General features: G+C 41.0%; 3 protein-coding genes across 5 annotated transcripts; all 3 read left to right on the top strand.

The window, feature by feature from the left end:
* Positions 1-3,013: 3,013 nt before the first annotated feature.
* LOC311062108 (ictacalcin-like) lies at positions 3,014-6,937 on the top strand. 2 transcript variants are annotated; one of them, XM_084080914.1, is made up of 3 exons: positions 3,014-3,170; positions 4,922-5,070; positions 6,580-6,937. In XM_084080914.1, the coding sequence occupies exons 2-3, from the start codon at positions 4,933-4,935 to the stop codon at positions 6,721-6,723; spliced, it is 282 nt and encodes a 93-aa protein (XP_083937040.1). In that variant the 5' UTR covers positions 3,014-3,170; positions 4,922-4,932; the 3' UTR covers positions 6,724-6,937. The 2 variants fall into 2 exon arrangements, with proteins under 2 accessions (XP_083937040.1, XP_083937041.1); XM_084080915.1 differs by having other exon boundaries at positions 3,023-3,170; positions 4,925-5,070.
* A 133-nt stretch (positions 6,938-7,070) lies between these two features.
* Positions 7,071-17,659, top strand: LOC311062107 (uncharacterized protein). Its single transcript, XM_084080913.1, has 8 exons — positions 7,071-7,447; positions 9,145-9,195; positions 9,436-9,527; positions 9,856-10,026; positions 10,332-12,166; positions 12,293-12,385; positions 13,262-13,464; positions 17,469-17,659. Exons 5-8 carry the CDS (start codon positions 11,900-11,902, stop codon positions 17,584-17,586), a joined length of 681 nt encoding a protein of 226 aa, XP_083937039.1. The 5' UTR covers positions 7,071-7,447; positions 9,145-9,195; positions 9,436-9,527; positions 9,856-10,026; positions 10,332-11,899; the 3' UTR covers positions 17,587-17,659.
* Positions 17,660-21,408: 3,749 nt separating this feature from the next.
* On the top strand, positions 21,409-46,529 carry snx27a (sorting nexin 27a). 2 transcript variants are annotated; one of them, XM_084079586.1, is made up of 14 exons: positions 21,409-21,636; positions 21,669-22,027; positions 27,631-27,862; positions 28,901-29,093; positions 30,372-30,436; positions 30,997-31,101; positions 31,284-31,362; positions 33,736-33,899; positions 34,913-35,002; positions 35,548-35,697; positions 36,253-36,381; positions 36,977-37,036; positions 37,225-37,273; positions 39,694-46,529. In XM_084079586.1, the coding sequence occupies exons 2-14, from the start codon at positions 21,669-21,671 to the stop codon at positions 39,765-39,767; spliced, it is 1,749 nt and encodes a 582-aa protein (XP_083935712.1). In that variant the 5' UTR covers positions 21,409-21,636; the 3' UTR covers positions 39,768-46,529. The 2 variants fall into 2 exon arrangements, with proteins under 2 accessions (XP_083935712.1, XP_083935711.1); XM_084079585.1 differs by having other exon boundaries at positions 21,410-22,027.
* Positions 46,530-60,000: the final 13,471 nt, after the last annotated feature.

Below are 60,000 nucleotides of genomic sequence, written 5' to 3'. Positions count from 1 at the left end.
AACACTATGCTTCCGTGTCACGGAAGAGGAAGTCATCAATCCATGCAGACTTCTGTGACAAATGTGTTTGTCATATGGAGCTGTGTTGGTTATGGTATCCATAGCAATAAGTGTCATCAGGTCTCCCATGACACGTACCTAATTGCTTATTTCTATAGGTGGCTGTTAACACAGAAGTAGGGTGCTTATGATCCATATCCTTTTATTGTGTATGTGAGAGAGAGGGAATATTTTTGTCTATAGCCTAGGACCTAGGCTATAGACAAAAATATTCCCTCTCTAAACCCAGTTACAGGTGGTTTTTGGAGGCACAGCTACAGTGAAAACTGTTTTTCTACACTCTCAAATTAACTTTCTGGATTTTACTGTGTAGTGTAGGACTAAAGTGTTTCCTCTTTGATGGATGATGGATCATTTGTAAATATGCTGTAGGTGAACAGGTGTCATTACATGTACCAATGGTCTGGGTCATGTTACAGCAGCTGCTGAAATCAACCTATTGTCCCTTGTTGTTTGTTCCACACTTCACTATTCCCAGACCGTTTGGTGACATCCTGTTAGTACAGAGATTACATCCTAAACCAGCTAAACCCTACAGAATATACTTTGTTGATCAGAGTCCATTAAGGGACTATTATACTAGGCCCCCCTATTTTTTCCCCTACTACAAATATCTTCGCTAAAACCAATTACAACCTACAACAATAGGGCAAAAAGATCTGCTCACCAAATAGCTCCCATTAAGAGGATTTTATTAAATGCAATAATATGTTTTGTGCGATGCAAGCTCTTCCTCAGGCTTCTTGTCTGGTTCATGCAAGTGGACATGAGGGCTGAAGTCATGAGCGATACTCATGACACAGAAGTATACAGTTTTTCTAAATCCCCATTTTTGCTGCCCATGAACTGACTGAACTCATGCTGTTCAATATATGGATAATCCTGCTATGGCAACAACAGCAAGATGATATAATCTATGCAGAGAGATATATCTTGCCACCTGTTGGACAAATGCTGTTGTCTCTATCTGCATAAATAATACAATGCAGAAGACTTTAAAGACAAAAGGGAACATCTCTTTGAATGGCAAAGAAAAAACAATTTCTAATATCTCTTCATGTTTTAAACATAGGTTCAAGGGCTTTTGTCGTTGACCATCTTAACCAACTAAATGACACTTAGTATAAAACATAAGCTTTTGTTTAATTATACAGTTGTAAACATTAAATCATATTTAACCCATTTTTATGACAAACTGTAATTAACCCCATTCCTACCTTTAGAGATTTGAAAAACACAGTTTGTAATCTGATCAGATTTCTAGTATCCTATCTGATAAGTTAAGGACATCTGGGAAAAAAAGTGGGGGCAAGTCAGCCAGTGAGCACATTCTCGAGGTGTTAATTTCTGGCAAACATAACATGCTTCTGTACCTGCCTGTTCCTCTATTCAGCCTGGTACGAAAGAAGGAAACTTGTTTTACTCCCCAATTCCTGCCTGCTCTTTCCGGTACTTGAGTCCTACTTAAAACCGAGACACAACAACTGAACAAGGCCAAAAAGAGGTTGACTGAGAACATTATATGTCAACTCGAGCTTACTGGTCAGTTAAGTTTAGTTAAACACTGCATTGTAAAAAACTTTAGAAATGAAGTGATAAAAGAGTGATGAGGTAGAATTATGATGGAGGAAAAAGACCAGATTCTCACCTCAAAACAAAGCAACTTCATCCCTATTATTGTTTATTATCAAATTGTTTATTGTTTATTAAATGGATCCATTAGCTGACGCCTCAGCGACAGCTAATCTTCCTGGGGTCCATTGAAGATGCACTACATACAGTAAAAACATGATAAAATACATAATATGACATTATACAAAATAAATGCAACATTAGATTAACAGATGTGCAAAACAGGGTGTTCCAGGCTCTGATCCAGAGATGTCCCAGCTAAGTGCAAAACAGTACCTGCATTGTCTTAACCCCCTCTAGACTTAAAGGTGTTCAATAGCACTGATTTATGGGGGAAAAAATGCAAAAGGGGAAAATCTGACTGCTTGGTTTTGAACAATTTGTAATTTGTCAAGTCTGTTTTAGACCGAGTATTACTCTGAAACAGTGATCCTTTCATTATATTATCCCCACTATGCATCAGCTAAACTGAACAATAACTCAGAGTGTGTGCGTGAGAATGTGAGGATATTTCTAAAAAGGCCCCCATGAGAATAACTTGTGACCGAATCTAATTTTGTCCAAAGAAACCACTGACTGTTGAGACATTTCACAGTACATTTAAATGATAGTGCGTGACACAGATGAGGTGGGAGAAATACCAAACACAAGATTTTGTCAACAAACAAATCATGAATCACCAGTACACATGTATTTTTTTGCAGTCTTAGCAGTCTTAGCTGTGATCATGTAGAATACAATTCGCCTGGTGGTAGTTTACATTAATCCAGATTAAAGCATCCACCGAATCAAGATGTGTAAAAACTGTGTAAAGGTTTTTAGGATCAAGTCATTCTTAAATGGAACTGGGGGGAAAAAAACAGCACAATAATCGTAAAGGAATATGTACATTTTGTACATTGGAACCAGATCAGTTCCCTGTCCTCTGGTAGGAATGTTATTGGCCAATGTTGAAACTTGGCTTGGAAGTTAAAGGAAAATATGAGTGTATTGTGGCCGGTGGGGGCTGTGTGGTGGTGGTGGTGGTGGTGGTGGGTGGGCAGGGAGGGGGGGGGGGGGTCTGTCTGTCATTGGGGGATTGAAAGTGGGCACCTCCCATCGCAGATGTTTCAATTGAATTTAAGTTTTAACAAACCATAACCATTCCCTATAAAGACAAAAAGAGACACTGCAATACGGTAGAATTATGACTGTTTGAATGAGCTACATTGATTGACAAAGGTAATGTACTGTATATCACATATATTGATCTTGAAATAACAGAACAATAGGCTGTTTGCAAAAGGTTGAAGGCAGGCAAGGACATGGGTACAGGAAAGTGGGATGGCCAGAGGGAGGAGCACTTCGAGATGAGAGGACCCTCACAGAGGGAGGGATAAAGGGTGTGGTGGTGGTGTATAAAATATCCGGGACCTCCTTTTCTCCATACTCTCTGATTTAACCCGCCATCCTTCATCATTCCCAACAAACCAGCCTTGGTGAGTAAAGAATGTGCGATGTGGTGTATTTGTTTGTATTTGAAATGTACAGATTTCCAACCATAATGACTGACATTTCTACAAGTTGGATTGTTTGCTTTACTTCATACACCAAAAGTGAAATAATATTTATAGAAGTTGCATGTGTTAGCTTTTTGCTTTTAAACTATTAGAACATAAGAATTCTATCCTGTTATTTTTGCCCATAGTTCGATACCAAATGTAATCTGTTACATTGAATACCTCATGCATTTAAAATTCTGAATACATCACCCTGCTGTTTGGTTACTTATTCACTTTTTTCTGAAGAGAGGGTGGCACTCGAGTCGGTTGTCTCAAATTCTTTTATGTTTAATCACAAAATTACGTAAAATAAACTCAAAAGAACGTGAGAAGACTACGACAGTCTCTTCAACATAGCTTTATAGAGTGAGACAAGTAGCTACGTTACTTTTCACATTAAAAGAGGACAGCGATTCGTGATTATAATCTTGCCACGGTGTCCTCTTCTATATGAGGAGGAGTCTCATCTGTTTAGAAACCCCCTTGGCACCACAGTTTCCTCTCTGTACTGCGCCCTGCAGCGGATGAGTGTCATTAGTAGAGGCAGTGAGTGGAAACGGGCATTCAAAATATACTGTTCCAAAGTGCACTGTAAAATCATACGTAAAATGTAACATTTACGCTCTCAGAATTACTCACGGATAAATTAACACTGAGGATTTTACTGTGTGTGTTGTTGGGAGGAGGGACTTCAACGTGGGTGTGTGGGGGGGTTGGGGGAGCTCTCAAGTTCACCTGTTCCCTTACCTGCATTCGACTGAACCACTGTGATACATGGGAGTGGTTGCCATGACAATGGCAGTCTCTCTGCTGAACCAGAGAACCTGTTTGGAGACGCGTAACAGGGCTGTAAAAGAGGCTGAGAGCAGCCAGGCCCCGATGGAGACACAGGGTTTATTTTTATCCAGCTCAGTGGAAAATCCAGAGATCACAAACAAAAAACAGATGTGACTTCGACACTTGATTACTGCCTCAGCACAGTAACCAGATGAGAAAGAAAGTGCATTGAGTATTTCTTCCACCTTTCATGCAAGTTGTAGTTTGCCAAGTTTCTCCCTTTACTTGTATTCTACACATAGTTGTGAATTAAACATCATTGAGAGCAATTATGCACAGGGACACCAAATAGCACCACGCACTGGTGATAGCTCCAAGACTGCAAAAGGAGTTTGTGAAAAGAGTGTCCACCCTTTAATCCTTTGGAACACTCTTTTCATGCTCATAACGGGTACTTTTTAGAGGTCCTTTGATACAGTTACACACAGTCAGTGACTGTACCAAAATGAAGTCCCAGATTGATGTACTCTTAAAGTCAATATCCTTAATCTTTTTTTGTTTCTTCTTTTTTTCCCCCCTTAATTTGTTTTCATTGTGAGTTACAGAGCTTCCCTTTCATCATAGAGCTTGCAACCATAAACTCTGCCACTGGCTCAATTTCACTTATGATGCACCACCCTTCAGCGTTTTAGCAATTTGTCCTCATAATTCCCTGAAGACTGACAAGAAAGAAAATATTATTAATAATATATTCTGTGTAATACAACATAGGTGACGAATGCAGTATAAGTGCAGCTCAGTCACAGTACTGAGTGTCTTACTGAATGCATCACAGTAAGATAGTGTGGCCATTGCAATTATATTTCTCTTAACCTGTTTTCCCCTGTTTTGTTCTCTGACCTCCCTTCCAGCAGCCACAATCATGTCTGGGGTTCAGAATGCCATGTCCCTCCTCATCTCTTCCTTCCACAAGTACTCTGGGAAGGAAGGAGACAAATACACCCTGAGTAAGACGGAGTTAAAGGAACTGCTGCAGAACGAACTTGGAGATATGCTTGGGGTGAGTGACCTGATCCATTTCTACTCTGCAAAATCCTCAGTGTTAATTTAACTATTTAACTCGGCGAGTGCACATTTTGTACACTCCCAGAGTTACAAGTGGATGAATTAACACTGAATATGTTACTGTATATGCTAGTAGTAGTAGTTGTAGTAGTTTATTGTGCCCTATGTGACACAGGGTGGTTGATATATTTATTACATAAGTATCCACCATGCAATTCGACAGTGTCCAGAATGGTTGAGAACCCATGTAGCCACGTCTTGTTCAAGTGTCTGAGTGCAGGACAGGAAACCTCTACCTTTGTGCCCAGTCCAAGAAGTTCCCCTGGATAGCTACATCCATATAGTTTGTTGTACGTCAATAGTGAAAATAGCTGAGCTTCAAGCTCACAGCGGGTCGTGTTGTGACACGTTGCAACTCGTTGTAATTTGTGATGCGTGAACTTGTATCTGCTATTTTTGCAGAATGTCCAGAATCGAATCGAGACACTGTGGCTAAAATGTGAAAGTCGTCTCCCAGAACCACACAGATCAAAAGCTGCACATTAGTACTTTACTACTGCATAGTTAGAACAGAATGGTTCTGATTCCATGATGGAACTAGCCTGATTATCAGACTGAAGCTGCGTGGAGGCAGTCCACTCAGAGAGTGGGCGGGGTCTATGGTATGGAACCAGGCTATGATGGAACAGCACAGGTGAACTCCTCCCAGAAGAGATTGATTGAAGCCAGTTCTACTGCCATGTGATCATGTCCTGTGACCATTTATTAAAAAGAATTCCCATCAGTGACAGCAAGAGCTCAGCTCAGCTGAGCTTGATTCTGTCTGTATGCTGGCATAAACAAAGTCATGTCAAATGACACTGAACTAAACAGCAATAAACGTGTATATACTGTAAACTCCTGTATACCTAAATAATCATTTACTATGCATTGTGTCTATAATTTCATTTCAGTGACTTGAGTTCCAGTCCAAAATAGGGCATACTCTTACAAAAGTATTGTTGGCGGCTAGAAAGCAAAGTACATTAAAGGGTTACTATTATAGTCATTAGTTACTTAAGTGCTTTGCTTACAAAATAGACATTCCTTTGAGAATGGAATTGTCTGTGTTTTTGAAATATTCATAATAATAATAATAATTCCAAATTATATAGTGCTTTTCTTGGTACTCAAAGTCGCTTTATAAAACAGATATTGAGTTGTGGATTTCAGGAATCAAGGTTTTTCCCCAAAACTGCTGTCTAGTGTTTTGCAATGAACACCCTTTTGCATCTGTTGGCTTTCATCAGAACACTTGAATCCTATTTACAGTACTTCTTAACCTAGGACTGTGGCAGTATTCCATCTTTGTATTGCTCCAATTAAGTTTTAGTTTTATGCACCATGAATGTTAGTCCTAATAAGCAAAGTGATGTGGATTTGTGTTAGATGATTTAAAAATCAAATATGAATGTGAAATAAAATATCCTAAATTATCTGTTTGTCTTCCTCCTCACTTTTGCAGAAGACCACAGACAAGGCAGCAGTGGACAAAATATTCGCTGACCTGGACTCAAACAAAGACAACACTGTGGACTTCAAGGAGTTTGTCACTCTGGTTGCCTGCCTCACTGTGATGTGTAACGACTTTTTCATCAAGAAGAAATAGGGCATTGACGCCATCTTGTGGCCATTATAGGAGCTACTTGAGAATGAGAAAATAAAGTACAGTCTGTATCTTCACTGATCCTGTAAAATATTGTATTAATGGTTTATTGAACAGTACAAAAACACACATTTTAACTGACTGTGGTGGCATAATTTGCTGCAATTTAATCTGTGGAGTGATTGTCAAAATGAAACAATAAATATTTAGAACTAGACAGACTGGTACATTTTCTCAGTGTCATGTAATTAGTCTATATTTGTGTGTTGGAATGCTTCTTCTTTTTCCATGCCTTTCTCCTCCCCGCTTAAGTATGATTTTTTTTAAAGTATGTCCATTTACATGTATATGTCAAGTATTTCGTGAATCATCACGTGTTGAAAATACAAGAAAGTGTGAATTAAATGCACACTTTCTTTTAGTAAATACAACTATTTGAGGAATAAATGCAGTGCATTTATTCCTCAAATAGTTGTATTTACTTAATCCCAGCCAATCTTGTTATGTACACATACACAACAGTCAAAATTGAGTAAATTTACAGGCATTAATACCAACTCTATGATTAATACCATAGAGTTAAAGATTAATAAAATACATGTAGATTTTACCTTGCTGAATCACGTGATATCTCCAACACCAAGAAGCACCCGCCCCTTTGGAAAAGTTTTAAACAGAAGACAGTCGCAATTGTCCTCCTGTTTTTCACCTGCAACTTCAGCTCCAGGTACCAAGTTTATATAACTTTACGCTAAGAATAAAATTAGCTCAGCATTTTATTGAAGTTCAGTTTAGCAAGTGGCTATAAGATGTTTTGTTCTGAAAACAGAGCACTGACATGTTCTATTTCAACATCAAAGCAGCTGCACATGTTAAATAAACACGCTTTTTTGGGGGCAATTTCTGATACTAATGCATGTATGATGTACATGCTTATGCATAGAAGATAATATATGTGCTGTTTAAATGTGAAGGATAGAACGGTAACGTAACTCATTTGGTTCCATTCTCATAATTTTGCGGGTGAATGCAGATTTATACTTGTTCGTACGAAGGTGTTGCGCAGCGAAAATAGCCGACCTACAAGCCCACATCGTGAAGCATAAGTGAGGGATGTGAGCATGTAGATCTTCTCTTTTTTTTATCGCGGTAGTAAATTAACCAGGGATAACGTCGACAATTAGTCTAAATGCCATTGTTTTTGCTGTAGGGAGTTAGTAGTTAGTAAGTTAGTTAATAGGCACCTAAAACTAAACAATAAAAGCCTGGAGATCGAGGCTAATGGGCACCTAAACCCAATTGTTTTGATGAGAGAAGGTGATTTGTTTAATAGTTACATGCGTGTGTGTTGCAGGTGTTACACTATAAGTGTGACCTATAGAATCATGTTCCGCCGGCCCGGTGTTATACTCAAAAGTGTTACCCTATGACAATTGTGTCCGTGGAAGTTTGTTTTTGTTCTATCGTGTTTCTAAAATGATTTCTATGTGGATTTTGTTCTTCATAACATAGGATAAAGTAGGATGCAGCTATACAAAATGGTGTTGGAATGGCATGTTCCGTGGATTTATTTAAAATTTTACGTGATGTTACTTAAATTAAGACCGGTTAGGGAACGCATCTGTGTCAGTTTAAGATGTATTTGGCTATTCAAAAATAAATCTGCTATTTTGTTTTGGAAAAAAATAGTGAAAATGTGTGCAAATCTTTGAAGAATTAAAAAATAATATATATTTTTACTCAAATCTTTGCTTCTGGGCCGGGGGTCCATTGAACCAAATATTTTCAAATGGGGGTTTGTGGCCATTTTGGGTGGTCCTTGAGATGAAAAGGGTTAATTTGTGGGCATGGGGATCTCATCTTAAACAAGCTCAGTGCTTAATGAGTCTCCCAGTTTAGTAGACCTTGTATTGTGAATTTGTACTTCCATGTACTGATCTTCTCATGTCTTACTAAATAAAGTACATCAATCAATCACATAGGTTTTTTTTTTGTTAGGATTTAGAAGACATTTGTAGAATTCCCAGAAGAAGCTAAGCTTTGAGTTGCAAATGTTAACTTAAAAAATATATGTTCAAAAATGTGCACACATTTTCAAAAATGGCAGTCAGATCTTGTAGATCTGCTATTTTTGATTGGCCAAAGACATCTTAAAATGACACAGATGCGTTTCCTTCCCGGTCTTAAAGGGTTAACATGGAAAACACTGTAGGACTGGTGAGTTACATGCAGGACGCTGACTGTGTGTTGTACTTTGTCTTGTATATTCTCAGGTGAGAATTCATTAATGATCGAACGAACTATTTTTAAGTTAAATTTACCTCACTGTGTGTGGGGGGCTGGTGGTGTCATTCACTAGGGGTGAGGATTCATAAACTGTATGTATCTAATCTGTAATTGATTTTACTCTCATCCATGCTGTAGCATCTAACCCAACCACCAGTGGTATCAGCCTCTGCAGCAGCCAAGCAATCGGTAGAGTACCCCCCCCCCCCTTTTATTTTCTCTTTAATTTTTACTGTATATTCATAACTGATTTTATAGAGTATCTTAATATACATGTGTTGATGTTACGCATTTCTGCTCTCATTGTTAAAGCAGTTTAGAACCTTTGTTTGTGAAGTTTGTTCAGTTAACTGGTTGTACACATCTTGTGTCAGAGGAGTTGAGGGTTGAGGTTTCATGAACTACGTATGATTTTACTATCTCATTCAGGCTGCAACCCACCCGACCCAGCCATCACAGTCCACCGTCCTGAGACTTGCGTGGTCTCACTGGCCTCCAAGCCGCAGAAGCCAGGCACACAGGTAGAGACACATACACACAACACACACACGGTTGGTTCTCACTTTTCTTTGGAGCTCTAGGTCTCCTAGTATTCAACTCTTTGCCAAAAATAGCCGATCTACATGCTCACTTGTTTTATGGTTAACTCCCAAGATGTTGTAAGTATTCCTTCACATAAAAAAGATCAACATTTGATCAAATGTAGTGCCAAAGTAAAGGCATGTCTGTGAGCAAGTTGAAGTGGCGAAAATATTCTAAATATCATTAATATATTTAATATACTTAATTTAAATGTTTTATAATGGACATCCAATACATTTTTTGTTTGTTTTTTGTTTTACTTTTGAGGTCTGACTGACAAGCAGACGACATCCTGACCTTAAACTGAGCGTCTTGGAAGACACAAGACAGGTGACAGTCCTCAAGCGAGAGGCGTCAGACTCGTACCCTCTAGCAGCATACACTGTTGATGGAAAGCGGTTTGTGACCTTGAAACGTCACATTCCTATTCAAGAATAGGTACTTTTTACTTACTTTTTTCATTCACCACTCACTTCATGTTGTTTGCTGGCCCAAATACACTTCATTTTAGAGCAGCACACTTCTGGTATTCATACTTGTGACAAGGAAGGGCAAATTTGGATGATCTGTTAAATTAAATGCAGTAGCAAATAACTATTTGGGTAATGAGAGGTACAATGTAGAAAATCTAAAAGCCATTAACTGAATGCTTCCTGCTCTTTATACTGTAATTTGATTCTTGCACTCCTTATTTCAACATAACCATTGTTGTGGTTTTGTTTGTTTTTCTCCCCCTACTACAGAATCATCATGTCTGCCATACTTCGTGTCATACTGAAGGAAGACATACTCAAGCTTCGCTTGCCCTCAGGAATCCCTAAGACTGTAGAGGAATTGAATCAAATTGTAAAAGAGACATATGCAATTGAAGAAGATTTTAAAATTGAGTACCAGGATCAAGATTTCAATAGTGCTTTTTTTACTGTCCTTGACACTAAAGACATAGGGGACCAATACACCATTAGGATGGTCTTTGCTCAGCCATTGATAACATTATCAGTTGTGGATCCTGCAACTTTCTCTGAGATGGGGGAAGAGGCCGGTTCCAGTTTCTCTGAATCAGATACCATAATCCTGTCTTCACCAGAGAGAAACTCCTCCCGTTGTTCTTCTGCATCCGTAACCACCTCTGTGTCTGGTGATGCCACAACTCAGGCTTTTCCAGAGGACACCAGCTCCTCGCTTCGTTCTCTGCCTTGGCCAGCTGAGTTTGACATACCTAAATTCTCCCATGACACTGAGCTCATTCTAGATGCTGCGGATGTAGCTTACATTAAGAATGGAACCCTGTTAGACATGCATGCAGTAAAAGGCGACATAATGCAAAAACTAGCAGAGACCATCTTTGTCTACACTCCCTATCCTTCACAACAAAAGGTGCAGATGTTTAAGAGCCTGATTAAGAAGCACCCATGTTTGATGGACCCACGTGCCGAAGATGGTGTAACTTATTGGATCAAAAAATGTGCCTACAAGATTGAAAATTACAGAGCAAAGATGAGAAGCCGCCATTCACTACCAGAGCTAAATGTGAACACTCTAAAAGAGAAAATTGGCTGCAGATAGGACTCCAGCAAAGAATGTGAAAAAGGCAAAGAAATCTGAGATAAACTACCTCCCAAGCTCGATGGCCTGCCTTGTTTGAGCCTTCCCAGGTTAAATTGTTGTTTTAATTCATCCATTTTCAATCATTATTGCTTTGTTTGACACCAATTATCCTATAATGTGTGACACTTAACAGTGAAAATCGCATGTCTTAATGTTCAAAACGTAATGTTAAAGGAGCACTTAACCCATTTTAAACCTTTTCATCATGTTGTTGGTCCTCAGTAATGCTCATTAGAATTGTCTACTCACTGTGTTTCAGAGGTGGGCCATGGACTGTTTAGAAAACTGCCTACCAATGACCTCATTGATAAGTTAATCAAAAACTACAGAATTTCTTTTACTGGACTCTTGGCAGGAACAACAAGCCATTGCTCTTGCATCGATTACGTTTCTGAACATGGTTCCATGTTTCTGAATCGTCAACAGCCCTCTGAGACAAAGACCGAGTAGAAATGGTGCCAATTTATAATTAGTGAGGACAAATTGTATGAAGACGAGGTTGAAAATGTGTGATGTGATCCCTTAACGGTGTGCTAGTTAACTCAAGAGTGCACCAGAAAATTAAATAGCTGGTGGTAATTATTCAATGTTGGCATATACCAGGCTGGATAACGAGCACTCCCTCTGACAAGGTAGTGTTCACTGTTCAGCCTGCCATATGTTGAAACTAGGCAGCTAACTAAACAAAAAAAATACCAAACTGATGCATCCCTTACAAAACATGGGGTGTAGTTGTAGAGTTAGTTACGTTTCTATGTCTTCCTTCATTTTCCTCGGTCTGTCTCTAATTCATTTGTATGTCTTTCTCTCTCAGGTCGAGGAAGAGTTTCGGAGGATCACTCTGAAACAACTACTGTCCACATTCCTGGGGAAGTTGGACCAATGCACACCCAAGCTACTGAGCCTGTACAGGAAGAAGGGAGGAGCTGTTGGGAAGAAACTTGGCGAGACACTTGAGGTGTTAAATAAGGCAAGTACTTGCAATAGTGTAGTTAGTTTTATGTACTTCTGGGTTCTGGAGTCTGTACTTGGGTTCTGATGTTTGTACTTGGGTTCTGATGTCTGTACTTGACGATCTAATTTCATGTGTTTTTAGGACCACAACATTGAGTCCTGTCGAGAAGCTGTTATCAGAGGCCTCATTCTCTTCCTTGGGGAAAAGACGGAGCAGTTGATCAAGGAGTACAAGGTAAAGAAAATATACCTATGTTACTATGGTTTAAAGCCTAGCCTATATGAGACAAGGTTTTGCAATCTAGAATAGCTGATGGCTTGGTGGTATCAAGTATATTTATCTACTCATGTATTCATCAGTTTGAAGACATGCAGTACTTATAGATAAAGATTGGAATGTGAGTGTTTTAAGTCTTGTAATAGAATTATAGTCTTTGGCTGGACACAGGTTCTGGCTACTTCCATCCCAGAGGTCTGATATTACACATACAGAAAGGCTGTTTTTGTTGCAAAGATCCAGTCTGCATGGCTTTATTATTGCAACTGACCTCTATGTCTTGGCTGAAGTGCTGTCACATGTAGTTATTTTTGTCTAAGCATGACTGGACCCCATGATAGGTCCAGACACCTACACTCACCTCTCAGGCCTGGCTCTTGGAGGAGGCCATGGTTTACATAATATGGAAAAGTGCATTTATTCATATGCTACACTTGGGGAACTGCATTCATACTTGCATACATACATTATCCAAGATAATCATAAAGAATAACAACTGGGAATATCTAACTGTTTTGTATATTGTTGCTGTTTGGTAACCTTGTATTTCCAAACGGTTTTAAAAACATTTAAATTAAGTGAAAATAGCTGATCTACAAGCTCACAACACGTCGCATTGTAACTCACAACCCAAACCCCCAAAGTTTAAGTGTGCTTTAAATGCCATTACATTTAACTCTGTGATACCTGTAGACACTTGCTACAACAGCACTCAAAACTGCCAAAGCATCTACATAACGGCAATCTCAGAGAGAGAGAGAGAGAGAGAGAGCAAAGACAACTGTATGCACCCTTCATATAGCATGTTCTCACTGTATCTGTTGTATTTCACAGGTATTTAATGAAGATGATGCTGCAGCCGTCCAAGAGGCCGTTTCTACTAGTGTCCTGAACATCTTCGTGGTCAGCAGAGACAAAGATGGGCTCGACAAACAGGCCGGAATAGCCATCGAGGGAGCGGAGGTCCTTTTCGGTATCCCTGATGTTGCAAAAGCTTGCACCTACCTGATGGGCCTTATGTATGCTTTGGAACTACGGTGCGTTATAACAGCGGACGATTCCATATAGTATTTTCCGGAAGTGCATTATATGTCTGAGAGCCGGCAACTACTGGCGATGAGGCGAAGTGGGCGGGGGGACGATGTTGATCTGAAAAGATGGATTTTATTTATCTTTTGGACGATGTCGCCCGGCGATCGTCCGGAGACCCGCCCGCTGTTAAAACGCACCGTTAATCACCCCAAGGCTTAAAAGTTCACTTTTGAGGCGTTTCAGAAAATATTTCTTGAGCTGGGAACCAAGTGACAAAATGTCATCCAAAGTATACTAAAATACTGTACTGGCATGATGGTTATGTTTTCCATTTATTTTATAACATTACATAGCATTGCTTTGTCTCTTTGTAGTGGAACGGCGGAAAAGAGACAAGATCAACAACTTGATTGTCACCCTGTCAAAGATCCTCCCTGACTGTAACATTAGACAGCAGTAATAGAGCAAACTAATAACAAATGAACCAAGTATACCATTGAATCAATATACGTACCAAGTTCAATATGCATAGGCACTATAAGCTGACGTTATCTACATTTATATGCACTCCACCTGAATAGGAAGCATTACGCCATTAGCTCCAATTTCACCACTTCGGTTTTAGTCATGACATTTGGTGGAATTTGCACTGGTGGCACTGGTGGCGCTACACTTCTCCCAAGATGCATAGGCGGGGGTCTCTGCGGTCTGGATCGCCACACGATATGGACCCCGGGGGGGCGGCAGGTGCGCCCGCAGGAACGGCCCGTATTCTTTCCCAGTGATTGACCGCCGTATACCATGGGGCGCGATGCTGCTACAGTCGGTGGATTATTAACCCATTAAGACCTGGAATTGTGTAATTTTTAGATTTGAGCTAAAAAGCATTATTTTACACTTTGGGCTATTCAAAAATAGCAGATATACAAGCTCATAGCACGGCACCGAGTGCCGCGCTACGAGCTTGTATATCTGCTATTTTTGAAAAATCGTGAAAATGTGTGCAAATCTTTGAATATATTTTTAAAGCGAACATTTTTAACTCAAATCTTTGCTTCTGGGGGTCCCTGGAACAAAATATTTTGATGGGGTCCGCGGCCAAATACATATCATTTTGAGGGTCCTTGACATGAAAAAGATTGAGCACCACTGATATAGAAATGGGTTAAGCGTCATCGTTGCTGCAAAAATAGGCCGTTATATCAGAAATAAATATCACATACCATCCATATAGTATGAGCCACTGGACTGTGCATTTTAAAAGAGACAAGTGCAGAATAGTCTGGCTCAAAATGCAGGGCTGGATTTAAGGGGGTGGGTTGGGTTCCCCCTGGGCTTGAGGCATTGTTGGGGCCCCCACTACACCAGTGGTGGAAAAAGTACTCACGTTTTTTACTTAAGTAAAAGTATAAATACTGCAGTGTAGAAATACTCTGTTGTACTTGACTAAAAGTACAAAAGTATTGGTATGAAAATGTACTCAAGTACCAAAAGTATCATTATGTATAAACATCTCTTGAAAATAGCAGATCTACAAGCTAAAAAGCTTGTAGATCTGCTATTTCTAGTGTCTCTAGTGCAGACGTTTTTTTTTTATCAATGAACATTTATTCTCTGTAAATTTACATGACACGTCTCAAGTCAGACATATTTCCACGCGTCTCATTTGGCCCGGACCGATCCCCACGTCTTGGAGAACTGGATTGTTGTAAGCGTCGTTACACCGTCCAGTGTGGGAAGGGACGACAACATAGGTGGGCTGTTGGAGGATATTGACGGGCAGTGTCTCCGCGTACAGTCTGTAGTGACCTCCGCCGTTCCTCCATGCTTGTTCGTCAAGCTGCCAGTTGTTTGGATGATTCCCTGCCTCTGGGCTGCCTGCAACAAATGATGCCAGCTTGCGGGCCCCTGCCTGGAATATATAAAAATGTCATGTTGGCATAGCTCAATTGTACTTATGAGGATATTACATAGGATCAACTGTTGCACCACAACTTTCCAAATAAGTGTGTGTGTGTGTGTGTGTGTGTGTGTGTGTGTGTGTGTGTGTGTGTGTGTGTGTGTGTGTGTGTGTGTGTGTGTGTGTGTGTGTGTGTGTGTGTGTGTGTGTGTGTGTGTGTGTGTGTGTGTGTGTGTATAAAAGACACAGCGCCAGCCACTCATAATGGCCAAAATGTGTGGGAATCGGCCGTAGCAGCCGCATTTTAAGTGTTACATTTTGCCAATCAGTGGTACTCCACTGCCTTCAACTGGCCTTTGTCAAATAGTAGTTGTGTAAAAAGTACAAAATACACACATAAAACCGTGCCCACTGATCGCACTCTTTGGACTTGCAGCTACCAATAATCACCTAAACAGAATAACGCTAGATGTCATGGCGTTCACATCCCTGCTTGCAAGACGCATAATACTCGGAAAAAAGCCACGCCGCCATCACACCTAAGATGGATCAAAGATATAATGTACTTCCTCAAGCTGGAAAAAAAATCAAATTTGCCCTAAGAGGTCAAAAAGATCTATTTTATGTTTCCTGGAACCCCTTCTTGAACTACTTAAAAAATATAAATATTCCCCCCGACCAATAGAATGAAGGGGTTCCTGGTTTACGATCTATGTTTATTATCCTTCCTATGTGCTGGTGGGAAGAGCTAAACATTCCCTCATCCGTCTCGGTTACTATGGGAGCAAGCGCGCAGTCTATATTTGGGGCGCCAAGCAAGAAACTCAGAGACCACGAGTTTAATAGGTCCACTGAATATATGAATTGTAATTATTATTTGCACTGTGACTGAGCAATGTGTTTAATCTCTCTATATATTGCTGTAAATATGACAAATCGGACATTATTTTTTACATTTTATTTTCCTTTTTTTCTCTTTTCTTTGTTTTTCCACCTGATATTTCTGATTGTGATTATTATTATTATTTACTAAATGCTTTATTATATCTAACATGGAAAGCCGCGACCACATCGGTGTAAAATGCTGATTGACACCGATGACTCTGAAAAACAATACAAAGATTATTAAAGAAAAAAAAGAAGTACAAAATTTGCCTCAGATATGTATTTTCTAATTAAATGTTATTTATTTTCATTTTGTTGAGCCAAGAAAAAGTCTGGTATATCACAACATGACACCATAAAGGTCAAATTATCAAATGTATGATATATGAAATGCATAAACATTTACTTGCTAGTAATTAGATGAGTCACCAGGGGGGACAGTTAGGGATAGTTAGAACAGAAGGGTTCTGATTCCATGATTGAACAGCACAGGTGAACTCCTCCCAGTGAAGCCAGTTCTACTGCCATGTGATCATGTTCTGTGACATTTATTTAATTTTCTTCCCATCAGTGACAGCAAGAGCTCTGTACTTTATTCTGTCTGTATGCTGGCATAAACAAAGTCATGTCAAATGACACTGAACTAAACGGCAATAAACGTGTATATACTGTAAACTCCTGTATACCTAAATAATCATTTACTATGCATTGTGTCTATAATTTCAGTTCAGTGCCTTGAGTTCCAGTCCAAAATAGGGCATACTTTTAAAGTACATTAAATGGTTACTATTATAGTCATTAGTTACTTAAGTGCTTTGCTTACAAAATAGACATTCTTTTGAGACTGGAATTGTGTTTTTGAAATATTCATAATAATAAATCCAATTTATATAGCGCTGTCTTGGTACTCGAAGTCGCTTTATAAAACAGATATTGAGTTGTGGATTTCAGGAATCTAGGTTTTCCCACAAAACTGATGTCTAGTGTTTTGCAATGAACACCCTTTTGCATCTATTGGCCTTTCTATCAGAACACTTGAATCCCATTTACAGTACTTCTTAGGAATGTGACAGTACACCATGTTTGTATTGCTGTAATTGAGTCTTAGTTTTATGCACCATGAATGTTTGTCATAATAAGCGCTGTGTGTTTGTGTAAGATGACTTGAAAATCTAATATGAATGTGAAATACAATATCCTATAAATTCCTCCTCACTCTTGCAGAAGGCCACAGACAAGGCAGCAGTGGACAAAATATTCGCTGACCTGGACTCAAACAAAGACAACAAGTGGACTTCCAGGAGTTTGTCACTCTGGTCACCTGCCTCACTGTGATGTGTAACGACTTTTTCATCAAGAAGAAATAGGGCATTGACGCCATCGTGTGGCCATTATAGGAGCTACTTGAGAATTAGCCTCGATCTCCAGGCTTATATATTTTTATTTTTGCTCAAAAATAAAAATGAGAAAATAAAGTACAGTCTGTATCTTCACTGATCCTGCAAAATATTGTATTAATGGTTTATTGAAAAGTACTAAAACACACATTTGAACTGACTATGGTGGTTTCATTTGCTGTAATTCAATCTGTGGAGTGATTGTCAAAATGAAACAAATGTTTAGAACTAGACCGTAGACTGGTACATTTTCTCATGTTGCCTAGTACAGCTCAACACCAACACGTCTGTCATATATATATATATATATATATATATATATATATATATATATATATATATATATATATATATATATATATATATATATATGTGCTTGTATGGCATTACTTGAAAGAGTCTGTTCTCAAAACTATATTTTTGATGCAGATGATGTAGTCCCATTGTTACCAGTAAACAAAGGTTACAACAACAGTTGGAAATAGAAACACAGCCAGAAATGGCTCTGGAAGTAAACATAAACGTTTTTGATGACAAAAAAACAAACAAAGAATCTGTCAGGAAATTGGTTTTCCTGACAGGCGTCAGGAAACCAATACCACATGACCATTTGTGATAAGATTCTTGAACACGGCATGATCTCCACACCTATACATTGGTTTAACAATAACAGTGTCAGGGAATTTCAGGCAGTGAATGCACTAAACTAAATTGAAAAGTTCAAAGAGCTCTAAATGCAGTCATAATGACATTTTATAACATTAAAATGACATTATACTTAATGTCGTACGAAGGTGTCAAGCAAAAATATTGGGGGGAAAAGAAAATACATAAATAGAAATGAAATAGGGACACCAGGTTGAAATTGGTTGAAATATTGTAGTGTGATTCAACCATTATACTTAATGGGGTCCACTCAGTTCACTAGCTGGAACAAACATCCGATAAAATCATAATATTTGGCAAATACATTCTATGCATTGTGGGAGTCTGACCGACTGACCCATATGCATATCTCTGATAGGTCAGTCAATAAAACACAAGATACAGAGCTCAAGACAAAGTCACCAGCAAATGATGAATGTACAGCAGTTTGCTTAAAGATATTTGGTTACAATGGATATGGCTTACATCTTCCTCCTGCAGGGACGACCAAAACATCTGACTTTTTCTCTTTTTTTTTACGAGGAAGCAGGGCAGTCCTGCATTCTTTACATTCAGATTTATCGATTACACATACTGTAAGTACAAAATGAATTGATTACAGCTGCAGGGCATAGGCTGGATGTCTCAGTGGCATCCTGTCCTGACAGAGCTGCCTGTCAGTTTTGCAGTTTGTGATTACGACTACTTACGCTTAAGGCACATACTAGACACATGTCAGATAAAGTTCAAACTACAAAAGGCAACAGCTAAGTTCTGCTCTATCTTGCCAAAATGCTGTTTTTGGCCTCTTTTGTGGCCATGTATTATGAGCAAGCAAAATATATATCTATACGACAGGTAACAATTTTGTGATATAAGATATAAGAAAGCAAAATATATACACATATATTTCTTAATCATTTAAGTCGTTCTGTTGCAATCTTCATTCTATACCTGCATACAGCCTCCCTCAACTGTACAAAGAAAAACACCAACCAATGCAATTAACATTCAAAAAAGAGCAGTAACATTCTTGAACCACTCTTTTTCTTACAAATACAAAATACTCCACGGAGAAGGTGACAGGGCAGATCAAGCAGCTAAATATCAACATGAGAAAACCTAAGGAGGCGTTGAATTAAATATAATTAATTCCAAAGGGTTTGAGAAACATACCTTTACATTGCCAAAGCAAGTGTGGAAATGTTATGTACAATTAAAGCTATTGTAGAATAAAGGACTGTTGCAACATTGCAAACAAAATTTACTTAAGAAATGCAAACAGAACAATTGTGCATTTGCTATCAATATATTATATACTGTATGTACTGTATATCTCCACACACACACACACACGCGCGCGCCCCCGTGTGTGTGTGTGTGTGTGTGTGTATGTGTGTGTGTGTGTGTTAGTGAAGATAACTTAAAATACAAATAGCCACACGTTTTCTTTAAAGGTGTCTGCTCTGTATGTATATTAGGTACAGTGTACAGTACAGTATGTGCAGGAATGTACACAGATTGGCAGTCTTTGTGGTGGTTGTATTTCATTTTGTTTTCACCACAGCTCACAAATACTTACGTGTGTGTAGTGTACACTGCTGTACTTCACCCAGCAGATATGGACCTTTTTTATTTATTAGTCTTGACAGATTGTTTGAGCACTTTATTGAAAAATGAATTCAAAAGGGTAAATACACACAAGAAAGCCAGACGGCTTGTTTCCATTGTGGTGCTTTTGGGGAAGGGGGGCAGGGAGCAACAATACAAATACAAAACAGGGACAAAAAACTAAATACAGGGACAAAAAAATTAAGTCATTTTATTGGACAAACATAATTAAATGGTTTAAAAAATATTTTTGGGGTGTTTGTAATCTGTGAGAAGTATGTGTCTCTGATGTCATAGTACAGTTGGCAACTTAGCAGGATTTTAAAATTGCAACTCAGTTTCTGCCTAGTTTTGTGCGCAGTGGGTGCACAGTCTGTCTTCTTTTGGGAGCCAGGTCTGCCTGTGGCTGGCCTCTCTCGAAGGTGAGGTTGTGCTCACTGAGTCTGTACGTTGTCAAGGATTTCCTTAGTTTTGGATCAGTCACAGTGCTCTGGTATTCTGCCACTGTGTGTTCTCTGTTTGGGGCCAAAATAGCATTCCAATTTGCTCTGGTTTTTGGTTGATGTGTCAGATAGTTTATTTAGTTTTCTCATAATTTGGTGTCTGTTTTATTTCTGTCTGGTACTGCTTGTGTTTGTGTGTGAACAGACACCTATCAGCTGGCTGAGGGGACATCTCTCTACTAGAAGGTGTTTTCCATTTGATGCAGAGAATGGATTCGCAGATAACATACTAAACCATCAACCAGTATTTTGAGCCATATGGGATGTCCTTTGTGATGGAGTAAAACAAACTTTGTGCCTTGATTCCCAGGTCGTTCAGAGCTTCTTCTTTCAACAACACACTTGTTAGTGTGTATAACATGGAGTTAATGATGCCATAGGTGTTTTGTACAGCTGGCTCTCATGACCCAGAAAGAGAGAGATGGAAATAGAGAGACTCAGACAGACAGACGGACGGACGGACGGACGGACGGACGCTGAGAGAGGTATTAGAGAGGGAGAGGGGAGGGGAGGGGGGGGGGGGGGGGGGGCGGCGGACGGACTGTAGGTCGGCTATTTCCGGATATTTTCGTCGCACGATACACAGTGTTGCCATGTCCGCTTATTATAAGCGACTTTGGGCTTGTTTTTCTGTAAAGTTGCTAGTAAATATTGTTGCGGCTTTTTGGGCTCGTTTCCTAATGTTGTTTAAACTAGTGGTTGGTTCTCAAACATTTTCATGTCAAGGACCCACAAATTAATATGTATTTGTCTGCGGACTGAAAATATTTTGTACCAGATTTGTGTTGTTAAAATATTCCACATTTGCTAAATGTATCCAAAAAATCTTCAGAAAATAGCAGATCTACAAGCTCACAATGCGTCGCAACGCGATGTATATATAGGTTTAAAGTGCTCATGTGGCCCATTAAGTTGCTTCTTTTGGGCTTGTTTTCATAGACCTGGTTGCTTACTTCTCTCACACAATTCGGCAACACTGGACGACGCACACACACCGTCGTACGCCGAAGTACACGGGACTCGGCGAGTGACTGAGCGGCGGCGGCGGGGTCTCGTGATGCGTCGGAGGGGCGGGTTGTTCACAGCGGCCAGCCTGAGCCACTGAGGCACACAGAGCACTGTGTTGTTTTGAATTCTGCTAGGAGGCACCGACCCGACCGACTGGAGGAGGAGGGGGTAGAGTAGAGAGTAGAGAGGCAGGGTCCTGTGTGTGTGTGTGTGTGTGTGTGTGTGTGTGTGTGTGTGTGTGAGTGTGAGTGTGTTTGAAGATGGCGGATGTTGAAGGAGGCGAAGAGATTCGGTCGGCCCACCACCCTCACCCCTCACTGGCACCAGCATCATCCCGTAACGGACCCGCCGCGGTTCAGGGCTCGACCGTCGGTGGTGGTACAACCACCGCAGGCCACAATGCGACCACGGTCACGGTGACGTCAGGTCCCCGGGTGGTGAGGATCGTCAAGTCGGAGTCCGGCTACGGATTCAACGTCCGCGGCCAGGTCAGCGAGGGAGGGCAGCTGCGGAGCATCAACGGGGAGCTGTACGCTCCCCTGCAGCACGTCAGCGCCGTGCTGCCCGGCGGGGCGGCCGACAGAGCGGGCATCTCTAAGGGGGACCGGATCCTGGAAGTGTGAGTCTGGTTCGGCATCGGAACGGTTGTTCCATGTTCGTTATTGGGCTAGTTAGTAAAGCTAGCTAGCAGTGTTGCCATGTCCTCTTATTATAAGCGACTTTGGGCTTCTTCGCTGTGAATGTAAAGTTGCTTGTAAATATTGACAGTTGCGGCTTGCGTTTTTTTGTTTGTGTACTTGCTTATTTAGGCTTGTTTCCATTTTTTAAACATTATTATTTAAACCAGTGATTCTCAAATATTTTCATAAATGGTATGTGCCAGTGAGCATTTGTGTTGTTAGAATGTTTCACAAAATATTCCACATTTTATTGCAAGAGTTTTTGAAAATAGCAGATCTACAAGACTATTTGCAAATAGCCAATTTGCTCATGTGGCCTATAGTTTCTTCTTTTGGGCTTGTTTTCCTAGACATGGCTTATTATTTCTCTCGCACAACCTGGCAACACTGTTAGCAACCCTCTCTACCTCTGAACTCGATAGCCATCTTTCTTTTGCTATTTAAATACAAACGTTACGTATTTCTGCTGTGACACAAACAAACTGTGCAGTTAGCATGGAAGCTAATAGCCATATTTGCCAAGTTAGCTACCTGGCTAGCGAACGTCACTACTGTCCCTGGCTGTGGCTAATCAGCTTGCATAAGTTGAGCAACAACGGGCTATGCATGCTGATTAGCTACAGCTAGCTCTGTGTGGCTAACGGCTTGTTTTGCGCAGTGACTGACTGATCTCAGCAGTACTGTGTTGTTGACAGAGAGCACAGCAAGTGAAACGTTGACACAAAGGTATATGAACGCTTGAGAAACACATATTACGATGCGTGTCTGTTGTTTGAATAGTAAATATGGAAGACGGAGGTGCTGCTGTGGTCCATTAGCTGTGTGTGTGTGTGTGTGTGTGTGTGTGTGTGTGTATTCCTTGTGACAAGACGACCTAGGTAGTGCACCTCCTCTATCCAATAGACCAATGGTTCCCAAACTTTTACAGAGCAAGGTCTCCCCTTAACTCTGACAGTGTACAAATGGAACCAAATGGACTGTCAGAGTTACAGACTTGTAATGGTCCAATTGGAACCACCCTAAAGGAACCAAAGAGTCACTGGAATCCACTTTCAGAACCACTGCAATAGACAGACTGTCCCTCGACCCATAGACAAGTATAAACCCTAATGTTATTATGTCAACTCTGAAAGTGTACTAATGGAACTGCACAGGTCCAGTTGGTACAGTCGTGGTTGCTAATGGCTGAAATAATAACACCAAGGATTTTACTGTGTAGTCCTCATGTTGTAGTTGTTGTTGTTGTTGTGCTGTCCATTGTAAATGTTTTAAGGGTGTTGACAGGCATGGCTGGACCCCAGAGACATGGTACAAATGTGTTTTGTGCGTTTGCAAGGACAGCGGCTCATGCCATGAAAAAGCCTATTCTTTATGAAAAACGCATCACAGCACGTAGCAAGATTGAGTTCTTATACTGTATACATATACACACTCGGGGGCAAACGACAATGGAACAGTGCTGATTTGCAGATAGTTTATGTAACTTGAATTGTCAAAGTTCTTTCCACAAAGGGTTCGCTTTTCTCTGGCTTTGAAGTGACAGAAGATGAGAAAAAAAACAAGAAAATAACCCTAATTGTAAAACTTATAGTGATGGAAGGGCCTTGTGTCAGATTAATGGACTGCGATTCAGTGTGAGAAATGGAACAGTCAGAAGGATAAATGTATGAGTGGAAACGGCCACAGGCCAAACTTAGGTTAAAAGGAGGACGGGAGGAGGTAGCAGAGCACACTGACCTTCGCTGGGGAAAGCCAACATGCTGAGGCATCAAAAAGGGTTTATCCTAACCTATGTTTTCTTCATTTTAAGAGCTAAACCCAAGTCGTATGACCTGAGCAGAAGTTTCCATGTGACATATTAACCAGCATTGCTGCTTTTCAAGAGCACAGAAATAGTGCTGAACCCAAGAAACTCGTCAGGTTGGCTAGGCTATTTCACGTGTCAACATAATTGTGACATGTTGAGTTCCTTAGGAAACTGAACTATCTTAGCCTATTCTGTGGCTAACTAGCTAGCCAATGTTATTGCTCACTAATAACAAAAAAAGTAGTAATAACTAATTAAACTTGTTTTTTAAGTGTGTGTGGCGCCTGCATAAAATTGCTTGTTTTCTGGTTCGGCCTGAGAAATGAAAATAACGGGGCTTTTTTGTGCATTAGGCTTGGTGAATGAATTAGGGTAGGCAATTATGCTTATTCTGTGGGGTCTCATTGTTTGTCTCCCTTTAGTTTGTCCTAGCCTAATTCATATTCTACCAACCTCCTTTTTGCCTGAATGGCAACTGTGGCTGTGTTCTGGCAGAAGTCCTTCTCTTTTTTGTTTTGGCTGATAGTGATAGGATGATGATGAGATCAAAGTGGCTGTGAGAATGATACTTTGTCCCTTTTTATCTTCACATTTCTCTTCACCACACATGCACACGTGTACGCGCACACACACACACACACACACACAGTCATTATTTTCACTTTCAGGAGAATGTCCCCAAATCACCCCATCTCCTCCAGATACACATGGTCTTCCTTTCCGTCACTCTCATTTCATTGTTGACTTTCTCTGCCCGTCTCTTCCTACGCCTGTTTGTCTCCACTCCCCCTTTCACATTGGGTATTGCTGATATAAATGAATAAGTAATGATGGAAACATGGCGTATGGCAGAGAGCCCTGCACTCCTTCTCCTCTCCTCTCTCTGCTCCTCTCTGCTCTCCTCCCTCCGTCTGTCACTTTGGTTCTCAGTGGAAGATTAGCAGAGACACCTGATGCTGCTGCCATCTGGCCATGGCAAAGTGAGCTAAGGAGGATACTACTTGTGGCGGCTAGGGATAGGTATCGGTATCTGTCCGAAACTGACCAAAAACAATGGATTGGATATCAGAATCTTTTAAATCCCAGTCCAATATAATCAAAGGCAAATTTTGATTCTTGATTCTAGCCTGATCCTAAATGCTTGTAGCCACAGCCTGAGCAACAGGCTGTAAAGAGAAGTAGCATCATGTGTCATGTGATAACAGTAGGCAGTAGGGACTGAGGTCAGACATGTCTTCTGAATTTTAGGGCGGCAGTTCCTCTTTGATGGCACTTAACCGGGATGCATGCATGATATATTGGATACCAATATATTATTCGGATAAATTGGAAATTGTATTATTCTGAAAATATGAAGATATGGTATATGTGCTTGTACACACTGCAAAAACATCTCATTTGGCCTGACTATATAGATGGCTTATAGCCAGTGGTGTACTGTGGATTTACATCACACTCTTCTTGCGCATACACACGCATGTGAGCGATCGCCGATTGAAATAACCTCTTTAATATGCAGGCCTATTTATTAACCCACTATATATATCGAATGTTATTCTATTTACTTGCATAATGGGGACACATTAGTGTTGTCATATACATTTGCCTAGACGTCACCTCTGTAATTGAATTCATGATCCATTATCCAAACGTTCTCTTTGGACTGCTTCAGAACATTAAAGTCTTAACTATTATCGCTATCACTGAACCAGTTCTTTAATTTGATCTATTTCATTTGTCAAGGAAAGCATTTGATATTGGTTACTGTATTGTTTTGCTCTCAGGTTCTATTTGGAGGCTTTTCAGACATAGGATTTCTGTCCTATTTGTTAGTATAGCTGCAAGGAGGAAGAAGACCTATTTACATTTGAAGAAGTCAGTCAGGAACAAGTAAATGTTTTGCAACTGTTAATTGCAGTTAAACTGCAACATGAACAATAGTGTGAATTTGTTTTAAAATGCAAAAAAAAGAGGTTTAATTATTGGGTATTATCAGCCACAACATGCAGATCATTATCGCTATTGGTTTATAAATTCAATATGGGTGCATGCATGCCTGTTTTACATGAATCCCTAACTGTTGCTTCGCATGCCTGACTGCAGACATGTACTATTACAAACTACCTCTTTATACTGTTTATATTTTTTGATAATGAGGGTTGTCAGCCGTCATGACTGCCATTGCCGGGGAGAGGGTTTTGCCCTGCAGATTTCTTTGCTCTGCAGATTTCTTTGCTCTGATTTGAGCTACGGGCAGAACTTTATCTCAGTCTGACTGCCTGGTACACATCCAGACTATCTCACAAGGCAAGGCTTGACAGGTGAACTTAAACCTAAACGTTTGTTGACTGCACTGGCTGCGTGCTACACAGCCTGGGACTAGCGCTGCCTTAGATGCAGAAGGCCACGAAGGCTGGTCGCATCCGATCACTTGAAGTTCTGGCAGTGAAACTACTTGGACTATTGAATTGCCAGCGGGTACGATATATCCTGTACAAGTTCAAGAATGTGTTTATTTAATAGAAAGATTATATAGTGTGACCACCATTTGATTGCTGGGGCTCGTGTACATGGAGCACATTCTGCATAATGCAACAAAAACACAATTAAAACTTTAAAAGGCCGGACCTGACAAGGATTAGTAGTTACCAAGCTGCAAATGGCTGGCAGAGTAGAGAGAACTTTTAGCAGCTGTAGTCAAAATCTACCAGCATTTGGCTGCTGTTAAACTTCCACACAGTACACACACATCATGCTCTAATGATGCATGTTCATGTTTCCAAAATTACCGTAGCATACATAACATTACAAATCTGTCAATTAAAATCGGAATGGCTTTTTTATGCCCAGAACAAATCCTGTTAGAAAGATCCATCCAAGGCATTGAAGTGTCTCTAGAATGTTACAGGTTGAAAAGGGAAACAAAGATCATCTGTGTGAACATTGTACCATGAAAGTCACATGCTGGCCCCTCTATCTCTCTGTCTTTCTATCTACCGGTATAGTATTATGTACTGTATGTACTATGTATGTACTAAACATCTGTGAGGAAGATACTCACTGTATAATCCCAGTGTCAGCCTCTATCACTCACTTCTCTTTCCTTTTCTCTTAGTAACACATGTATTGTGTACATGTAGTTGCTCACCCTAGTTCAGTAGCGAAGGTATATAGCCTTGTCATCACAACCCCTTTTTGTGAATGTCATCATCGGTTCTCTAGGCTGACAAATATTGAAAGAATGCAGTTAGACACCTCTCAGGGTGGGTTAGCGACAAATCCCAGTTCTGCAACTATTAAGATACTATACTATTATTCAGATAATCATTAGTAGTCAAGTGTGGCGTTGGTCTTTTGAATATCATAGAATAGCTGGTTTAGTGCAGATGATAATATTGTAATAATATATTTTTTGATAGCTGTTTTTATTGACAAATGCATAGGTATTTCAAAAGGATAAAACACAAAACAAAACTCTGCATTGGTCGCTTGTTCTGAATTCTGTCACCTGGGACTGTTGAATGTCTGCTGCTGTGTATGATATGCACTGTTCGGCTGGTCTGGTAATGTGAATTTCCCTAAGAACAAAGCATCGAGTAGGCTATGTATTACGCTTGGTGACAACATCAGAGAGGCCACGATCAAACACTCAACTACTGGAGGCTATTTTTCATTAAAGCTAACTATTGAATGAAACAATAAACTTGTCACCCTCCTCTCCCTCTTTCGTTCCAGTAATGGGGTGAGTGTGGAGGGCGCCACCCATAAGCAGGTGGTTGACCTGATCCGGGCTGGGGAGAGGGAACTGGTCCTGGCTGTGCTGTCTGTGCCTCCCCAGGAGGCTGATGGGCTTGAGGCGGGGGAGGACACCGCCATCCAGCCCAACTACGACTACAGCGACAAGCAGGCCGTACCAATCTCCATCCCCACCTACAAACATGTTGAGCAGCACTCGGAGAGGTTTGTGGTGAGTACCAACTCACTGCCGTTAACGTATTTTTAAGATATAGATATGGGCTAAGAAGGATCAGCTGTCTAACAATGTCCCTATCGTATGTCACCTGTACCGTCCACTGGTCTACTCTAGACACTTCTCTGAAAGAAAAATGAATGTAGATTATCACCCAAGCATTCGCCTGAACCGTGGCGCGATAAGATGGGCAACAACGATTTCTGGGTGATAATTTGTTTATCACATACCCATGGCCTTATTTATTCACAGAGACAACAAGAAAAACGAATTTGATTAACACATGTTAATAGATTAACATTACTGTTAATGAGGCACAGGTGAAAGACATGGTATAGCCCCCCCTGGACTAAATGAGGGCAACCTTACTTTACCTTTTCCAAGGCTGGAGGGAGCTACCATTACCAGCCAAGCTGTCAGTGTTCAAAATCCACCGCTTAACTGCTAATCAGAATAATACAAACACAGAATTTAGTCAATCATTTTTAATATTAATAATGAAGTAAAAATGAGTTCTGACTGTGTGGAGAAACATTTATTTATGCACATAAAGAAATGAAGGGATGTCTATGTCTGGGATTTAAAAATGGTCTACTTGATCTGGGTTTTTTAAATTGATCGACTGAGGCCCTTCTTGATTTCCCAGTATCAAACAGACATGGTTGCCTACCTCTGGTATTGTCCATAGTCCCACTGGGATTCTCCAACACAGTGGGCAAGAGTCGGCTCAGAACACAGTTTGCTGCTGGAGTGTCTCACGTGATTTGTCAGAGGTTGCTATTTTTTTGTGCCTGTTTCTTTCCTTAGCCATGAATGTTTACGGATAACAACTGCCCACTTTATTTGTTAAAAGATTTAATGTAATTTATGAGGTTAAACAGAGTCTGCACAGAGTCTACACAGTACACTCACTGAGTTAAATTAAGGAGTATGTTTTTCTGCAGAAGTGTCCTAAACCCATCCAACTTGCACCAGTATTTACCACTCTTTCCTACCAATCGTTCCACCCCTCTGTCTCTCCGCCTGTGGCCACAGGTGTACAATGTATACATGTCGGGCAGACAGCTGTGCTCCAAGCGCTACCGGGAGTTCGCTATCCTCCACCAGAACCTGAAGAGGGAATTCGCCACCTATAGCTTCCCCAAACTCCCCGGGAAATGGCCCTTCTCCCTGTCAGAACAACAGCTGGACGCTCGGCGCAGAGGTCTGGAAGAGTACCTGGAGAGAGGTGGGCCACGATGCATTTTACATTTTAGACAGTCTGTGGCTTTCGTCTGGTTAATGCACATTGAAGATGAATAGCTGCTAGGAAAATTATTATTTTCTTTTTTGCAATAATAATAATGCAAAAGCAGAAGTATTTGTTTGCTTTTGCTTCCCCCCCCCCCCCATATATTTTCATATTAAAAAAGTGCCATGTATCGATATCGTATCGATGTTGTGAGCCCAATATCGTATCGTGAAATTATAGTGTATCGGCACACCCCTAACGATAAGTAAAATCGATGTGTAGCATCCGCTTTGGGTGATGCATTGCAGCCATTTTGCATCAGAACATTCGCCACACATCAGCTTGAGGTGGAGCGGGAGGGTGTCATTAAGCCATTTACGCTGCGGGATGACTGATTTGGTGGCCAGATTAAAAAAGACAGGCTGGGAACCTCCTACTTTTTGCAATAAGTGCCATGGGATATTCAATGACCAAAATGTGTCATTACCTCATTAGGGTAATACAGCATAATCCTACAGCACTGTGTCCCCATCAATGCACTGGGGCATTGGCATATTTCATTTGGACCAGAGGGAAGACTGCCCCCTACTGGCCCACCAATACCACTTCCAGCAGCAACTTGGTTTTCCTAGGAGGAGGGGATCTGCTATCCCAAGTACAAACCAAGCCCACGCCTGCTTACCTAGCTTCAGTTACTCAGCAGAAGCAGGGTACATGTTGCTATTGGCTGCTCGCTTGGTTGCTATGGCTCTTCACATGATAAAGACAGAAGCACATAAATCACAGTTTGTAGAAGTGAAAGAGCAAGTATGTCACAATCCAAGGGTGGGGAGGGGAATCTTAAAGGGCCACTTCTCCGATTTCTTCGTCCGCCCTAATCCTATCATTCTGTTGTGAGACAGAACAAGTGACAACATGTGACAATCTGACATAAGACTTAACAATGTGTTCTGCGCCCTGAGAACTTTAGGTCAAAGACTGTAGTCCTCCTTACAATAAATCAATAGGACAATAGCGCTTTAACTAGAGCATTGCAGTAGTTACCTGTGGAATGTTCTGTTTCTCTGGATGGAATGCCTTTGCATCTTGTCTGAACTCAGCAGCACAAATCATGAGGACTGCATGTGAACACTGAGAGGATATATTATGACCTTTTGCTCCTCTTGCTTATTACTTTATTGCTTTGCTTTCTCTTATCTGTCTCTCGCCTCTGTCTTTTCTTTCTGTTCTATTTGATTATCTCTTTATCTTTTCTCATGCCTGTCTCTTTTCTAGTTTGTTCGGTGCGGGTGATTGGGGAGAGTGACATCATGCAGGAGTTCCTATCTGAGTCTGATGAGGTAAAAACTACTCACTTGCAACTTTATTTTTTAGGTTTGTGATATTCTCTGTTATACGATTGCCAGAGGAGGTGTAACTGTATATGGATATTGCAGTTATAGTTATTTCTATCATTCTATATTTTTCATGTGCTTGGAAAAGAAGGCAGATAGTCAGAGGGACAGAAATGGGTCACTGATGCTTTGGATTCACTCAGGTCAAATACGCTTTGGAGGTTTCTGCCAAAGTGCAAGTGGGGTTTTCTAGGCCAGATTTTCTGCACAGCAGCAGAATATATTATATAAGGGGTCATCTGAAAGACCTTTCCTCTGGAATTGAAACAAAAAGCAAAAAACTGCAGCCTCTTGCAATTTAGAAATTGCAGTAGTGATTCTTTTTTTCTTTTATCACGTCACACACACACACACACACACACACACACACACACACACACACACACACACACACACACACACTCTCTCTTTCTCGCTCTCCCTTTTTTTCTTTCACAAACAATCACATGCACATCAGACATGCATGCTCTGCAGTAGCTGACTGTGTGTTTTGCCTGGCTATGTAGAACTACAATGGGGTAACAGATGTGGAGTTGCGAATAGCCTTGCCAGACAAGACTACCATCTCTGTCAGAGTCCGCAAGAACAGCACCACTGACCAAGTCTACCAGGTACACCGCTGTTGTTGTTGATGCTTTCAACAGATGTATAAATAAATAACAAAAACATATATTCGAGAGATTCAAAAAATTGTTAATACAAGTTTGATTCATTTTTAAATCCCGAATGAACTTGTCTTAATGTCAATTCATCCCCTCTTTATAACAATTTGTTTACCCTCTTTATCCTTTAGGCTTTAGTGATGAAGGTTGGAATGGACAGCATTATGGCCAGTTACTTTGCCCTCTTTGAAGTCATCAACCACTCCTTCGGTAAGAACTCTATATGTTATGTGTTTTACATATAATATCATCGTATATGTATAGCCTTGTGAGACCAGATGTATGGCTATGTTACTACATGACTACATTACTACTTGACGAGGCTACACCTCAGCATGTAGTGATATATTTCCTATAGCAAGCTTCCTGCGCTTAATTTGTTGGTTGTTGGATGCAGACTTCCTATGACTGGTAATATCTCTATTGAGCCTGGTGTCAAATTACCCATTCCATTAGAGAATAAAGGCAGATAATGGTTACAGTATACGGCATGGGAGTCCATTACTATCAATCTCATCACCCCTAGGGATGGGTACTGAGAACTGGTGCCTGTTCCTGATTGGTCAGACACAAAATACCAATACGCTCCTGGACAAATGGTGCTGCTCTCTGTATTTGTCAAATTTACTTTAATTAATTCTACAAGCATTTCCCACACATAGGCAGTGCCAGGGCGGGCTGCACAAGTATATTATTGGCCAGCAAGGTATATTTTTGGAAACTCCTTTTTACCACTTTAATATTGTTTTGTACCCGTCTGAGAAAACTGAATGGCATTAGTTATCAATTAGCTAGCAGTTAATGTACCCTAGCTCTACCCCTTCGATCTCTAATACACAGCAGCCTACACCAGTGGTTCTCAACCTGTGGATCGGGACCCCCAGACCCCCCAGAGGCCCCACATGATTTTGAACAAGACTTTTAAGACCTTTTTGATACCTCAAAAGAAAAAGATCATTACTGCATAAAAAGTAATCAACAAACTATACTACAAAAACTGGTTAAACATTGGCCAACATTGGCGCAGTCGGTAGCGCTGTCGCCTCACAGCTAGAAGGTCATGGGTTCAATTCCCGCCGGGGACGCTTTGGGCGCTGGGGGCGTGTCTCCTCCTCCGCGTCATCAGCGCCCATACCCTAGGTGGGGTTGGCGAAAGGGCCCACTCTGTGTGGAGTTTGCATGTTCTCCCCGTGTCTCTCAGTGTAGTTGATACCCTCACAAAAACATGTAGTAATCCTGGTCACTAAACTCCTCCCCCATGACAGCCGGGGCGCCTGATGGAGGGGAAGGGAACTGGTTGGAATAACGTGGTCCTTCCACGCGCTACGTCCAGCCAGGGAAACTCCCTCCTGTCAGGTGACAAGAAGGTCAGTTGGCTCTCATGCATTGAAGGAGGCATGAGCTCGGCCCTGGCCTCCCTAGGCTGGTGAGGGGAGTGTAGTGCCCAGGATCACTTAGAAAATTGGCACCGGGTGAAAAATAAGGGTTACAAAATCGTGGGATTAAAAAAAAAAAAAAAAAAACATTGGCCAAATTGTCAAATAATATAAAAAAGAGGCAAACATTTTGAAAATAGCCGATCTACAAGCTCACGACGCCTCGCGAGCCGTTTGTGAGCTTGTAGATCTGCTATTTTCACAATATTTATCTGTGGTACCGAGTCAAACTAAATGTAATGCCTCAACTCTTACATACCAAATGCTTATCAGAGTAGGGGGGTTATATGATTATTTTGGGGGTTCTAGGCCTGAAGAGGTTGAGAACCCTTAGCCTACACAGTATGATGTTAGAACTCTCCCGTCCCTGTTCACAGTACACACAGTAACCTACACAGTTTTACATTAGAAGATGTGGAATTGTTGCAAGTAGAGCTTTCTCCTTCTCTACTCATTGTGTAGTAATTATTCTCTGACCTTGGTAGTAGCTTTGAATTCCACAAAAGAATGATGTTGCAACTATGTCGAGTTTAGCAGTGGCTAAACATGTTTATAGTCTAGAGATCTCATGACCCCAAATGGACATTGACAATGCCATGTAATGACATTACATGGCATTGTAATGCTAGTTGATAGCCTACAGTAGATCCCATAGCCCAAAGAGATGGTTGTGGTGTAAAACTGATGTTTGGTTGTCAAGCAATGGCTGAGGTGTATCAGAGTTGTAGGTCTTGATGCAGTTACAGTATGGTTGAATTGGTCTTATTGACTGTAGCTCAATTGACTACAGTGATATTTGGAGATTGCATGGATTAATTATTTCACACAGCAAAAAAGTGATCACATCATCTCATTAAATTATGTTTGCTTCTGAGAAGCTCAAGCATTGATATCTTGTATAAGTTTATTTTATTGATGGTAAGGAACCAGCAACAAGGCACACTACCAGACCATTATCTATACCATAACCAAAGTAGTAATCAAAGAACTGTGTGAATTACTTCATGACATGTCTGTTTTTTTCACCAAATTATGTGGAGATGTAATGTTAGATACTGATAAAAAAGTATTGATTGTGGTATCGGTATCAATAAAATGCTGATGATTCCCACCCCTAGCTACTCTTCATGGCTTATCTATCTTACAGTGCGGAAGCTGGCACCCAACGAGTTCCCCCACAAGCTGTACGTGCAGAACTACACATCGGCGGTCCCGGGGACCTGCCTGGCTCTCCGCAAGTGGCTGTTCAGCTCCCAGGAGGAGGAGCTGCTCAGGGACAACCCCCTGGCCCTGCACTACTGCTTCCATCAGGTATTTACTGTAGTTGTTAGTAGTAGTAGTAGGGTAGGGGAGACCGTTGTTAGTCCCGGGGGGTAATTCAGTTACAGCTTTCTCCAGCTGATGGCTGCTCAGAGTGTCGTGATGAGCGCTTGGGGGGAGCTGTTACGGTTGTGTTTTTTGACGTGAGACATTTGACATGGGTAGGCCGGGAGGCGAACTGGTGGCCTTCTGATTACCAGACACTCTCTCTACCCACTAAGCTACAGCTGCCCCAAACAAGTAGTATTACACTGTGAAATTGTGAGTGTTAATTTAATTCGGACTGTACACTGTACAAATGTAACCAAATGGACCCACATTTGGTTACATTTGTACACTGAGTTACAATTGGATAAACACATTGTAACTCATTTGTACACTGAGTTACAATTGGATAAATGAACACTGAGTATTTTTTATTTTTTGTAGCAGGGCCATACATAAGTGAGGTGCATGTGTGTAAAAGCTTTTATTGGGGGGTGGGGGGTTCTTGAGCCTTTATTTGACAGGTACAGTGTAGAGAGGCAGGAAACACAGAGATGGAGTTGGGGAGTCACTGACATGCAGCAAATGGTCTGGCCGGCCAGGAATCAAAAAGGGGACTTGCTGTCAGGCAATAGAGCCCATGTGGTACTGCTTCTAGTAGTTGTAGGATGGGTAAATGCAGAGGACAAATTTAACGTATGTGCCAATATACAGTGACACAAAAAAAAACACCCCAAGGAGTGGGGACTATTCTATTCTATAGATAGAATAGTGCTGATACTCGTATCAGATTATCAGGCTGATACTGTACTTGATTAAATCAAATAATGAGTTTTACCTGATACCAAAATCCATCACCAGGGAACTATGTGTAAAAACATTCACATCATGTGTAAACATGTGAATGTTTGAATGATAACAAATATCTAGTGAAGATGAAATAGCTTCAGCCAGCACTTGCATCACATGCTGTCCCTCAATCTCTCTCTCCCTCTCTCTGTCTTCTTCTCTCCGTCTAGGCGTTGGATGATGTGAAGAAGGGATTCATAAAAACGGAGGACAAGTCCTACCAGCTGCAGAAGCTGGCAGAGCAACGCAAGATGGCCACGGTCAGTCCCTACAGAACAGTCTTTGTTCAGGGAGGGGGATTGGGATGATGGCGCTGTCTAGTTCCCTCCTTCCCTACCACTGCTATCTACCTTCTAACCAGGACTGCAACTATCCATTATTTTCTTAACGATTATCCTACACATTACTTTTCCAATGAATCGAATCATTTTTACGTTTTTTTTTGTATTTTTGTATTTTTTATATATCAATGAATCAACCTGAAAAAAAGAACAACATTCTAATTAGTTTCTTTTTTTTTAAGGCCACTTAAGCCATATTTATACTTGGTTGTACAACAGCATTACGTGAAAATAGCCAATCTGCAAGCTTCACGAATCACAACATGCCACGATTTGTTATGTGCTTGTAGAGTAGATATGCTATTTCCGCAATTTTTGAAATAACATTTCCTCCCAAAATGGATTGTTAAAAATAGCCACAGGGGATTCACAGGCACACACTCATGATTCAGAGTGAAGATGCATTGCAAAATAAAGGCAGTGAGATTACTGTTATGTAATTGAAATGACGTGTGTGTTGTCAGTACCTGAGCCTGTTGCGGTCGTGCGAGGGCTACAATGAGGTGATGTTCCCCCACTGCTCATGTGACTCGCGGAGGAAGGGCCATGTTATCACCGCCATCAGCATCCACCACTTCAAACTGCACGCCTGCACCGAGGACGGCACACTGGAGGTGTGTGTGTGTGTGTGTGTGCGTGAGATAGACCAGGAGAGAATATGAAAATTTACATGTGATTTCAATTTGGGATTGAGCGAGTGTGTTGACCGAAGAATGTAATGCACGCATGTTTGAATAATGTGTGTGTCTGCATTAATGCATGTGTGAGATATAAAATGTAAGGCTGGGCAGTTAACCGAAGTAGCTGTCGAGAAGCAGTTTATATTTATTTACAGAGTATATACATTTATTTCTTACATACCATCGAATTGACACGAAATAATCAAGGCAAAAGTTTTAAATAATTGTGATGATTGATTTGAAGTCATATCGGCCAGCCCTAAATGCATGTATGTATGTATTGATCTATGTATTGTGTATACAGACATTCATATCAGAAGGTTTTGCACCAGGAACCTTTGCTGTTTTTCTCTGTGCCAGACAGTATGAACTGGCAGATGTACAGGACGCTCAGTTACGTTTCCTGTGTGACTCGTTGTTGTTGCCTTGGTGTTTATTGTATCTTGACTGCGTGCATTCTTTCCTTAACGACTATCTTCTAACCCTCAGAACCAGGTGATAGCGTTTGAGTGGGGAGAGATGCAGCGTTGGGACACAGACGAGGAGGGCATGGCCTTCTGCTTTGAATACACCAGAGGAGAGAAGAAACCCCGCTGGGTTAAGATCTTCACTCCATATGTAAGTCTGAGCACATCTCCTCCAGTCAAAACAACACACATCATCTCATAAATAAGTATGGATATATACACATATACTGTAATATGTGTGTGTACTGTATGTTTGTAAATCTCTGTCAAGTGTTTGTATATGCCTTAGTTTCTCAAATGACTAGATTGAAAATTTGTGTAACATTTTCAGATACAATATGCAGTGTTGCCATTTGCCAAGTAATGTGCAGCGTTTGTTTTAAGTTGCATTGAGTATTAGCTGGGTGGGGGTTTCACAGCATTGGGACATTGCAGATAGTCCAGGGGAGGTTATCTGTCACAGTCAAGTGTACTTTGTCAACTTTCAATTCATTTCCTGTGATTGTCTTAACCTCCTGGCCCTCTCTGAGTCTCTCTGAGTCGTGTTCCAAGGCTAACTCAACCCGCTTGACATGGGAGCAAAAACTGCAAGATTCTTACTTAGTGAAGTCAACATAAGACTGTTTACTATAAAAACAGTCTTTTTGAGGGGATAGAAGTTAACAGAATTAGCATCAGTTACTGTGTTTGTTGGTGGGTGGGTGGTTGTCCTATATTGAAGTCATTGTTCTGTCTCTTGCCCCCAGTTTAACTACATGCACGAGTGCTTCGAGCGGGTCTTTTGTGAACTGAAGTGGAGGAAACAGGTAGAGACCACACCTTTCCTTTTTCCACTCACGCCAAGGCTGAAACGCTAAACTTAGTTCAGACATTTGGGCGTTGCGGACATGATAAAGCTCAAACATTTTCTGTGTATTTATCAAATGGATGGGTGGGGGAAGCTTGTCCGATTTTTTGCCAACTATTAATTTGTCCTCATTCTGTCTTATGTCAGGTTGAAGAGGAGGCATCTGACAAAGACAACAAGAACTGCAGTAACAATGGTGAGAGGACAATAACTAATGCTTGGGATATACTTCATAAAATAATGTCAGTAATAAATAAATAGAAATAAACTATATATATTACTATATATTACTATGAGAAAATTATCTACTAGACCTAGTCAAACATTAACTTGTGACTCAGTGTGAAAGGGCAAAGGAGCAGAACATACTATAAAATCCTCAGTGTTCATTTAACTCTGAGCGTGTGCAAATGGAACCAAATGCTCCATTTGAGTTAAATGAACACTCAGGATTTGACTGTGCAGTTGTAAAAGTACACTGTTTTGCATTTTTATTAAACAGAGGTATCAGGGACATAAAGCATGCACTACTTCCCATGTCAGCTGCACATTGTTTCTTTAAAGCAGCCTTGTCCTGTAAAAAAGGCTGCATTCATAGTGGGGCTGTTTTTCCACATAGCCTTTAGCCTGATTTATCCTATATATTAAAATTGGCTTAAGGGAGGACTGGCCAGCTGGCCGGCGGACCTCTGTCGTCACGCTCATGTCACTATGACTGTCCGACTGCAGCTACGCTCAAATATGGTATGTTGACTAACCTCAATGTGACGTCATGGCATCAGGTACAAACGTCAGCTCCATATATGGGCACAAAAGGGGGCATAAAGGGGACAAGGACTGACAGATACAGAGATCTCCATATATGGGCACAAAAGGGACACAGACAGACGGGTACAACAGGTACTCTGACAAAGCCCCCGACACTATGACTCTGACATATTGGTCGGATCGGCAGTGTGACATAGGTGTGAGAGGGCCCTATGGTACTTTGAAAAAAAGTATGCTTTGCGCTGCAACGTGTTGTGAGCTTGTAGATTAGCTATTTTCGGTGCACGACACTGGTGTGCAAAGAAGTATTGATCATGCCTTTCTTTGCCCCCCGGGGCCCCAAAATGTAACAATGTGCAAATTTGTGATTAAATGACAGGGACAGAAATGGAAGTACCTTTGTTTGACATTTCATCTTCAGACTCGCAGTATACTAAAGTGTAATGGGAGTTACAGTAATTGTCTCCCATGGTCCACAGTGATGGTATCACTCAGAACTGTCATTATCAACCTTTTTAATTTCAAGTACCCCAGGTTTGATATGTGTTGTTAGATCACGGACCCCCATTTGATACGATTTCTATCTCTGGGACCCCAATCTACACTGTAAAATCTTCATTGGTAATTTAACTTGGAGAATGTAAGGATCCATTTGGTTCCTAACTATCAATCATTTAACTGAAAACCCCTCAATGATCCCTGGGGGTCTGGTGGGGTCCAGACCCCACATTGAAACCAGTGTCTCAGAAGACATAAACAGGTGTAGTGTACCTGTATTTGCAGAAGATAGATAGATACCTTTATTATCCCGCGGGGGAATTCAGTCGCCTAGAGGCGGCGCAGTAGTTAAGGTTACTGAGTTACAGGTAAAGAGTAAGGAAAATAAAAAGTACTGTTGTGTATAGCAATACAAGGCAAAAAGAAAAAGAAGCATCAACACTACAGAGCAACGGTATACAGAAGTAAAACCTCTACAACTGTCCTGCACTATGCAGGAAGACAACAGTGTCTCGCCGTGTCCCGTCCTGCGCTGCACAGGAAAAGCAACAACACAGGTTACAGTGTCTTACAGTGTCTCACCGTATCCCGTCATAAGACAAATAAAGTGTCCATTACAATCAGTGCCTCATAAGTGTCTCACCGTATCCTGTCATAAAAACAAATAAAGTGTCCATTACAATCAGTGCTTCATAAGTGTCTCACCGTATCTCGAAAGAGTCGAAACAACAGTAACAGACAAAAGTGCTGTGCAGGTGTGATCGAGACCACCTCCGCTAGGCAGTTGATACTTTCAGTGAATAGCCTTGGGAGTCATAGAAACCGCAAAGATCATCCCAGAGAGATAATGAGCAAAAGGCACTTGAATTGCGAAGGACGAAGACGGCAGACAGGCATATACAGATAGAAGCAAAGGCAAGGACCTCGGCGTACTTCAGTGACAATGGATAGAATAATTTGTCTTGGTGTCTTGGTGCAACTTTCATCAGTTTGTAGTGCACTTAGTGCATATATCATATCAATGCATAACATGCTTCTAAAGATACACTATATGTTTAGTATGTACAGTTCAAAGGGATAGTGCAAGATACATTATTGATGGGACATCACAAATAAGGCGAGGACAGGGGCCTTGATTAAATGTACAGAACTTTGTCTCAGTGACTTTGGTGCAGAGACATGTTGACAACATGGAGCATGTCATAGTACATACTATACATGTCATCCTATATAATAGAATCAGACAGCTTGGAGACTTGCTTTTCAAACTCATTGGGGCTTTTTCATGAGCAACGAGGAAGATATTCAGGATGTGTTTTCACTCACCGAAGTCGTCTCTCTGTGTTCCAGAATATCAGCAGCCTCTTTTGGAGACTCAACAGAAGGGATGGCGCCACCTAGGGGGTGAGATTGCCACATCCTAATAGAACAAAACCAACCTTCCGGTCAACATCCCAACTACAATTGGTCCACTCATGCCATCACAGCCACAACAGAGAGCGCCCATCGACAAATCACGGAACATAGACTGCCTGACTGACTGAAGTGATTCATGACCCCACTCCCCCTCCCCCAAAAAACCTGGAAGCGATCAATTTGAAAAGAAATTAAACACAGTAATACACCAAAATCCAGGGAATACACAGCAAAGCAATGAAGGAAAGGAAACATTCATGTCATTAACTCGATGTCCATTGCTTATCTACAATTGGCCAGTGGTCAAAGTCAGGGCATCGCCATTTTGGACAAAAGAAAGGAGCATCTCGACGACGCGACTTGCTGATGCAAAATGCCACCTGGCGACGACGCCCACTCCCATTGTGTTTGTGACAGCAAGGTGTGTAAACAAGGATCTGCTCTGGCCAATCACTTCAACCTACCTCCAACTCTACTGAACTCAGACGGATGTTGGAGAGGACTGGGGACAGAGGAAAGCAGTGGGGGATACAAGAAAGGGGGATTACACTATTTTCAGCGATATGGAGAGAAGCGTAAGCATTATTTACACTAATGCTGGACATTAAGAGGAAAGTTCTGTTTTCTGTTTATGGGTATATACGTGACGTCATGCTGTTCTTGTCACAAAGCATTAAGGCAACGTAGGCATGTCGAACTTTCTGGAAAAGCATAAAGGGGTATAAGGGAGGGGAAATGACATTAGTCACTAATGCTGGTACATGATAGCTACTTACTGGTAGGTTGCTCTACAAGTCACTGGCAGGTTCCCAACCGTCACTCGCAGGTGGCATTCTATTGTAAAAAATCTAGCTGGCTTCAGGCAATGGAAATAGAGGCTGACATGGATGTACCAGCCCACACTGGCCAGTGGCCCAGAAAAGGTTTCTTTACCACCCTGTTAATAATTATTGCTACGCTTAAGAAATCTGCTTATGATTACTTAGAGATTAATATAAGAGCTATGATAATTTCCTTGATCTCACGGAACGAAACGCTAACTGAATTCTTGCTCCATTCGCTCTCCCATCTTTTCACCTTTTCTCGCTAATCTCACATGCGCCTGTTCAGAATGATGTCTGTTGGCAGTCCACCGCTAACAGCTTGGACATTTATACGCCCCTTTGTAAGTGTTTTATTGTGGTGATTCAGCAGAACTCTGAAGCCGAGAGGAAATGGTGTTCGTCATTGAGACACAGTCTTCCGTCAGAGCAAAGGGGGTGGGGGTGGTTTCTAAAGGAAAGGTCATCGCGTTAGAAACCAAATCTTAGTGGAAAGCTACACATTATATGTCAGAGTTTGACAGATGGGGGTAAGAGATTTTATTAAAGTATGCTGAGCTGCAGTTCCCAGAGTGGACATAAGAGTGCAGTAGAGTGTAAGAGAAGCTTGTGTGTCAGTATTGAGCAGCTGAAAGGAGGGGCTGCTTTGGGATGCTTCTCGGAGAGTGCTCCCTTTGGCTGTGTAACTCACTCAACCAAGCATCACTCCTCTACAGTTTGTCTGTTAACCCTGTAAAGCAATGGTTGCCGAAAATACCTGATTTTCAGCGAGTTATACGCCTGTAAAGCATTGGTTGCCGGCGAGTGATACGGTCTTGAGACAAAGTACAAATTAGGCTTCATGGTGACAGATTGTGCACGACACGTGTGTTTATTGTTGACAGTGGAGAGTACTGTAAGTGATCCTGTAACCACGGCCAACATCAAGTGACAGTCTGTTGTCCCTCACTGCACTTAAGGCTTTCAGTATTAGGTGTGTGTGTGTGTGTGTGTGTGTGTGTGTGTGTGTGTGTGTGTGTGTGTGTGTGTGTGTGTGTGTGTGTGTGTGTGTGTGTGTGTGTGTGTGTGTGTGTGTGTGTGTGTGTGTGTGAGAGAGAGATTGTGACATTGTGTTAATAACTTGATAGCAGGGCCAGGGTTGTGATTACACAGATATTTTTATTTTATTTTGTGCAATAGATTTCTCCATCAGATTTTAGGTTTTGTTGTTTTATTTTCAATGACGTTTTTTATCTTCAGTTAAGGTTTTAGTATTTTGTTTGGTTACGCTTACAGGTTTGGTCTTGGTTGTACAGATTTCTGTAGACCTACTTTTGGATTGACATGTCTTTAGGTAGACATTAGTGGATGTAAATGGTTTAATTGATTCAAAACTTATTTAGTAGAATACTTGTTAAACACAAAGCACCATTTAATTTAGTTGATCTTGCCTTGAGCTTGCCTCTTAACATTATGCATAAACTCCAAAACACCAAATCAACATAGAAGATTCATGTTTTATTTATATCTATTGGAGCTTGATTGGCAGGCCATAGACCCCAGGTGCAGCTCCTGTTAATCGTGTAAGGTTTGTGGCCTGACGGGCTCTGTGTGTGTCCATAATGCTCCAAGAGGAGAGATGCAGCACAGCAGACAACCAGAAGCAAAGAGCTTGATGTCCTTGTCTGCCACAGTCTGCCAATGGGCTGCGAGGGAAAATGAGACAATAATCATGAATCATATACCGTTGGAATATTTAGCGAAGGAGAATATTTTCTTTGTACCGTTTGTTTTTTGTTCCTCACAAACATGCCTCAACTCAACACTCAAGGATGTTATATTAGTGACATGGTAATTCTCATAAAACTGAAACGGCAGCATCCTACAATTTGACTACTGCTTAACCATTCTTGAGCAGTCATTTAGCGAGTAAACTTAACATCTTAAACCCTATATTCTTTGTTGATCAGGGTCCCCCAGGGGTCTATACTTGTGAGTTTGTTGACTTTGATACACATGGACATGTGGCTGTGGTCTACAGGCTGGAAGATGCTTTGGCTAACCTTGCAGACATGAATACTCCAACAGCTATAGCAAGGCTTGTCGTCATAAGATGTGTCCCTCATTGGGTGTAGAACTTGACTGGCTGAAAAAAGGCTTTGTAACACATGGATCGCTTGTGTGCAGCCAGTCTTGCCTTTAGAGCCAGGAAGCTGTGGTTTATCTCAGTCGTCTCCACTAGGGTGGCCCAGTCATTCATTCCCTGCCAGGTAACCAGAGAACTTTCTGTGTAATCTAATTACAATAGCATGAGTTCTGCTATGACTTGGTACAATATACTGTATAGGCTTTATTGTGGGAACAAGTTGACACTGCATAGAACACCATCACATAGAAGATGCTCGTATTTCCTCATACGTCATAGAAGCCCTCTCATGGAGAATGTCATCTCCAGGCCAGGGAAATGCAGGATCTGCAAATCTCTCAATACTTTGCATTTATTCTGACAGTGATTGAAAACAATCCTAACCTTAAAGACAACCTGACAACTCGGTGATTGAAAACAATCCTAACCTTAAGACAAACTGACAACTCGCTGATTGAAAACAGTCCTAACCTTAAAGACAAACTGACAACTCTTTTACCTGTTTTACTCTTTTATTTACTTGGCATTTGAGTTAATGAGTAAGTAAATGGTAAATGGTAAATGGTGCATTTATATAGCGCTTCTATCCGAAGCGCTTTACATTGATAGTGCCATTAACCCATTCACACACACATTCATACACCGATGGCGGAGGAAACCATGCAAGGCACCAACCTGCTCATCGGGAGCAATTAGGGGTTCAGCATCTTGCTCAAGGACACTTCGACACTAACTCTAGGGGAGCGCCCCAGCCCGGGATCGAACTGGGAACCTTGCGGTTTTCCAGCTCACACTACCCGGCCACTCTACCCCTGAGCCACTGCCGCCCCGACAATACAAATTTATTGAAATGTGTATTACAACATTGACAAAATATAACTTCCAAACTGTACAGATAAAAACATTTAAAATGCAATGAAGCACCCTTTTTGGTTAAAAACGTTACTGAATAAAACTCCAATAAACTTCTAGTTCACCCAAAAATACTTATTTTCTATCAATTACAGACCCCATGAAGCCTTGAATTATGGAGATTCACTCCATCACATTCCTGAGCCAATAATTTGATGACCGGCAGAGTAGGAGGGAGACTGTGCCGGTCATCAAATTGGCTCAGGAATGCGACACACTTTAAAAAATCTCCCTTAATTCAAGGCTCCATGGAGCGTGCAATTGACAGAAATCTTTCCTGGGTGAACTACTCCTGTAACAGTCCAAATATTCCCAACAAACAGACCCCTCTGTCCTCAGCACCACATTCTGTCTGTCACAGGCACCTTAGATTAGATAGTTACTGAATAACTAATAACTAACTAAAACTCCAATAAACGTCTACATTTAAGACAAGAGTCCAAATATTGGTAGCAGCTGGAGCTGTGCATTTCAATTTAAGGCGGATATGGATGGATATTTCTTCTTCCACATAGAAGACAACTGGCACATTGTCCTCAGTGGTACAACCATGGCTAAGTTTAGTTTCTGTTCATCTATAATATAAACCTACCAGCTAGGTTTTAACTTTGAACAACCTTGCTCTGTCTTGGCTAGTATGTATGTGTTTATGTACGTGCGTTAGGGTGGCGTGTGCGTTTCTCTGATGAGGTATTAGAGCTGAATTGGACATGTCAGATGAGCTGTCATTGTGAGGGCCAGGAGATGAACAGATGAGGCTGTGTGTGTGACAGCAGAGGGACAGATGGAGATAAACGCATTTAGACGTGGAACACCTATACGTTGTTATACCTTTCAAGCCGGGAAAACCTCTGTGTGTAGTTGTTGCTACAGTATATAGCATTTTTTTATAACAATTTGGTTTTTTTTCCAAAAAACATAAGTCAGGATTCAGAAGGCATTTTTAGAATCAGCCTCAGGTCTAAACGGGTCAATGGGAGACATTAACTTTTCTCTAACTCACATTGCGCCCCCACCTTCAGCTCTGTTAGCATGACACACACACCTTCATCCAGTGTTTCTACATAGGCCTGGAAAGTAGGAAGCCGTATTTGGACTATTCTGAGCCTATAAAACTATGGCTGAAACACCAAAGAACACAATTGTATAGATATACCACCACAATACACTCTTTCTGCCCAGTCAAACGTATTCCATGAGTAAGTCAAAACTATTTTCAACTCTAAAACCAATAAGCACAAACAATTACCAAAAGAAATGATGTCATGTTACAAGACCCCTCCTAGCTCCAAGAATGTTTTCCTTCCGTTTCCTGTTTGTTGCTAGACTTGCTCTCCTGCTATCTTACCATGTAAGGCTAAGTCTAAAAACCGAGGACTGGTTAAGTAGAGAATGTTTCTAATGGGGAATGTATCGGTTCCCTAATTTTCCCTCCATACTTGCGTGTCTTGTCTCCCTTCCGGTGGCTAAGCGGATTTGTATCTACCAAGTATAATAGATCACAATATTTTGCTATTCCTTGCATGGCCGTGCAATGATTGTCTCCCCCAAGGAGAGGCCTCAGGCAACGACGTAGAGGGACAGAACTACAGTGTAGCAGCAAATCGCCCGTTCTCTGACACCAACAAGACAGCTGCATCAAGAAAGAAGTGCTGTGTGGACGTGCAGGGGTAGAGCTTCCTGCAGATTCTGACAGGCAAAGTAATAGCCAATTTAGAGATAGATGACAAGATAAGAATGGGAGGTGTTCGACCATTAAGTGTTTTTTTTTTGTGAGTCATAAAAGGAGAGGTGGTGGCAGACACGGCGTGTGTGTACGTACGACGTATGTGTTGGCATGGCAATGTTCTGCTCCTCCTCTCCAGGTTGGTCTCCCATTATCATGGGGGGGGTGTGTGTGGTTGCCGTGGCAGCAGCACAACATCTGCTGAGCGTGCTCAACCTGGCCTCGGTTACCAACTCATCGGCTGACTGACGACTGACTCACTCCCTTCCTATAATGTATTCAGAGCAAGTGCTCCCTTCATATTCTTGATGTCTGTTTTCTGTCCCTGTGGCTCTGCGTCTCTGTGAATAAGCATCACACAGCTTGTCTTCATGCATCTCCTGACTGCCGCAGGTGCCGGCTCGCGAGCTGGCTTTCACTCATTTGAAAACGCTCCGCACTGGCAGGTGGGTATCCTGCGGCAGGTGTATTTTTTACTGTCAGCGGTGGACTGTTGCAGCTATTGCTGAGGTTATTGTCATAGTAACTGGTGCCGGAGCAGACCCTGAGAGGGTTAAAAACTAAAAAGGAAAAAGCACGCTGTTGTATGGCGCCCCCCCTGTACCCCATTTTGTTCAATGTGCTACGCCGCTGCCCACCTGCGCTTAACATTGAAATGTCCTTATTGTCAACTAAGATCGTAAGCAAATTATGTTGTTTTCCGAACAAGAATGTACTTTAAACCCCACCACCCACCAGCGTGTCAAGTGACATTTACAAGACCACTCAGCCAGTCTTGTTTTCGTATGAGTGCAGCTTGACACTGTTCCTTGGGTCAGCCACCACATTACTCTTGGAAACAATGCTTTTGTGTAGGTTTATATGTTCGTCACCCTCTTGAACCCAGCTTCAAGGGCATTCGCTGCAGGCTTTCCCGTTGGAGCTGAGGCGCAATACACGACTAACATGGAGGATGGATGTAAGTGCTGTTTTATAAGTGTTAGCCTTTGTGTAGATATGATTAATTTCTGTATGTTACGTTTCAGACCAGCAGGGCTTTTTCACCGCAAGTAGGCAGTGGCATTATATATATATATTAAAAAAATGACTTAAGCCTTGTTTGTCCTTGTCTTCAGCATAACTTGTAAATTATTGTTTAAAAATGAATATATGCTTTGGATAAAATGCACTCTTTGTTTCTCTCTCTGACTGACTTTAACTTAATTTATTTGAGCAAAAATGATTTTAAAAATAAAATAGGGGGAAATCTTATTGTAGTGTCCTAGGGTCACTGTCGATCATTAAGTTTGTGTCTGAGTAAAACGGTTCTACAGGGGAGGAAGAGCTACAGTAACTACACATCTAAAAGTCAAGCTTTGTAAAAAACAAAACAAAAAAAAAGAGCAGTGTTGCATTTACTCATCAGTCTCAAGACATGAATTAACACCTGATACTGAACTACAAAATGGAGAGTTTTATATCTAAAAGAATAAATGAAGGTTTACTAACCAATGTAAGAAAAGAAAAAAATACAACCAAAAAAAAAAGGTTTGGAAATGTCATGTAGAGTAATAAATTGTAACATTATTTTAAATAAAGTTATATATTGAAGAAAACATGTTTGCTGTCATGTCTTTATACGGTATTTGTTTATTGTTTATTATGAATATAAAATGTGATTGATCTGTGAATTAATTATGTTGTATTGTAATTTCCACGTTGCCAATTGCACCAGTTGGTTTTGAACAAAGGCTTGTTAGGGGTTGTCATATTGATAAAGCACTCAGGTGGTGCTTATCAATGTATCGATCTCTCCGTTCCACAGAGACCACACTGGTGTCAGGACTAGATCTCTTCAAAGACTGGCAGTGATGATGAATGCTGTAGTTGGTAACAACGCTCATATTGGGTGTTTCGCAAAGAAAATGGTAAAGCTAATGGGATTTTAGTTAAGAAATACCTAAAATCGTAGGTTATTGTAGCAAATTTGCTTCACCATGGTGATATGTCAGTTATAGCGAGAGGGAGAATGTGTATACAGTATATGAAATAAGTTGACCATTTGTTGCTGTCAAATCATTGTGGAAGATTATTTTATTGCCAAAAAGAGGGGCAGATCTATATTTTATGCATGGTATATGAGCTAGTGGCATTCATGCAAATCATTCATAATGTGTAAAATGATAGTGATAAAATGGACTGTTCAAAGCCAAATTATATACTGTGGAGTAACTAGGTCATGGTGGCATTTATTCTTGATTATATTTGAGACATTAAAGGCATTTTTCTTTTAAAGGGGAGCATACAGTTTAGAGGAAATGAAAGACAGGACTTGGTCACTAAGGCTTTGTACATGACACACAACAAGCCACACTCAAAGTCCATGCTTTATGCTTTCACCCCAGCCCACTGAACCATCACAATACTTTATTCATAACATTTTATTAGCCAATAACGTAATGAAAACGTTATATAAGTTATGCGAACAGAACTTATATAAGATTGAAACAGTGCCAGGCTATATGCAATGGACTTTGCTCAATACAAAGTAAAGTGGGGTATTGACAAAAGCTACCTGCCAAATGCTGGATTTTTTGTTTGTCTACTTAACCATGATCCTGGACACTGAGATAACTGCTGGTTTTCATTCAAGCCATCTAAATGGGCTAAATTACCTTGCCCGCAGGAATGCATGGCACTAACTATCGTGATCTTGTTTTCTTTTGTTTATTAATTTGTTAGCATGGTAACTAGGTCAACTTTTCATGAAACTTGGAGGGAATGATCAGTAGACTGCCCTTAATAGATCTTTATATTTTGGGCCGAAAAGGTCAAAGGCCAAGGTCATAATCAAGAGAAGCAGTTGTTTAATTTCACAAATGGGACACAAGTCCCCACTAGACCAGAAAACCAGCACTATTCCAGGACCGAAGCTGAGAAACACTTTGCCTCTTTGAGCCTTAACCAAACTTCATTTGGCCTACTTTCTCTGTCTGTTTCCTGTTTCAAAGCTAACCAAACTTGTCTCGGGGGCTTCAAAGCTGTTGCCCTTGAAGTCATAACTGAGAGGTGACTATAGACTCCAGAAAGAAAAATAAAACTCCAACGAGAAACATTTTGGCTTGCCACACTGAAGCCTCCAGTGATTTTGGTCAATCCATATCTGTCCAATGTCTTACTTAAGGAAAATGTAATATACTTCGATCTGGCAAATTTGGATATGCTTATTTATTCCTTCTACATGCCAACCTACATTTGTAATAGACTAGCACTGGCTTTAATTATCTGCTCAATCTGCAGTGGACTGTCAAAACGTATTTGTTTGTCTACACTTGAGAGCTTCATGAAATGTTTTTCTTTGGTGAAAAAGCACCTATACTGTGGCTATTGCTTCATTGCAAGTATTTGTAAACATAGATACTTGACTCCCTGTTTTCTTAAATGTATTTAAACATTAATAATCAATCAATGGCAATAGAATCAGTGTGGACAGCAATTCAGCAAACAATAATAATCTACGCAGAGTAGATATTCCTCTATTTCCACCAATGTTTGCTTACTAATTAGTGTTGCCATGTTGGGCTGGTTTCCGCCCAAATAGCCTACTGTTTTATTTAATTGGTAAACAAATAGCATTGGGCGAGTACATACTTGGGTTGGCCTGGTTTTTAAAATATTTGGTGGCTGTTGTAAACCTCATGTGGGTCACATTACTGTACGCGTGAAAAGCCTTGTTCCTATTTACTGCTCAGTGTTCAGATCCGGTCTAGAGCCCGCCTACGTTATTTGGCTTCACGCACACACTGATTCCGTATCCACTCTAGAGCGGACATGAATGTGTTTATCCAATAAAGTGACAGGACGGGGCAGGAGGTGGACACGTCGGGTGTTTGTTTACCACTCAGCAGGAACACCAAGTCTCGCTGTGTAGCGCCCCACTTGTTGTGACAGTTGAGCAATGTTAAGGCAGCTTTACTCTAATTAAAACATGACCATAAACGAAGTCTCATGCCATATGGATATGCACAATTGCCTGGCTAGCTGAGGAGATGTCATATCAATGCAGGCTAATTAGTCCACCTGTGACCTGCCTAGATGTTTTCCTGATGACATTCTGAATGTAAAGGTAAGGGAATTTTAGGTACAGTAGCCTATATGTTATTATTGCGTGTTGTGTAGCAGCCTATTATTTCATGTAAGCTCATAAAAACACATTACTGCAGCTGCATGTGTCCCTGCAGACTGCAGCACACTGACCGCACGTGTGTGTGTGTGTGTGTGTGTGTGTGTGTGTGTGTGTGTGTGTGTGTGCGTGTGTGTGCGTGTGTGTGCCACACTTCATACAGCGTGTGTGCGTGCATGCGGAGACAGCAACGTAACGTTCTTATGATTATGAATTAACTTAACTAAGTAACACCTATTGTGTGACTTTAGTGAGTGAGAGAAAGAGAGTGATTGTCTACCACCTTATTAATTAAGTCCCATGTAGGTGTTTGTTGGAGTTTATTCACATAAATTGGCCTTATTATTGTTGCTGTTGAAAAACGATGTTGTTGGAAACTACTGTGCATTGCAATTGTTTCGGAAAGCTCCAAGTTGTCCTACTTTACTTAAGTTGTGGGCTACGGTTGCAGGTTGCAAAAGTCATACTGTGTTAATCTGTTTTATGGCAGTAATTCCTTTCGGGCTGGTTGGTGGATTGGGCTGTTGAACCTGGGGATTCTATTCTCCAAATAGAGAATCATTGAACATGAACAGTATGCAGCCCAAAAGGCAGGAAGCTTCAAATCATTGTATAAGGTAGGCCTCATTTATTTCTTTGATTGATTGATACACGTTGCTGTATGTGCGCAGGTGCACCTGTTAAAAATAAATAAATACATAATCATAGACATGCTTCGTGCGACCATATTACTTGGCCTTTGAATTGTCATACAGATTGACATACATACAGTTGAGTTCACACAACCAGTATAACTGTAAATAATGTAGTTGCCCTGGTGTTTATTCTTTCTTTCTCCCTGTATACTGTGTGTGTGTGTGTGTGTGTGTGTGTGTGTGTGTGTGTGTGTGTGTGTGTGTGCGTGTGCGTGCGTATATATATATATATATATATGGACTATATTTCTTTGTTTTCTTATATATATAATTCTTTGCTTATTACTATTCGTTGGGTATTTTCAGGATTTTATTATTATATTATTTTATTATTTCATTATTTGTAAATAATGTGTTGTTACTATGCCTTATAGATCACATTTCTTTGGCATGTACTATTCTTTGACATGTACGTCTGTACCCGTGCTATTGCTTTAGTGCCCTCTTTTGGTTATACACAAGGTCATACAGGATATGCAAGTGTTGAGTGGAATGCCACCCATGGCTGGTGTATAATTCATAGTTTTTCCCCCCATCATTGTCTGCTTGAATTGAAGATACTGTGGCGTATGATTATTACAGTCTTTAGCATCACAATGTCTTAAATGTGTGAAGAGTTATTGACAGCTTAGATAATTTAGTTTATGTACTAACATCCACAATACACAACACAACCCAGAGTGTTTAAATTGGCACTCAGGATTTTGCAGTGTATGGGAACCAAAGGACTTCACATACACATGGTCCGGTATTGGTAGAGTTTGGCACAGAGTCCGACACTGCCGTGTTAGAGATTGATTTACCATTGGGATCACCATGGGTGGAGTATTGGAGGAGTTGCTGCTGCCTCACAACAATGGCCACAAACCATGTGGATGGCTTGAGTTATCCATTTGAAATATTATACCATTGTTTATCATTATTTTGTGTGGGAGGTTCAATAAGTATATATTTTGGTTCCCGCGAGGGTCAGAACTTTTTATTCAGAGCACTTCCAGTGACCCCTCATTCTAAATAATGAACAGTCCCTGAAAGTAGTAAAAACATGCACAGCAAACTGCTTTCTCTCTTCCATGTGCAGGGAATTAAAAAAAAGTCAATAAACAATCCAAACCTCTAAGAAAAAATGAATTCCTGCACACAATAGTCACCTCTACACTGAAATTGATTAAAACTCATCATTTCGGTCTCAAGGACCTTCCTCAAGAAAGATTGAGCAATTTCATTGCAGAAGTAACCAATGTGTGCATGCAGGAATTCAGTTTTTCTTTGAGGTCAGTATACAATGGGGTGCCACTCTGCAGACCAAAGCAATAAAGTGTGTCTTGCAGTATCCCATTGTCCATGCTTCCACAATGACATGCTGTTCCAGATCAATAACTGTCCAGACTCACAGCTATAACCTTTTCAAAAATTCAGAAAGTCTGCTTCAAAATCCCCCCCATGTCTGTTGGAAACACAACATGTTTTAGAGGCAGGGAGCATTGTCACATTATGTTCATATGGTTAAATGACCTATAGGTATAGCCTATTTCCCACCAGAATAATTGCCATAATGACATTTTGATGGTCACATGCTGAGGAGATGTTTACGTTACAGCACAGTGACTGTGCTCACACTGCCCATTAAATACTATGGCAACACACCTTTGTCGCAGAACAAAATCACTAAAGGGGCTTTGGGGTTAGAGAGTAGGTACTTTGAAAACACTGTTGCCCATTTTATTTAGCTTTAGTTGATTAGTACTTTTTCACCGTCAGCTGATGCTTCGTGTCCATATTATGAGCAAAATCGCCCGGCTGATTTGTTTATTTTTGGAACACAGTTCTTAAATGACACGATAAAAGATTTCCCTTTGGGAATTCCAATAGAATAAATAACCCAGTGGCCTCTTGCGGCAGTGATGTCAGACTTTGGTGCTTTATCCACAAGTTTCCAATGGGTCAAATTGACAGGAAGTGATGCCCACAACGCCCTAGGAAACTTGTGGATAAGGGTCATAAATTGCAGTTGTAGTCAACATATTGCAAATATACTGTATGGTAGTCATCAACGCTGAGGCACTGTTGCTGTGGTTCCAAAACAGTGTGCCACTGGTGTGCCGTGAGACATGTCCAATTGTGTCTGGGTATTTTGTGACGACCGTCTACCACACATTATTATTGCAATATAGGTTATAAAACCAGTATGACCGGAACCATTGTATGAATTATTATTTCATTTAATATATTAGTATATATTGTTTGCACTCATTTGCACAATTATGTTTAACCACTTGCAATCTGGTATTTCTATTTTGGGGGACACATCAAAATCGTCACATCTACAAGGTCACAACGTGTCGCATCGCAACATATTGTGAGCTTGCAGCTTTGAATACAGCTATGAATACAGGTGTGCCTTCACTGCCTTGAGACTTTGACTTGCCCCTTGATGTGCCTTGAGCACAAAACGTCTGAAAACCACTGCACTAGTGCACTATACCCAATTAGAAAAAGACCCTACGTTGTGAGCTTGTAGATCGGCTATTTTTGGCGCAGGAAAACGTGGTTCGCCTAAGTATAAATCTGGCTTATGTGACTGTGCATGCGTGGGTTCATTGAAAGAGCAAGGGCAATTGCTTGAAAAGGGAGCTCACAGATATAGATACAATAAAAAGGCCCACAAAGGCTTCGCGATAATCAAACTAGCAGCTCCGCAGAGCCGAACAAATAGAATGCTGTCTGCATCGCTGCTGCTGAGGTCATAATGCTCATCTCGTTAGAGCTGTCCCATGGTACCGTTTTCTGCTGACTGCAGGTCGGCATCCACACCAGCTCGGCCCCTTCTGCGTTTATCTCTGTGCAATTCATCAGCCAAATGCATTCAGATTAAATGTTTTCATTCCCAAACGTGACATATCAATTTAGCAAAATAAATTAAGGGAATTCATTATATATATATGTAATGATAATAATAGTAATAGAAAATAAAATATTATTATTAATAATAATAATGAATCATACCTGAAATTCTGTGACGTCAACAGTTTTTGTTAGTTACCCTGAATGGTGGATATTTACAAATTTGGATAACACAATGGTTATTGTCAATTGAATTTCCTATGAGCTGATTAATGTTTCTTCTGTACGAAAAAAGCACAGGTTGGCTGCTATCACATTTAATTAGAATGGAGAACCTTTATTCTGAAGCCAGTGGTTCTGTAGGCAGTTGTCTTGGGGCAAAGAGGCACAAGGGAGGCAAGTGAAGGTGCTAATAATGTTCCACTGGGATGGTCCACCTCTGGCAAGCTGACCTATTTTAGCCATCAAGGTCGGAATTACTGTAAAGCCCATGGCCGCAGAGAGCAGCTGGTTACCTAACGGCTATACTGTAGCAGAGGAGAAACTTAACTAAGTCAACAGAAACTAGGCCACAGTTGGTAGATACACTGAACTCTCCAATCCATAATTTTTGCTTTTCCATCCAGGCAGCTGTACACTTTTTTCTGTTGGAAATGGGAGGTTGATTTCTGGTGGGTGCACCCTGGGCTGTGTAGGTCCTTTATAATAGTGTTTCCCAAACAATGGGTCAGGACCCATTTTTGGTTCACAGACCCATTTTTTTGGGTCATGAGATAATGTCCTTTTTTACGTTTCCTACAAAACCAAACAAGGATATTTCAAAAGATTAAAAATGAAAAAAGATTCGAAATTGCCGAGCGGTCCAGCAGTGTCCGACATTAGCTGCTCACTAGTCTCGCGTAGCCAGACAACTATTCCACAACAATCTCCGAATGCTATTGAGTCTGGAACTACACGAAATCCAAAGCAGGAAGCTGGCATCTGTTCGTCATTTCCGTTCACGTTCAACATTAAAACATTTTATTTCCATTTCTGCTAAGCAGCAAGCTACAGTATATGAGCTTAGATTATTTTGACTGATATTAGGATACATTTGCGCAACTGTGAAGACCAAACGGAAGTGGGGAGGAGGCTTCAGAGCTTCTGTGCTCCAGACTGTATGACCGTAAGCATTTGAAAATTGTGGGGGCAACAGTCTGGCCACGCGAGAATAGCTGCTCACAGACTGCTTTCACGCGAGCGAGAACATGATCCCAGCCCCCAGGCATTCCAGCCTGGCAGAGATAATAAGTTACATCCCTGTTAACATAATCGATTATATTTACCAATCGATGGATATTATCTGCAGTATTGCCTCCTTTAACAACATCTGGTAATTTTTTATTAAAGATGGGAGAAATTATGATCTAATTGTTTTCCTAAAAGCGTGGCAAGTATTTTGATATCAGCATTAAGAAGTTGTTAGATTGGCCAAGATAGAGCACTATACAAAACCAAAGGGATGAGCCGTCTAGAATAGTGTTTGATGGATTAGTCTAGAGTTACAGTATACAGTATGTATGTTTAGTATATACAGGTCCATATATAATGTAGTTCTTTTAGGAACTACACAGCTCAGCTGACACTGATATACCAATGGTTAGGCGGAAGACATGCATGGAGATTGTTTTCAATTTCATTTTGTTTGTGTGTGTGTTTCCACAGTTCATCTTGCAAACCACTACACCAATCAGCATCAAATGTCTTTCTGCCAGCAGGCCAAGGAACTCAATCCCAGAATATTTTTCAAATCCTTCAACAACAATGACGTAGTGTGTGTGCGTATGTGCGTGCTCGCGTGAATTTATCATCTCAGGTGTAAGGAAATCCATATTTGGGCAAGACTGACATCATCAATTTGCTGTCAGAGATTCACAGGGAAGCCATGGCGTTATTTTACATACCACCGTGACTTTCATTCCGGTTACACTTTATAACATACTACTTGGCCAGTAATATTGGCCTAGTAACCAATCAGTCCTAGCTTAATCTACTAAGATACGGGGTGTAAATGGCAATTGACCACCAGCAATACAACCAGGCAAACCTTGACATACAGTATGGTGGTGGGGTTGAGAGTCTGCTCAGGACAAACGCCTGGTGTCCACTTAACCTTTTGACCGAGGCAGTCCGTGCTGGCTAAATGGTGGTTGCTACCCTGAATGAATGTGGCTTGGCAGACTTAATCAGACTTAACGACGCTTCCCCAGGTAGGCCTGGCTGAAGAAGAGAGAATCAATCATTGTCTGAAGAATCCCCCCCCTCTCTCTCTCTCTCCTCCCACACACATCATTCCTATGTTCTCCCTTTTTTTATTCTTCAAATCCGTTCTCTTTTAAATTTCCTCATCCTCTCTCTCTCTCTCTCTCTCTCTGTCTCTCTCTCTCTGTCTCTCTCTCTCTCTCTCTCCTCGGTCTCTCTCTCTCTCTCTCTCTCTCTCTCTCTCTCTCTCTCTCTCTCTCTCTCTCTCTCTCTCTCTCTCTCTCTTCTTTACATCAGCTGTATCGACCATTGCTTCGGGCCCCTGGTAATTAAAAGGCATCGATCTTCTCCAGCAGTAGAACATCAGGGATATGGCCGTACAGTAGAGCAATGAGATGCTTTAGGAGGAGGCTGGGCTTAAGGGAGTTGATGTTGGTGTGTGTGTGTGTGTGTGTGTGTGTGTGTGTGTGTGTGTGTGTGTGTGCGTGTGCGTGTGTGTGTGTGTGTGCATGTGCGTGCAGCCTTAACATTTGTGCATGCCTGCTTTAACACGCATTTGTACACGCCTGCTTTAACGCGCATTTGTGCATGTTTGAAGGATGTGTTCAGACTGGATCTCATTTCACTGTAACACAAGCATTCATTTTACATTCATTCATTGTGCATGCATGATGTGCATTGTTTGACAGATGTCTTTATGTGCCCTTTAAACGTAATGTGTCCAGTATTCATTTTATTGTTTTTACAGATGTGTGTGGGCGTGACGGATCGCAGTAAAGAAAAAAGCCGCCACGCAACTCATAGCCACGATGCAATGCAGGTTTAATTAAACAAACACCAAAGTTTCGACCAAACAGTCATCTGCAGGGTATAATGGGATATGTCATTTCCCTATATTTATACAGGGGATGGAACACAGGTGTATTGTGTGTTACGAGAGATATACGGTATATGGGATAAAGAAAAAAACATTGGAATATACAATGTATCAACGCACCATCTTAGTATGAAAAGTAGGAATAAAGAGCAGAGTCTTGAATACAGCCATATCACGAAAAACACACCTAATATAAGGGTAGGCAGGCAAAGTCAGTGTACAAGGCCAAAAGATTCTTACTTGCATAATTGAGAGAACGCCATAGGGAGTAGAGGTGGAATCTCAAAGGTAGATTAAATATTTATACTTTTATAACGTGCAAATCACAAGTTAGTCCAAGAATATTTGCTAAAAATAAAAATGGATGTAGAAAAAGTAATAAGTAAAGTGATAGGAGAAAAAATAATAATTTATGTAACGAAGAAAATACATTAAATAAAGCAGTTAGGAAACAGAGAGAGGGGGAAGATGTGATAGGCTTAATTGTGCTAGATGGTAATACACTTTCAGAGGGAGGGCTTTACGTCAAAGTCAACATTAAGGCCATAATTGCTGGCAAGGAAATGCTTCTCTTGTCAAAAGCATACTGTCAAAATCACCTCTTCTAGGGACAAGTACTTTCTCTATACTTACAGTAGGTAATGGACAACGGATAACGGTGATGAAATATGCTGCATTAGGATAAAAGGTGTTTTTAATAACACTCCTCAAATAGTATTCTCACAAGGCAGAACATTTAGAGACGCATTAGTCCACTCTGACCTTCCTCTTTCAGAAATCACACCACAAAGCACACTTGCCCCAGTCACAGAGGGAAATTAGTAAATGACAGATGTGATGCTTGTGCGCAATGCAACAGCAGATTCACATGTACTGTCTTCAAACACCCCTATTCAGGCCCCCCAAAAGAAATCCCCATTAAGGGAATACTTTCCTGTACCACAAATGGTGTTATACAGTAGGTATTATATCATCTGTTGTATCAAGTGCTAACAAGAATATTACTCTATATAAGATGTAAAAAAATCATTAATATGTTGTAGCGTATGTTGTGGGGTTTTCAACTGATTTTGACCCAGGGACCACCATCCTGACTAAGAGCAACCTGGGGACCACCACTATTGTGTCGGGTGGGTCCATCATAGACCTACCCCCCACAATAGTGGTGGGGGATTGATGCACCATTCCATGGGTTAAGATTAGTTTTTTTTTTCTTACTTCTTACTCAGTTTTCAAAGCATTTTATTATCAGTAAACCACAGCCTCTGTTAAGATTACGAAACGATCCATGGTGGTTCACTGCAGGCCCACTCCAGGATCAACTTCAGCAGCAAGTTACAAGTTCACCTCCAAGTACAATACCACAGTCTAAAATTGCAAAAGCGGACCACCGGTTGAAAACCCCTGTTGTAGCACATTTCACTGAGGCTGGTCAGTCAATTTCTTCCCTCTGTTACACACTGTAGGTGTAGAGAAAGTACCTGTCCCTAGAAGAGGAAGCGATTTCAACAGTATGCTTTTGTAAAGAGAAGCTCATTGGATTTTTTTGTCTTTAAATACCCTTGCACCCAATGGCCTTAATGTTGTTGACTTTGATTTAAAACCCTTCCTTTAACAGTGTATAGAGATTATGTCTAGCACAATTATTCACACATGCTCCACTGTATCTCTGTCTACTAACTGCTTTATTTAATCAACTTGTGATTCACAATTTCTTTCAATTTATACTAAGATGGCGTTTTGATATACACTGTGTGTGTGTGTGTGTGTGTGTGTGTGTGTGTGTGTGTGTGTGTGTGTGTGTGTGTGTGTGTGTGTGTGTGTGTGTGTGTGTGTGTGTGTGTGTGTGTGTGTGTGTGTGTGTGTGTGTGTGTGTGTGTGTGTGTGTTTATTCTCACTCAAAAGAATTAAAAAGATACAAATGGATTAAGTAGAATGTGACGGAAAATGCCTTAAAATCCCTCCAGGGACTTGAGAAGTGGCTCTGTGTTTGTTTAATAAACCTGCATTGCATCATGGCCATGAATTGTAAGTCTAAGTGTACCAACCACATTCATTCAGTTTGTATTAGTATGTTTTAATACACTATACCTACACCCCAAGCATACAGTACTTAACAGTTGTATTTATGGTATATTTGAATGTACAGTAATGGCGGGTAATTGGTAAAGTAAACCCTTTCTATCACATTCCCCTGAATCTCTAATATGTCATGTCAAGGACCCCCAAAATTGGTATATATTTTGGCCACAGAACCCATTTGTTTGGTGGCCAAGGACCCCCATAAGAGATGTGTTTCTAAATAATTCAAAATATTTGGAAATAGACGATATGCAAGCTCACAATGCGTCGCATTGTGATATGTTGCACACAGTCACACACCAGCCCTCATAGGTTACTCAGATATTAAAATAACATGATATGAACCTTCATTGAATGACATGCTGACATAGTGAAGACCTAAATGTTACTACGGGAGGTGGCCATGTGCGAATGTGCCAGATTCAAGACAGAGAGTAAACAAAGAACAGAACAAAACATATGGGGGCTTGATGGCTACTGGCTCAAAGGACTGACCAAGTCGCTCTGTCTTGTGCAACCACCTCCATATTGTTCCGTTTAACTCCTCACCAGCTTGTTCAGTTTGTTTGTGTCCCTTGTGTTGATGTTACACCCCCAACTGACCATGGCAAAAAAGAGGACACTGACTACTACTACAGACTGGTGGAACATCTGCTGCAGCCTGTTGCACACATTGAAGGACCTGAGGAACAGCTTGAGTTGTCGGTGCAGTCCAGTTTATTGTCCATATTGTGTACTCACAGCAACTTGTAGGTGTCCACCTCATCCCCACAGATGGTGATGGGAATTGGGGGGCTGTCCACCACCGGCTACTTGGTCTTTCCAATGTTGAGCTGGAGGTGGTTGTTGTCACACTACCCTAAGATTTTCACCAGGGCTCTGTACTCCTCGTTATCATCCGTGATGGGGTTGATAATGGAGGACTCATCAGAGAAGGAAGCGTAAGTAAGGGGTGTAGAGGGAGAACAGGACAGCACAGTTCCTTCGATATACACTGGCGTTGGCTCACCGGCACATCTGGTAGTTCATAATCCAAGGCCACCAGGCCATGTTCCACCTAAGTTAGCTTCTCAGCCGGCCAGCATGGATGCAGGGTTTTGAAGGTGCTGAAGAAGTCGAAGAACATGACTCTCACATTGTTGCACGGCCTCTCCAGGTGTGTGTAGGCTCTGTGGAGCAGATAGATGATTGTATTATCCACACCAATTTTGCCTGATAAGAAAACTGCAGGGGATCAATGGTGTCACTCACCAGGGGCTTCAGGTGCTGCAGGACCAGTCTCTCATAGAGTTCGTGACTTCATGTAGTCACTGTCTGAGAGCATTGCGGCAGGAGGCCTTCCAAAGTTGGAGCACCTTCTTCAGCCTCAGGGAGCGATTGAAGATGTGGTGGAATGCTGCTGCCAACTGCTCAGCACAGTATGAAAGAGGGTTTGTTACTGGGGCACGGATAATAGTAGCGTTGGTTACAAAGACTGTTGTGTTCAAATAGAAACAGTGACCAAAGTGACATTTGCATTTGGATTATAGGGTTGCAGTGCATAAAACCCTCATTAGACCAATGCACATTTGAGAGTTCAGTGGCACAAAAACCATAGGCACTGGTCTATAGAGATGTGGAAAAAAGTTATATGGTCAAGTAAGTTACCCTTCACCATATTGTAGACAAGTGGCTTTCACCAAGAGATCGGTACAGGCCTGAATGCTTGACCCCTTCAGTGAGGGGGTTCAGTGGCTATGTTATGCTGTGGGGGGCA

The sequence above is a fragment of the Gymnoscopelus microlampas genome (assembly GCF_963454915.1).
Source record: "Gymnoscopelus microlampas genome assembly, chromosome: 15".
NCBI classification, from domain to species: domain Eukaryota; kingdom Metazoa; phylum Chordata; class Actinopteri; order Myctophiformes; family Myctophidae; genus Gymnoscopelus; species Gymnoscopelus microlampas.
This window is presented reverse-complemented; position numbering and strand designations above follow the sequence as displayed.

What these genes read in the sequence shown, in the direction of transcription:
- LOC311062108 (XM_084080914.1), top strand. Translation starts at nt 4,933, where the DNA reads ATGTCTGGGGTTCAGAATGCCATGTCCCTCCTCATCTCTTCCTTCCAC. An exon ending in AACTTGGAGATATGCTTGGG is followed by an intron (nt 5,071 to 6,579) that starts GTGAGTGACCTG and finishes TCACTTTTGCAG; the next exon opens with AAGACCACAGACAAGGCAGC.
- LOC311062107 (XM_084080913.1), top strand. Translation starts at nt 11,900, where the DNA reads ATGCATCCCTTACAAAACATGGGGTGTAGTTGTAGAGTTAGTTACGTT. An exon ending in CACTTGAGGTGTTAAATAAG is followed by an intron (nt 12,167 to 12,292) that starts GCAAGTACTTGC and finishes ATGTGTTTTTAG; the next exon opens with GACCACAACATTGAGTCCTG. An exon ending in ATGTATGCTTTGGAACTACG is followed by an intron (nt 13,465 to 17,468) that starts GTGCGTTATAAC and finishes TCACTCTTGCAG; the next exon opens with AAGGCCACAGACAAGGCAGC.
- snx27a (XM_084079586.1), top strand. Translation starts at nt 21,669, where the DNA reads ATGGCGGATGTTGAAGGAGGCGAAGAGATTCGGTCGGCCCACCACCCT. An exon ending in CCACTGACCAAGTCTACCAG is followed by an intron (nt 31,102 to 31,283) that starts GTACACCGCTGT and finishes TTTATCCTTTAG; the next exon opens with GCTTTAGTGATGAAGGTTGG. An exon ending in TGCACTACTGCTTCCATCAG is followed by an intron (nt 33,900 to 34,912) that starts GTATTTACTGTA and finishes CTCTCCGTCTAG; the next exon opens with GCGTTGGATGATGTGAAGAA.